Source organism: Borostomias antarcticus, assembly GCF_949987555.1.
Source record: "Borostomias antarcticus genome assembly, chromosome: 1".
NCBI lineage: Eukaryota > Metazoa > Chordata > Actinopteri > Stomiiformes > Stomiidae > Borostomias > Borostomias antarcticus.
Window position 1 is genome coordinate 18,113,923 of NC_140234.1, and position 72,089 is coordinate 18,186,011.

General features: G+C 45.6%; 3 protein-coding genes across 3 annotated transcripts; 2 read left to right on the forward strand and 1 right to left on the reverse strand.

Moving 5' to 3' along the window:
* Window positions 1–4,651: 4,651 nt before the first annotated feature.
* On the forward strand, window positions 4,652–16,952 carry igsf10 (immunoglobulin superfamily, member 10; the record flags this gene model as incomplete). Its single annotated transcript, XM_084444082.1, has 9 exons — window positions 4,652–4,860; window positions 5,028–5,157; window positions 5,601–5,991; window positions 6,812–7,579; window positions 7,952–9,877; window positions 10,084–11,730; window positions 11,874–12,777; window positions 14,854–15,220; window positions 15,399–16,952. The coding sequence occupies exons 1-9, from the start codon at window positions 4,658–4,660 to the stop codon at window positions 16,950–16,952; spliced, it is 7,890 nt and encodes a 2,629-aa protein (XP_084300208.1). The 5' UTR covers window positions 4,652–4,657.
* Window positions 16,953–50,238: 33,286 nt separating this feature from the next.
* LOC311314449 (P2Y purinoceptor 13-like) lies at window positions 50,239–51,165 on the forward strand (the record flags this gene model as incomplete). The annotated part of the gene is made up of 2 exons (XM_084444804.1): window positions 50,239–50,572; window positions 50,957–51,165. 2 exons carry the CDS (start codon window positions 50,239–50,241, stop codon window positions 51,163–51,165), a joined length of 543 nt encoding a protein of 180 aa, XP_084300930.1.
* Window positions 51,166–53,970: 2,805 nt separating this feature from the next.
* Window positions 53,971–55,220, reverse strand: p2ry12 (purinergic receptor P2Y12; the record flags this gene model as incomplete). Its single annotated transcript, XM_084444929.1, is given in 3 exon segments — window positions 53,971–54,822; window positions 54,958–55,187; window positions 55,190–55,220. Coding segments are annotated over 3 exon segments (1,113 nt in total).
* Window positions 55,221–72,089: the final 16,869 nt, after the last annotated feature.

Genomic DNA, 72,089 nt, shown 5'->3' on the forward strand with positions numbered 1-72,089 from the left:
GCCGGTAAAGCAATACTTCAATGACAACCACCCATGTCTATGTATAAACACTATCTGTAAATACATAAAGTCTGCCATGAACACCTTTTACTTGAAAAACGACGGCATAAAATGAGCTGATTCATGGGGAAAAAAAGCTCCACATGTTGAGGAATAACATGTCAAGAACGTGTTGTCTCTCGTAAGTCGATATTTTCCCAAACCGCAATATTCCCGTCAGGCCCCCCCCCCCAGGCCCCCCAAAGGCGAGGCGACGGTCTGTGTGAAGGGGGCCGAGGCCAGAGCTGTGTGTGCCTACAGATTCCTCACAGCCTACCAGCCAGCTGTGACTTTTAACAGCCGCCCTGCTCTCCCTCCACGCCGACACAGACAGAGGAGAGAGAGAGAGTAGGTTCATCCCAGCCCTGCCGTGTGTCCGGCCTGGAGGTGCTCGTTCCGAGCGTGGGCATGGCGGGGTGGTATGACCTGACTCAGACACGCTGAGTACACAGCCTTGATGAGGGGGATCATAGGATTTGCTCTGTTCAGCAACGGATGGCTCTGTGTGCACAGATACACAGATCCGCCGAGCCTGGAAAAGGAAGGCATCCAGCAATTGAACGTATGAAAACTTTAGAGGTGTCGGCTGGAGGAAGCTCACCTGTAGTTCCGTCAACTACATCCAGGTTCTGAGGACTGTGGCTGGCCTCTGTTCAACACGGGTCGAATGGGAACAGATCGGCCCATGTGGCTCTCTCATTAGTTTTCGGAAGAATATTTGTCTAATAGAATGCCTAAAGCCGCAGTATTCATGAGACGCTGTTGTACTATTCCATCTGGAGAACATTAGAGCAAAAACAGGTTCTGCTCCAAAAAGAAATGGAGCCAAACAGAGCTTTCTGATGAGCAAAATGAAACAGATCCACTATGCTTTCTCTCCCCCTCAGAGCTACTAACCACACACACACACACACATACTGTACACACACACACACACACACACACACACACACACACACAGAAAAAGAACAAGCGCTCCCCCATGCAAATACACACACACACACACACACACACACACACACACACACACACACACACACACACAGAAAAAGAACAGGCGCTCCCCCATGCAAATACACACATACACAAACACAAACACACACACACACACACACAACAACAACAACAAAAACAACAACCCTGAATTTCTCAGCTCACCGCCCTCTCTCTCTTTCTCTCCCCCCCTCTCCTTAGCCCTGCACTCTCTACCTCTAATCGCTACAATTTAATGTTTGGATTTGAAGGGAGGACAATTTTCTAAGAACCAAGGATGGATTGAATAAAAGCATGACTATCCATTCCAAACAATCCTGGGAGTATCATATTCTGGTACCAGGATCAAGCCGTCTGTTTTGGTTCTGTGTAATGACTCCTTAGCCATGCCTTCTCAATAAGAAGAACACAGGAGAGACACTCAAACATTCAGCAATGAAACCTTTTGCCCAGAATCCTTTTGGCCGTGCAGAATTGCTGTAGACCACACTGACCTTCCTATGCCTCAGACGGTGTGTTTGTGTCCACGGATGGGATACCGCAGGTCTGGCCGAACGCACAGGTTTGACCTTTCACCTGCCAGGGGAGGATTAATATCTCATCCCTTCACCCCCCCCCCCCCCCACCAGAGTTCCCCCCCGCCCACTCAGAGAGGCCTGGGTAAACACAGGTTAATGGTGACTTGGGATGATCAGGGTCACTAGGCTTTGTGGGGAAGCAGGTGTGAAAACATGCAAGTATGTTGTGTTTCCACTCACAAGTGAGTGTTATGACCCATGAGATAGCAATGAGCTTTCATTGGATTATTTCAGCGATGACAATACTGGTGGTGGGGTTGATGAGGTGGTACACACTGCGAGGCGGGCGTGTCTATGGGGATGTGGCCTCCAGATGTGGTGGGGTAAACAAAAACATGTTCATTAGAGCATACCAGCCGCTCCTTGACATCATCATGGGTCAGTGATGATGGATAGCGCACACACACACACACACACACACACACACATACACACGCTCAAACAAACAGACTTGCTGAAACACACACACACACACACACACAAAGACTTGCTTGCACAAATACAAACACGCTCACACACACACACACACACACACACACACACACACATACACACACACATACATCTAAGGGGGTATCTCGCCATCCAAAATCCATTGCATGTTATTTTCCACTCTCTGTCTCTTCTCCACTGTCTGGAGCTATGGACATGGCCATATTGTATGCCAATGCAGCAATATTGTCATTCAATCTGCAATTACTCTCCACAAAATCTTCCCTTATCCACATAAAGGGGTGTATTGTGTGTGTGTGTGTGTGTGTGTGCGTGTGTGTCAGCAGTTTTGTGTTGAGCTGCTTGGAGAGAGAATTATGTTTGTGAATTTAATGGTACACATGGTAGGGCTTAGCTATGTTGTAGCAGTCGCTTCCTGAGGGTTTTCTGTGGTGTCGACTGACTAAGATATTCTGGCTCAGGCTGTCCCCACAAAGTCACAAACAAACAGGACCCATGGAAAGCCAGTCTCTTTTGTGTAAGGCTAAAACGCCAGCCTAGTTTCATTCAGGTGCTCCTTTATCTCCACCTATACGAGAGAGAAACATAGGCTACATCTAACCCTAACCCGTCCGGGGACCAGGCCCGGCAGGGCAGTCGTTTTTCGGGAGACAGTCGTTTCCCCGGTGGGGCAGTCGGCGTTCGATAGAAATACATGGGCTAAAGTTTCGTCCAGTCCAGAGCGAAATTAGTTTCGTCCAGTCCAGAGAGAAATTGTTATGAAATTCGCTCTGTGTATAGCGATTCAATAGATTAAATACATTTCGTTTTTGCTGGAACTAAAAGTCGATACGGTTGTCCTCACTTAGCCTTTTGTGCTCTCTACAGTGAAATGTTACAGTCAGTCTCTGTCCTCCATCACTGTGCGACCTACAGCGCATCCACTAATTGACTGCACCTGTTATCTGTCTCACCTTCCCAAGACGATCCGTCTCCATTGATAGTCGGCCAGGTGAAAAGATGGGTAGCCTACAGCCTGCAGGCTCGCATTGATGACAGTCCAACACACGCCAGCTTCTCTAACAGCATATGACTGCAATTGTGGGGGATAAAGGAAGTGGTGGAATGCTGAGCTCACCCGGGTAAGAGAATACAAGGAAAACTGCAGGATAACGAACGGCTAAATTCATGGTTAAATAATAATCATCATCATCATATTATTATTATTATTATTATTATTATTTATATTGTTATTATTATTATTATTATTATTATTCATACTTTTATCAGCTCATCATCATTATTACCTATTGAAGACCCCAACTATAACGTCCTAGAGATGTGTTTTTTTGCAACCTTTTCCCATACAGTAGCCTATAGGCTAGTAAGCTACAGCGGTTAGCGCCTGTGTGGCGCGAGCAGCTGCTGCAATTAGCGACGCGCAGTTGCGAGCGGCAGAGGTGCGAGGCGGCATGGCATTCATGATCCACTGACAGGGAAATAACGGGGGGGAGCAAGGATATTCTAGGGGAGGTGCGAGTGGGTGGGAACTAATCATTCATGCAACTCATCCTTCTGTAGCCCACATCATACTTGTCTGCACTTTAGACAGGCTGGACTTGAATCAGGCTAACACAGGACTAATTTGAATTCCGCAGGATTCTTCTCTAAATTCTGTAGCCTAATTAGACACTCGACTCACCTCAAGGATCTCTATTTTCAGGATGGGGATTATTTGCGATTCACACTCTTCGTGAGACTGAAGTACAGTAAGAGGAGTTTCAATAAATTTACTGTATTTTTATTAATCGGTGCAGTGAGTTCCCCCAAAAAAGTTAATCTTAGAGGGCCGTTTAAATTGATGTTGGCTGCGCCTCGAATCCACTGCAAGTTGCAAGAAAGACATTGCATGCGCATGATTTCCCTTCACCTGCCGAATACGCCTGTGTGGTGATGTGCGTTATATCTTAGCCTATGAGGCACTGTAATTCATTAGGCCTAAACATAAACTAGGCTACTATTGAAAAGAATGACGAATGTACCTAAAAGGGGGAAATGCGTTAGCCTAATGTCCTCATTTTACATATCACTTGTCTAGATTAAGTGTTTATTTTCCACTGGAAAATGTAACTTCAATACGAGAATAAATTCCAACAGTAGCCTGCTTTAACTCATCTTGACATTTCCAGTTGGTCTTGAAGCCTGTGCACCTTATGTTGAAGAGAAGAAACGGTAGCCGTTCAAATAAGACGTTTTTTCTTTTCTTTTTTACCTAAAAGGTATTTCATAACACTGAACAACAATGTCTCAAACTCATCCTTCATCTCTTACTCTGTTCTTTTTTGTCTGACATAGACTCCTAAAACTCTCTACCCCTTCCCTCTCTCTTTCTCCCCCTCTCTCTCTCCCACTCTCTCCCCTTTGTCTGTTTATCCTCCACATTATTGTTCACTTGCCACACAGTCTTATTTGAGAAGTTTATCAAGCCTGACCATTGAGCTCATCCCTGTTTCCATGTCCTTCTTCTCAGCTCCCAGGTCTTCATTAATGAGAGGAAAGGAGACGTAGCCCCACCTCAACCGTGACTGTGTGCGAAGCCCCCCTCCCTCTCCAGAATGAGTGTGTGTGCCGGTGGCCCCTCATACCTGTGGCGGTGGCTGCTGAAGGTTCTGTTTGTCTTGGCCTCTCTGCTACAGAGAAGTAGCGCATGCCCCAAATCATGCGCGTGCTACGTTCCCAGCGAAGTTCACTGCACTTTCAGATACCTGACCGCAATACCAGGCCAGATCCAGCCGGCTGTGGAACGAATTAACCTAGGGTGAGGCGGATAGGTCTCCCCCCCCCCCCCCCCCCCCTTCTCTTCTCTCTCCCTTCGTCTCCAGGAGGAATGGAAAGAGTTTTCAACCCTTGTTGTCGTATACTCTATGGTTGTCAGTGTGCACACTGGTTAGAGTTGTGTTCTGATTATTTTAATTCCATCTCCAGGTATAACAGTATAACTGCACTAAAGGAGATGGATCTGTCTGGGCTGGAACACCTGGAACTGCTAATGCTTCACAGCAACACCATCCACAGAATTGAAGACGGGGCCTTTCAAGACCTCAAGTCCTTACAGGTACATGGACGGTCAAGCATCCTTTGGCAAAGATGAATCACCTGTTATTGTTAGGATGTGAGGTTTGAGGAGTCATGCCGGTTGTCAGAGAAAAGTCGCACCTATCAGGACATCAATTTATAAATGACACAGGCTTTGTTCCTAGTGATCATGTGATTATAGTCTATGTGCTTTTCTTTTCACAGACATTTGAAGGCCCTGAGGTTTAGAAGGGCTTTGGGGGGTGGAGGATTCATAAATAATATTGGACAGCATTTCTTTACCGCAGCTTTGATTTACCCTGGGTTGTACCTTTCACAACATCTGATATCTGGAAGCACTCCCAGATGAGTTAACCTACCCTCGCGTTAAGCCCTGCTGCTTTACAAGACCATAGTGGTTGTTAGTGCACACTTTGACTCTAACGCAACCCATTAATCTCACCTTTAACTCTATGCCCTCAGGTCCTGAAAATGAGCTATAACCAGGTGAAGGAGATCAACAAGGAGACGTTCAGAGGCCTGCAGAGCCTGGCCAGACTCCACATGGACCACAACCACATTGAGTTCATTAACCCTGAGGCCTTCTATGGTCTGACCGCCCTGCAGCTGGTGCACCTGGAGGGTAACCGGCTCCAGCAGCTCCATCCAGACACCTTTGTCACGCTGAGGCACAGCCAGGTGTTCAAGGTGTCCTCCGTCAGGAGCATCCACCTGTCCGACAACGCCCTCACCAGCCTGCCTGCAGACATCTTCTCCGGCTGCACCCAGCTGGAGAACGTCTTCCTCCACGGCAACCCCTGGGACTGTGGCTGCCACATGGACTGGTTTCCCATGTGGGCGCAGAGAAACACAGGTGGCACTGGGTTGGATCGCTCTACAGTCTTAGGGGGTTTCTGTAACTGCATGGTTATATCGGATACTGTACCCTTGATTTTACTTTCAGCCATTTGACCTTCACACTGCTACACAACACTTGCTATACACTAAGGGAATATTGGAAGTGGTTCATGCAATCCATGTAACACAATATGACTGAGGGGAATCATCCATTGAGTGAAATAATTAAGGTGTTTTATAACATGTAACAGGAATGCTGGTAGTTTTACTGTACATGAAACGGATCATAAGGTAATGGTAGGATTTAGACCAAGCACAGGACCCATCTGGTGGAAACCTACAGATACAGTATGTATCCCTCACACCACGAGGCAGAGAGGACCATTTTCCTGGGAACTAATGTTGCACGGGATGGAATCCAACGAGAAAAGAACGCTGCAGTGGAGACAGATAAATCTGAAAAACTGAAGACAGGTCTCTGCACAGTTGTTTTAGGGATAATCTCCCCCTCAGTCCCAGCAGGAGATGAAATGGTAGTGGCAAAATAAAGAGGAACCAACTTTATATTCATGATTCAGAAACTGAGTAGTCAAGTCAATTCAGTTTATCTCTTGTTCGATTTGATGTACACAATCACAGATAAGCAAAGTGCAACTTTTGCACAGATAAGAAAATGTATTGCAAATTCATTGCATTCATCCTTCAAGCAGGTACAATATGGTATTGGTTTTCAGATTAATACAGTGCATTTTTATGTTGTACAATATATTGGATCTCTCTCTCTGTCTGTCTCTCAGACACAATGTGAACTCAGTTATGGTTTCAATATTTCCCAGGTGTGCTAAAATGCAAGCGGGACAGGAAGTATGCCAGAGGCCAGTTCTGTCCAGTCTGTGAAAGCCCAGCCCACTCCCGAGGCATGATCCTGGCTCAGCTCCCTGGAGGTGCTTTCACCTGCTCCAAGCCTTGGATCCAGCCCCAGCTAAAGCAGAGGAACATCAGCCTGGAGGAGGGCGACTACACTCCTGTCTCCCCTCGGGACTTCATCGCCCCCATCGGCTCCCTGCAGATGAACCTGACCGACGAGTTTCACAACGACGCCAGCCTCACCTGCACCGTCCAAAGGCCTTCGGCCATGGAGGACCTGTCTCTCACATTGGTGGAGGAGGGGGAGAACAACGTCACCATGCTAACTGCTAGCATAGCCACGTCTCTGGTCTGTAACATAGACTATGAGCACATCCAGCAGCTGTGGCGTATACTGGCAACCTACAGCGATACAGCCATGCGGCTGGAGAGAGGCCTGATGGTGGCCAGGAGCCCTGAGATGGTCTACAGCTACATCCAGGTCAGGCCAGAGAAGGGACACGAGGACATCCACACTAACATTGAGGCTGAGATCAAGGCCACGCCTGGATGGTTGATGCAGGGAGAGATCAGCTTTCAGCTGGACCGCGCTACAACCACGTTCTCCACCCTGCATATTAAGTACCAGTCTGTTGTCAACCTTCGAGTGGAGAACAGGGCACCCAAGAAGGACCGGTACAGCTGGACCATGATCAAACGGGACAACCTGACCAAGACTGAGCACTCCGTCCTCACAGGTAGGTACTGAACGTGAACCAGTCTAGCATACTACCTCATCTGTACCAACACTAATAATGTTGGGAATGGTCTCTGTTTGACACTCCCCCAGTAGCAACTACATTATAATGACATTTGTCGATAAATCATTTATGAATCATTTACACATGTTTATAAATGATCTGTTAATGATTAGCTCATTATTATTAAATATTTTATAAATCATCTACCGATCATTTGTGAATGTTTAACTAGTATATTTACAAGTCATTTATGAATCATTTACACATGTTTATAAATGATCTGTTAATGATTAGTTCATTATTAACAAATGTTTTATAAATGCCTTATAACTGATCATTATTATAAAGTGTTACCCATTTGTCTTCCAGGTGGGGTTGCAGAGCTGATCTGCCAGACCCTGGGACTGCCCAAGCCCTCTGTGGAGTGGATCCTGGCAGATGGCACCAAGGTCCGGGCCCCTTACATCAGCGAGGACCACAAGATAGTCATCACAGCTGATGGGAGGCTCACTCTCCGGGGAGCAGACAGTTCCGACACCGGACTCTACCGCTGCATCGCCACCAACTACCTGGACGCAGACGTGCTCAGTTTCAGGATCATGGTGCTATCACCTGACGTGGAGGAGGCAGAGGTCAACGGTATCCAAGTCTCACGGCCCCTGGGCAAGAGCTTGATAATGGACTGTGGCTCCACAGGCAGCCCTGAGGCCTCGGTCCAGTGGATACTACCTGACAACACGGTGTTGGACAGGTCTTATGGGAACAGGAAGCTGTATAAGAATGGAACCCTGGGAATAGAGAAACTAACTAGCAGGGACAGAGGGTTTTATAGGTGCCTCGCGGCTAATTACCTGGGGGTGGACATGCTGGTTTCCCAGGTGACTGTCACAGGTCAGGGATCGGAGATGGGGATGGTGGCTGAGGGTGAGGGCTCAGGGGTGGAGGTGGAGGTTGACACCAATATGGAGGAGGAGGCTGGGGTTTCACTCAGTGAGATCCCCTCCTCAAGACTCAGTGACAGAACCAGCCAGGAGTCCAGGACCATCACCTCAGACCGGCCCTACCCCAGGCTCAGAGCTTCCCAGGGCCGAGGCTCCGGGGGCAGGCTGGAGGGCAGGAGGAGGGGCCCTGTCAGCAGCAGGCGGGTGTTTAGCAACAGGAGGGTCTTTGACAAAACCTCCAGGAAAGTTGACCCCCAGAAAATTGCAGAGTTGATGAAAAAGGCCCAAGGTGGAACCCCGAACAAGACTGAGAGTGAGAAAGACAGAGACGGATATGGGCTATCTGGAGATGGTGAGATAGGTTCAGGGGAAGGTCTGTCTGAGGATGGGCTAATTGTGTTCCCCAGCAGTGTCAAGGCAACTAAAGAAAACAATGACAGTACAGTTAGTGACACTGCAAGCACGCAACAATTCTACAGTCAGACTCAATCCGTGGCAACCACGGAGAACGATCAGAGTTATGCCATGGCAACAACACAAAACAGTCAAACCAGTATCATGGCGACCACAGGGAGTCCAGACGACCATCAGAATAGTTTAACAGTAACAACAGAAAACACAGACACACTGACAACTGAGTCACAAACTCGGTCAGATGCTACACCCATCAAGTCCACATTCACCTACAGCCCAGGGCACTTCAGGGAGAATCAAAATGATGCATTCACAACATACGAGACCATTTCAGACCACACAGTCAGCCCCAGCTCCATTGAGTCTAGTAAATCTGGAGAGACCAGTGAGTCCATTGCTCTGGAGAGAAGTACCAGCTGGCCTCTGAAGCGCCCTGTCACCCTGCGCCTTACCGTGACCAACACCACAGACGAGATGCAGCTCCTGTTCTCTGGAGAATCCCCTGAGGAGCCAGAGACCTCCACCGGAGTGGCCGTGACCTTCCTTACATACCCCAACGTCACCCCCATGATGGACGGACCGGGCCCTGTGACAGACCCCATAGTCCACACTTCCACTGACCCGGACAGCCAGACCACCTTCACGGCCGTGACTACCACCGAGAGGCAGCAGGATGAGATCACCTTCCACACCACCCAGAGGATCAAGTCCCACCGCCTGCCTGCGGGCTCCACGATCATCTCCCGTCAGCAGATACACATCATCCCCCCCAAGAAGGGAGGACGCGGTGGGGGCCGTCGGAGAACCATCCCTACCCGGAGGAGGATCATCAAGCCCAACAGGATCACAGACATTCAGTCCTTCCTGGACAAGCTTAAAAAGCCCTCGCTGAAGAAGCAAGGCAATGCCACAGTGCCTTACAGAGTGGAGCTGAGCACAGGTACAGTACAGTAGGCTCAACACTGGCACAAGTCAGGATAGTTTTGTTTATCACTGCTGAATGGCTGTGATAGCTACTTTGAGATATCATGTTGACAGGCTTATGTCAGGTTTGTTTTTATGTGTTGATTTAAAGCCATAGTCAGGGATTGGTGTAGTGATTTCATTATTTGAAATATCCTCATGACTTTTATCATTCTTTTTCAGACTGTGGTGAGTGTGTTGAGGATGGCAAGAGGAGGACAGGTGATCGGGGAGGCGTCGCACCAACAACCTCTCCTAATGTCCCAAGCTCTTCTCTACAGAGGATAGAGAGCCTTGTCACCACAACACTGGACACTCCCACTGTCACCCACAGATACTCCACCCCTTCCACCCCCCGGCCCCATCCTACCCCGTCCCAGTCCAGGGCGGAGGTGTCCGGTGGCTACATCACCTCTGCCGATGACCCAGAAGCAGACCCAACGTCAGACCCCTACATGAGCACAACAGTTCAGACCACATCCTCAACCAGCACCACAGCTGCCTCCAAGGTGGTCCGTGGTCGGATCCCTTGGGACAGGCTGTTTGGTGGCAAGGACAGGAAGAAGGAAATCCTGGACCGACTACGCAGGCCAGTCAAGCCATCTACCACCACAGAGAGTCCAACGACGGTCGCACCTACGACTGCATTGCCCATAGTTGAGTCTCTGTCCGAACCAGTGACCGAGTATCCATCGCAACCGGGTGAACAGGGAAAAAACACAGACGGTTCCTCGGACGAAGACTATGGAGATTCCTCCTCTGACTTTGAGCCCCAGGTCTCGACCACACCGAGGCCTAGCCCCAAACCAGAGACCACAACCCCCTCTTACTATTCCACGTCTACCACCACAGAGTCATCCCCAGAGACTCAGACCATCCCCTCCCCACCCACAGCCAAGCCTGCACCCAGAGAGGAGCCTGACGAGGCCTCCTCCTCCGGGTCTGAGCAGGGGGGGTCTGGAGGGTACCCCTCTCGCCGATTTGGAGGGAATCGGAGACCCAATGGAGGAGGATCAGACTGGCTGAGAAGAAGAGGCTTCAAGGGCAAGAGACCTTTCAGGAAACCCAAGACAACCACCAAAGCTTCTACCACCACAACAGAAGCGACTACTACCATGGAGATCACCACAGAGTCCACCATGGAGACCACTACAATGCCCCAGAGAACTGTGTCTGTGTCCAGGCCTTTGTACACGCCCTCCAGAGAGGCTGAGAGGTCAGCAGTGACTGTATCCACTTACCCGACCTATGAGGAGGAGACCACTACAGACCCCTACCTTGAGGACTGGAGGGACTACACTATGAGCAGACCCCAAACCACCTCAGCTACACCCTATCCAACCACCACATACCGGCCTTACACCACATCATGGCCTTATACTACATCCCGGACCAGAGTCCACAGCAACACCGTCACAGTGAGCTCCAATGACAGAAATGGCCGTCGCCCCACACAGAGGCCTGTGATCAGAAGACCCACCGGGTCTAGTAACAGATCCAGGGGAGGTCCAGAGGAGACTCTCACCTTTGACACCCTGACTGTTCTCACAGCCGAGCATGGCCACACCAACACACCAATCCCCGAGAAAGACAAGGACATAGACAACGCCATCTCGAAAGCTTACAACCTCATCACCGGATATGACACCACCACGCCTAACATTGTGGGTTTTGAGCCCTCCACAGAAGACACACCCAGCAAGCCCAGGATAGTGGGGGGCAATGCTGCCAGCTTCACAGTGCTGTCTAATTCTGATGCCTTCCTGCCCTGTGAGGCAGTGGGCAACCCTGAGCCTACTATCAGCTGGAGACGTTTCTCCTCAAGCACAGGTAGGCTATGCATGATATTCTGTCTAATCGTAGCCTCGTGAACTGTATTTGTTGATTTCTCTGTCTCTCTCTCTGTTTCTGTCTCTCTCTCCTTCTCCCACTCTTTCTCACTTTCTCTCCCTCCCTCCCCTCGCTCTTTTCAGGGAGCACAATAACCATCAAGGGAAGGATGGGCAAGTTTGAGGTGTTCAGGAACGGCACGTTGTCCATCCAGAATGCCAATATCAAAGATCGTGGCCAGTACCTGTGCCTGGCGGAAAACAAGCAGGGATCCGATAAGCTCCTGATCACCCTCTCTGTGGTGGCCTACCCCTCCCGCATCCTGGAGCCCAAGATGAGAGAGATCAAATCCCACTCAGGAAGGACGGTGGAGATGAAATGCAAGGCCGAGGGCCGGCCCACACCCCTGGTGTCCTGGATCCTGGCCAACCGTACCCAGGTCAGGGGGCATCACTCCGACCAGGGTAGGGTGTGGGTGACCCCAGAGGGCACCCTTGTCATCCAGCAGGTGACTGTTTATGACCGGGGCCACTACAAGTGTATAGCTAGTAACACAGCAGGTGCTGACACAGCCACAGTCAGACTTCAGGTGGTGGCAGCGCCTCCTGGAATCCTGGAGGAGAAACGGCTGCAGGTGAAGGCTCGTGTGGGCCAGAACCTATGGCTGCCCTGTACAGGCCAGGGCAACCCCCAGCCCACCGTCCACTGGGTGCTGTTTGACGGCTCTGTGATCCGACTCCATAGGCCCTCTGCAGACCCCAGGGTGTCATTGTTTGAGAACGGGACCCTCCACCTGGAAGATGTGGCCACTACGGACAGCGGAAAGTACGAGTGCATAGCTACCAGCTCCACGGGCTCGGAGCGCAGAGTGGTGACGCTGGCGGTGGAGAAAAGGGAGACGGCGCCTCAGATCGTGGAGACGTCCCAGCGCAAGACAGTGCTGTGGTACGGAGACCAGCTGAGACTCAACTGTTCAGCCATCGGAGACCCCGTACCCAAGATCATCTGGAGATTGCCCTCCAAAGCTTTGGTAGACCAGTTACACAGGTACAGAAGCACACAAACACAGTCACATGCTCACCAGACAGGCAAAAAACATGCGAAGAATCACAGTTATGAACTCAGGACAATGCAGTTGTCTTTTTATAGTGGTCTCTCCTCAGCTAGTTGAGTTTCCCTTCTTGAGAGAAAGGGAGCAATCACTGCTATTTCAGCACAGGCCTCACTTCGTGCAGTCTCCAATCATGCACTGAGCACCTACAGTAACTCCAATAATGCACTGAGCACCTAAAATCTGGAAGTGGAAAATGGATTGAAAGCAGAGAGACCTTTCAAATAAAACCATTCTTTGAATCGTAGGGTACTTCATCTTTTGGGCCAAGATTGAACACATCATGCAGAAAAATGCAACATTATTTATATAGTAGAACTATCCTGTTTTCATTATAAAGTTCTGATCTCAAGTTTCCATTTTCCCTCATTTCCAGTTTCCTGCATTGACCCTACAGGTGACGCCCCTGAGGTATAGAATTAAGGTGTCAGTGTTTTTATCTGAGCATTAGTCAAACCCCTGCACTTCAAATCAGAGGAGACAGAATGAGATACTGAGCTTCTTGAGCACATAGATTTAACACTAAATCAAGTCAGATTGGCTCCCAACGGAAATGGGTTAAAGAATCTATTAGAATAGAAACTGGTTCTTTAAAACTTCTGAACTTAAACTTGGAGGAACAATTTGAAGAAAAGGGTTGTTTTTTCAAGATTTGTGATACTTTCTTTTCAATCTTACAGTAACAGTGGATTTGGGTTTTGTGGTTTTGTGTGTTGCTATTTTTGTATTTAGATTATGATTATGGTTGCACAGTCTTATGACAAAAATATTTCTGTTAGGTTTTTTATTTGGCTACTTTATTTCAGTTCATACATTTAAATGTACATGCAACACATCCACAAATCATTCAGACAGCACATAAGATAGCGTTATCGGTGCTATTGCCTTAGATAAAAAAAAGTATGCATGTAAATGTGCACTGATCTGTCCATGGACAACAATAGTCAAGTAGACTTCAGATGAACTCATAGAATCTGATATCTTTAAAAGACATATCTTGTGGTGAAACTTAATACAGTTACCCCAGCCAGTCTCTCCATCTCCTCTCCATAACCAGTAGTCATGAAAAGGCCTCAACACTAGACAAGAGTACACACTGGGCCATTTGCCCTTATAACAAGGCTTACATAATATGCAGAGATGGCAGTTCTTCAAATCTTGAATGAGTCTAACTCAGCCCGAGATAGAAAGAGAGGAAGACGAGAGTACCACAGGAACCTTGGCATCCCAACCCTGAGCTTTATATTGCTCCTGACAATTAATTTGACATCCCGCACAGCAACTCTTCTGCATGCAACAGCTGATCAATGAGCGAAGGCCTGAGTAATACACTGGCAAATACAAAACTGGGCTTTAAGAAAACCACAATTGCTGACTCACTCCCCACTGGGCCCTTGGTGAAATAATTTTTCTCACACCTACAGTTTTCCATTAGGTGGGTTTATGTAAACAATCACAGTCAGTGTGAAGTTCTTTTTTTTCTTTTTCTCCTGTTCCTTGCCCTGTTTGAACCAATATGAAAGTCTCCTGGGCAACTGTTGCATGTTTTATTATTGAATGTTTTATTATTTTCTGCAACAGTAGGAACAAATCCTTATTGTGAGCCATTGCCAGCGGCCTTGATAAAGGCAGACACAAGTGAAATATGTTTCTGTTAATCTGTTTTTAGACTGGCTGGCCTAGTCACTGTGTGTTTTATGGAGACGAAAAGAAATTTAAAGCAGCAGCATATAAACTCCACAAGAGGAAAACTCATTACAGTTTACTGTACATGCGATGACATGATTTGCCGCTGACTCCACAGAATTTTAAATTAAAACAGCTAAAATTCCCCAGTCTAAGTTATACAGTACATATATGGCACATTTCCACAGAATATATATTATTAATGACAATCCAGAGAAATTATACCACATACTTTCTTGTTCCTCTTTTTCTCTCATCACTCCACTCTCGTCATGCTTTATTGTCGTTCATTATGCTTATACAAATATGCTTTCCTCCTCCTCCAGAATGGGCAGCAGGATCCAGGTCCTGGACAACGGGACGCTGGTCATCAACGCAGTTAGTGACAAGGACGCGGGGGACTACCTATGTGTGGCGCGTAGCAAGGTGGGGGACGACCTGCAGCTGATGAAGGTCACTGTTTCCATGAAGCCGGCCAAGATCGAGCCCAAAACGTACGGTAAGAAGCAAGTACCCTACGGGAATGACCTGAAGGTGGACTGTAAGGCGTCTGGAGCCCCCGAGCCGGAGATCTCCTGGGGTCTCCCAGACGGCACGCTGGTCAACAGTGCCCTGCAGTCAGACAGTAGTGGTGGAGGAGGGCGCTCCAAACGTTACATCCTGTTTGACAACGGGACACTCTACCTCAACCAGGTGTGTATGGAAACCACGTGAACCAGATGCAAACAGATGCACGCATTCCATTAAATCTTACATACAGTATTAGCTTTAAATGTCAAAACATATTCTCTTTTAACAGTACAAAAGCATAAGCAAAAGCGGTATTTGTCTCCTCCAATCTTCACAAGTTCATTGTCTTGTCTTCCTCCAGGTGGGAATGTCAGAGGAAGGAGATTACACTTGCTATGCAGAGAATCAGCTGGGGAAGGACGAAATGCACGTACACATCACCGTTGTCACGGCCGCCCCCCGGATACGAATGCCCAGCAGGACCTACGCCAAGGTGGTGCCCGGCGGAAACATCCGCTTCGACTGTGAGGCGGCGGGAGAGCCCAAGCCCAAGATCCTGTGGATGCTGCCCACCAACGACATGATCGCCGCCTCCAACGAGCGCTACCTGATGCACGTGAACGGCTCACTGGACATCAGGGACATGAAGCTGGTGGACGCCGGGGAGTACGTGTGTATGGCTCGCAACGCCGCGGGGGACGACAGAAAGGTCTACAAGCTGGACATCGACGGGAACCCGCCGGTGATCAATGGCTACTACCAGAACAGGACGGTGGTGAAGGACACCGCGGTCAAATACTCCAGGAAATTCATCGACTGCAAGGCCGAGGGAGACCCTCCGCCCGCAATCACCTGGATAATGCCGGACAACATTTTCCTGGCAGCGCCATACTTTGGCAGCAGGATCAGCGTCCACCGCAACGGCACCCTGGAGATCCGGAACGTCCGCCCGACGGACGCGGCCGAGTTCATCTGTGTGGCGAGGAACGACGGCGGGGAGGCGGTGATGGCGGTGCAGCTGGAGGTCACGAGCATGCTCAGGCGGCCCATCTTCAGGAACCCCTTCAACGAGCGCATCGTGACCCGCACAGGGAAGACGGCCGTCCTCAACTGCTCGGCGGACGGCTACCCCGCCCCTGAGATCGCCTGGCTGCTACCTAATGGGACGCGCTTCGCCGCTGCCAGCGCAGACAGCAGCTCCCGTCACCACCTGAGCAACGACGGGACCTTTGTCATCTACAACCCCAGTAAGGAGGATGCTGGGAGATACCGCTGCTCTGCCAAGAACTCCGTGGGGTACATCGAGAAGCTGGTCATCCTGGAGGTGGGCCAGAAGCCCTACATCCTCACGCGGCCCAGGGGCATCATACGCAGTGTGTCTGGGGAACCACTCTTCCTCCACTGCCTGACTGACGGGAGCCCCAGACCGAGCATCTACTGGACGGTCCCTGGGGGCCACAGCCTGGCCCAGCCCCAAGTCCTCGGGCGCTACCAGCTGATGGAGAACGGGACCCTGGTGGTCAGAGACACCACCCACCACGACCGGGGGAACTACATCTGCCGGGCGAGGAACGACGCCGGGGAGGCTGTTCTCACCGTCCCCGTCATCATCATTGCTTACCCTCCCCGCATCACCACGGGGCCTCCTCCCACTATGAGGGCAGTGGCAGGGATGCCCCTCCAGCTAAACTGTGTCGCCATCGGGATCCCCAAGCCGGAGATCACCTGGGAGCTGCCGGACCGCTCGGTGCTCTCCACGGCGGGCCAAGGCCGGCCAAGGGGCAGCGAGCTGCTGCACCCCCAGGGTACCCTCGTCATCCAGAGGCCCACAGCCTCAGACTCCGGCACCTACAAGTGCCTGGCCAAGAACCACCTTGGCACAGACTCAAGGGTCACGTACATGAGGGTGCTGTGAGGCACCACCCTCGTTGTGGGAGAGTATGGATAAGCCAGTATATAAACTATGAACAGACACGCAAGACCTGTTCCAGTGGTCTTTGTAGTGTCTCCTATAATGTAAAAAAAAAAAGAGACTTTTCCACTCATTGTGAGAATTGGAAAATGTGGAAATGTTTGACCACAGTACAGCGTATCTCATCTCTACTGACCGAGTGACAGAACTGAACTAATGAGAGGATGGGGAGGAAGAGAGGAGGATAAACAGAGAGACTGTACAGAAGAGGATCTGTTCTTTGCCAGGAAAACTGGGAATAATGAGGCATTATTCCTATTATAACATTGGAGTCAGAGGTCTGGAAACTAAGGAATGGTTCTCATTTGGACTGTTTTTGAAACATACACAGTAGTGGCTACAGCGTGAGTGTTTTGAACAGAAAGTGCTGCAAATACAGATAGTATTACAGCCCACGGTAAGAGAGAGAATACGAGAAAGAGGAAGTGACACAGAAAGAGAAACTCTCCCTGTGGGTTCCAGTTCCCTACAGACCCAGCCAAAAGGCTTACTGTATGTCTCATGACTGAGGGTTTTGTGACCGAACGGCAACGATGAAAGACAGACAGAAAGACTCATATTATGGGGTTCCCTTCTATCCATCAGATATTAAACCTTTCAAGACAGATCTCAACACAGTTTTAAACCATCAGAACATACATAAAATGTATAATATGGTTATTCATATAATTTTTACACTGGATCAGAATATAGCTTATTTCCACATCTCTATATTTGGTTTATTTTAAAGAGCAAGTTAATTTTTATCTAATTGCTTTGTTCATTTTCCCTTCTCATGGTGTGCTTACAGTATGCTGAACAGAATACAAGTGCATCCTCTGCCTTGGTGTGTATTACCACTGGCATGGGTGTCTAATAATCAAAGGCATAGTACATGAAACTAGTTCAGAGTGAATACATGTACACATTATTCCATTTATGTAAGAATATATTCATGCCTTTTGTAGCAAATACTTACATTATGGTAATGTATAGATGCATTTTGTGATACCCAGGATAGAAATTAAACCAACAGTGGAATGTCTTTTTTTGTCTTCCATTTTGTTGTTCTCCTGGCTTTAGAATGTCAATCTGGAGAGCTCCCAAGGCACGACTGAGGTCTAAGCGTTTTTTGAATTGCAGTCAAGAGCTAATGTTTGCTGTGGGGCCATTCTGGGGTAAAGGGGCCATTCTGGAGTGTGGGGGCCATACGAACCACTTCCCAAGCACCTGACTCCCGGGGGTGAACGGGCAGCATTTCTCAGGATTACTACGAGGTTGGGGGGGGCACTGGGAGTAGGTGCACCTAGGTTGGGGCCTCAGCGGGAAGTTGCTTCTATGTTGGAGGCTCTGGTATACTGTATGCTGCATGTTGGTGGCTCTGGGGCTAGCTAAGGATGAATTTTGTCCATTATGAGGCTGCCTTACATGTATTTGTGTTTATTTTGAGGTGGGCTGAGGCATTGGGGTCCATGGCATGTGCTAGATTTTTTTCTTAAATCTCAATTATGAGGCAGTATGGGACTCTGGAATATTCTCTGAGGTTGTTGGAGTCTCTGGGGTCTTTGTCCTCGAGCTGCTTTAGTGCTGTGCTGTTGTAGGTCATAAGGATCAACGCCTCTGTGCCCTGCCAAGGGACAAGGCTGACATGCTTCTGTTCAAGCGCGCAGTTTAAACTCTCCAGCTGTGAAAACAGCCCTGCTCCATCCAAATCTCCTCAGAGACGTTTGTTTGTAAGCGATAATACACTCTGATTTTACTGCTTCAGGTTCTTCGATTATCTGGTTATAGTGTTGCATACTAAGCGATAATACACTGATTTTACTGCTTCAGGTTATTCGATTATCTGGTTATAGTGTTGCATACTAGACACTTAACACACACACGTACACACATGCACAAAAACACATGCATATGCACACACAATGAAGCTTCCTCTTGTGTTCCTATTCTCCCTCCAAATTGAATAGAATCAATTGTGGCAAACTTGTATTTAATCTATGGCCACTCTACTCAATAAGGATTACTGAAACATGTCTGCAGCATAGACATTAAACATGTACGGGCATCAGAAACTATTTTGGTTAATGCAATCCTTAGGCAATGTGTCATTCTCTGACATTCTGAAGGACAAGCATGGAGTGAGCAGAACAACTGATTGCTTTATGATCAACAATAGAAATGTTCATGTCAAGATTTTGGCCTACCAAAAATGATTTATTACATTACCACGAAAATTGCTGTGTGAGTTTGTCAGTGGCTTGTTACTGTATATTCAGAAACATGCCAGTTAGATGTCTACTGCATGCCAGGATGAGAGTTAGATGAGACCACACACTCTCCTGTCTACAGCAGAATGTCTAGCTTCTGCTCAGCGTCCCCTCTGTCCAGCTCCGTCTCTCCTAACAGAGAAATGGGTCAAAACAATCATTTTAAAACGGGGGTCATTAAGATTGAATATTCCATTAGTTATAAGCCCTAACAACTGGAAACTATTTCAGTAATTTGCAGCAATTACAGTTTCCAGCTCCTGTTCACTTCAGGTTTACCTCAACTCTCAATGTCGTCACTGCAGCTGTAGTATGACCAGTCTTACCTCCACTATTAATGTCGTCACTACAGCTGTAAGTATGACCAGTCCTAACTCCACTCTAAAGGCCGATACTACAGTAGAATGATTAGTCTTATCTCCACTCTTAATGCCGTCACTACAGCTGAGTATGACCAGCATATCAAAACAGCCTGGACAGAAAACCTGCCGACCTGCTAGGAGCTTCTCATCTCATCAGCTGCTAGGGGATTGATCCTCTTCCCATCGCTCTCAGCAGGCCCCCTTCACCCCTCCTTCCTTCTCTGGGAACTCACCTTGCAGACGAATCAGAGAGCACCCGGTGGCCCCCTGCCAGGCCCTGGAGCATGGAGTCACCCGGTGGCCCCCTGCCAGGCCCTGGAGCATGGAGTCACCCGGTGGCCCCCTGCCAGGCCCTGGAGCATGGAGTCACCCGGTGGCCCCCTGCCAGGCCCTGGAGCATGGAGTCACCCGGTGGCCCCCTGCCAGGCCCTGGAGCATGGAGTCACCCGGTGGCCCCCTGCCAGGCCCTGGAGCATGGAGTCACCCGGTGGCCCCCTGCCAGGCCCTGGAGCATGGAGTCACCCGGTGGCCCCCTGCCAGGCCCTGGAGCATGGAGTCACCCGGTGGCCCCCTGCCAGGCCCTGGAGCATGGAGTCACCCGGTGGCCCCCTGCCAGGCCCTGGAGCATGGAGTCACCCGGTGGCCCCCTGCCAGGCCCTGGAGCATGGAGTCACCCGGTAGCCCCCTGCCAGGCCCTGGAGCATGGAGTTGGCCTGTAAATGTGTCACTGGCTCCTGTTAAACAGGGGATAATTACTTGACTACCGTTCTCTTAACAGCCCTGCTTTAGCAGCCCTTAACACAGCACATCACAGCTGAGCGCTGAAGTGTGGATGTTCTACTTCTTTAAACCTATGAATCTATTATACATTTGCGCTTGTTACCCACTGTAGACAAGAGCCAGTCCTGGCCAGTAAGGTATGTCCCAGACTAGGTTGGGGAATGAGGGAATTGTCTTCTATAAACTAAGGAATGTGGGACACTGATCTGTGCCACGGAGAAACTGCTTGCATATGTGAACGATGGAGACAATCAAATGCAATTAACTGGTGTGCCAAAGTGGCGCCCTAAACACATAACCTAACTTTATGTGGTAATTCATTGTGCAAGCACATTCATCATCTAAGGCAACGGCTACATATGATGCTGGAGCATTTGTATATTATTCCAGTTCTGGTTTGGGGGTTCATGTTGGAGGAGCAACTGTATAGTTTATCTTCCGTTGACTGGTGTATTTGTGGGAGAACTTAAACATGTGATTCCCCCATCTGTTCCCTTTCCCCGGAGTGTCATGGAGAGAAGGGTCTATGTCAAATAACCTCTGTTTTAAAAATGATTTTACAACAAACCTCTGAAAGGATGTGTGTGTGTGTGTGTGTGTGTGTGTGTGTGTGTGTGTGTGTGTGTGTGTGTGTGTGTGTGTGTGTGTGTGTGTGTGGGTGTTCACACATGCCTGTGAACCTTCTTAAACCCTGTAAGTACCAGCGAACCCTATAAAAGGTAAAGCTACAAAGCTACTTGAGAAACCGAAGCAACAGAACCATGCTGTGGGAATGAGTTGGATGGAAGACAGGTTTGCTTTTCCAGTTGATGAGCTCGATAAAAAAAAAAACACCACCCTGCCCTGTCACCTCTGAGCATGTGGAAAACCAGCCCTCCCAGTCTGTCCAGGATCAAACAGTCTGCCACTGGGCACCCTGTCACCATCATCCCGAAGCCCCCCGACAGGCTCTCCCCCAGCCCCCTACCAAGACCCCACTGGCCTCTGCATTACCCAAAGACCCCCACTGCTCTTCCCCCTTTTTCCGCTATCTGACGCAGCCTCCCGCTGGAGCGTCCGCCTCCAGAGTGGGCCACAGCCAGACCCCTGGTCCCGGGGACGGCACACCAAAGGCTGGCTATAAGGGGCCTCTCTCCACAGCGGCCCTCCTGTGTGATCCCACTGCTGTTTATTTTTCTATTCTGGTCCCTAGCTGAAGCCCCTGGATGGTGTGTGATGGATGAGTTGAACCCTGGGCAACCTCTCATCATCCCGACCTGAGCACTGACCCGATGACATCATCCCGACCTAACCTCTGACCCCAGTACATCCCCTCTATATCTGGTGAGACTGGTCATTTACTGTCCTCAACCTCTTATCTACGGTATGGTGTACTATACTTTTCTGATACTGATATCATACAGTAACTGAGGATGAATCATTTAACAGTGGGTGAAAAGCATATGGTTTCTGTTGTTCTTCATGGGGAATGTTATTGCTCATTATCGCCACAGAACCAAGGACCGGTTTGTTTTGTGACTCTGGGAGCTCCTGCCGTGAGCACAGATCCCATGTCAGACCACCCTCTCATGTCCTTCTCATTGTCACTTCACTCCCATCAGCTTGACTCCTTTGAAACTCTGTCAATTTCTACAAAATAGAATGTGTAATATCCGGCCTCGGCTCGGCCAAAGACCAGGGGTTTGTTATGGCAGCCAGTCTGTCAAGCTGATTAATCACTCAGACCTCATTCAGGGGGTTTATTTATTGTTTGTTTATTTATTTAAAATAGGGACAGCACATATTAATATATATTAAAATAAATACATACATAAGTGTAAATATGCCAGATATAGCCAACAGGCGAATTTTCATCTGTAGTCCCTTGTCACGTTGATGGCAGAATTTAAAAAAAATCACAATACATTATTCACAATACACAATTACAAACACACAGTACATAAAACATAGCAGAGTAGTCCACCTGACCTAAAACTTACTCCATACAGTAACAAACACATAACCCCCCCCCCCCCCCCCACTGCTGGTTCTCCAGGAGCCATTTCTTAATACTACATTTAAATGAGTAGAAGGTTGAGGACTCTCTAATTGATTGTGGCACTGAATTCCCCTGATGGGTGCTTTGAAGGAGAAAACAGCCTGGACAAATGCACTGGTTCTGAATTGGACCGTGCAGTCACCCCTAGCTACTCCTCTAGTAACCCTGGTTCTGAATGGGAACGTGCAGTCACCCCTAGCTACTCCTCTAGTAACCCTGGTTCTGAATGGGACCGTGCAGTCACCCCTAGCTGCTCCTCTAGTAACCCTGGTTCTGAATGGGACCGTGCAGTCACCCCTAGCTGCTCCTCTAGTAACCCTGGTTCTGAATGGGACCGTGCAGTCACCCCTAGCTGCTCCTCTAGTAACCCTGGTTCTGAATGGGACCGTGCAGTCACCCCTAGCTGCTCCTCTAGTAACCCTGGTTCTGAATGGGACCGTGCAGTCACTCCTAGCTGCTCCTCTAGTAACCCTGGTTCTGAATGGGACAGGGCAGTCACCCCTAGCTGCTCCTCTAGTAACCCTGGTTCTGAATGGGACCGTGCAGTCACTCCTAGCTGCTCCTCTAGTAACCCTGGTTCTGAATGGGACAGGGCAGTCACCCCTAGCTGCTCCTCTAGTAACCCTGGTTCTGAATGGGACCGTGCAGTCACCCCTAGCTACTCCTCTAGTAACCCTGGTTCTGAATGGGACCGTGCAGTCACCCCTAGCTACTCCTCTAGTAACCCTGGTTCTGAATGGGACCGTGCAGTCACCCCTAGCTACTCCTCTAGTAACCCTGGTTCTGAATGGGAACGTGCAGTCACCCCTAGCTGCTCCTCTAGTAACCCTGGTTCTGAATGGGACCGTGCAGTCACCCCTAGCTGCTCCTCTAGTAACCCTGGTTCTAAATGGGAACGTGCAGTCACCCCTAGCTGCTCCTCTAGTAACCCTGGTTCTGAATGGGACCGTGCAGTCACCCCTAGCTGCTCCTCTAGTAACCCTGGTTCTGAATGGGACCGTGCAGTCACCCCTAGCTGCTCCTCTAGTAACCCTGGTTCTGAATGGGACCGTGCAGTCACTCCTAGCTGCTCCTCTAGTAACCCTGGTTCTGAATGGGACAGGGCAGTCACCCCTAGCTGCTCCTCTAGTAACCCTGGTTCTGAATGGGACCGTGCAGTCACCCCTAGCTACTCCTCTAGTAACCCTGGTTCTGAATGGGACCGTGCAGTCACCCCTAGCTACTCCTCTAGTAACCCTGGTTCTGAATGGGACAGGGCAGTCACCCCTAGCTACTCCTCTAGTAACCCTGGTTCTGAATGGGACCGTGCAGTCACCCCTAGCTACTCCTCTAGTAACCCTGGTTCTGAATGGGACCGTGCAGTCACCCCTAGCTGCTCCTCTAGTAACCCTGGTTCTAAATGGGACCGTGCAGTCACCCCTAGCTTCACCTCTAGTAACCCTGGTTCTAAATGGGACCGTGCAGTCACCCCTAGCTGCTCCTCTAGTAACCCTGGTTCTGAATGGGACCGTGCAGTCACCCCTAGCTGCTCCTCTAGTAACCCTGGTTCTGAATGGGACCGTGCAGTCACCCCTAGCTGCTCCTCTAGTAACCCTGGTTGAAGCATTTGAGTTGGATGAAACCAGATAGAGGAACAGGAGCTGACCCGTGCATGATTTTAAAAACCAAGCAGATTTTTGTATTTAATAAGGTTTTTCCAACTAAACAGATTATACTTAGACACACGGCTCCCCATGTAACCCAATCACTCTACCTACGCACAGGGACACCTAGAGTCGCTTAGCCATGCAGGCTGATGCAGATACTGTACCTGAGCCAGGGCTGGGCAGTGAGTGGGGGGTATTTCTCACTTAGAGCTAAGTGAGAATTCAAGGTGGGGGAGTGTCTAACAGAGTGGATAGTGGATGGAGACCAACAAGACATATTTCTGATCTGTGGCAGGAATTCCTCACCACACGATATCCAACTTTTTTTTTTCAAACTCTAGAACGTTCCGAAAACTCTGTCTGAACATGGAAAATTGGAGCCCAGGAGAAGTTGACGAGATGTTGGCCAAAGTCAGTGTTGGTTATTACTCCACTGCTGCCATGGACATGTGGGATAAAATATGTTATTTCTTGAAAGCTATGAACATCACAAACAGTGAAATTCAATACAGGAAAAAGGCACAGTAGACCATACTTATAGTTTGGGCTATATTCCAGCACGGGCTTTTGGGTGTAAAACCATATCCTGTATTCAAACACACACACACACACACACACACACACTTGTTCGTGGATCAGTGTCTCTATGAATCTGCAGTGATGTTGGAATTTCACGTTGACGTTCTAGAATCCACACCTCCACCTTCCAGACACAAGGGAGAGATTCATCTTTCCGCAGCCTGACCCAAGCTCCTCATTCCTGGGTTGGGGATCCCCAGATAAGTGCCTCTCAGGTCCTCTGTGGGAACTGGGGAATGACACCAAAGATACACTGTATTTCAAGATTAACTGGTCAAACTCACTTTATCTAAAGAGAACCATACAGTGCAAACCAGGCAACCTTCAGGTATAATTGGGCCACATTTCTCAGTAAGCAAATACAGCTCTGATGGGTCTTAATTGTGGAAACACCTTAAGGGAACTAAATCCAGTCCTTGAGTATGTGTTTTAATGGGACCATATCTCCTAGTCTTTTGCCCTGGGGTACAGGAAGCACTTTCATAGACTTTCTCTGATCTGATTGGTTCCAGATGTGCCACAGGGTCCTGTGATAACAACCAGGTGGTTTGATGGAGCCAATCGCAGCCCCTCTCCTGTGGTGTCCTTGTCCCCAGTCACCCCCTCTTCCTGATTAGACACATCAAAGCATCAAAGCAGCTTATGGATATTGAGCCCCAAGGGGAGCACGTGTTCACACACCCCTGATTATGCACATCAACAACGTGGCACTACTGCTTCACTTGAGAGAGGCTGATGTTCTCTGACAGCTGTGCGTTTCCCACTGGCTTCTACTAGCAGCCTAGAGGTGATTGGAGACTTGGATCAGGTTCCCCAAGGCCATATGGACAAACACCAGAGGCACGTGAAGTGGTTCTGAGGGGCAGAGTGATCAATGAAGTAGTACTGTCAGACAATGAAGTACTTCAGTACTGTGGGAAAAACAAGAGGTCTATCAATAAGCGCGGTGATGACGGAGCGGACTGAGGCTACTCTCGGGGGGCGGGCTTTTCAACAGCAAAGGGGTGTGATTATTCTTTGATCTTGACGCCTGGACAGATGAACCGGATCAGAATCACCGAGGCGTCCATCAGAAGCGACGGCACAGCGAGCAGTCGAGAGACTCCGTCGTCCCAGAGAATCTCTCCGGTGCGGCAGATGTCACCGCAAGAGATCAATGTCAACGCTTCGGCCCTGACCCTTCACCACACATTCCACCATACCATACGGCCTGGGGAACAATTTCACGCTGTCATACAGTACATACCGTCTCCTCTGCCCCCCTGGGAAGCAGACCGGGGCTAATGGTTTTTTCTTCTTTTAGAGCCTGCCGTTTCCATGTTCTGTGAAGGGATATCTCATTGTTTCCAGTGCGATGATGAAGCCCTGGCCTCAGGGGCCGGTGAGGTGGAGAAGCATTCCAGAACTATGATGGAGAGAGATGAGAGATCACAGAGGAACTCATAGTTTGAGAACTGAACCTCTGTAGATTTTGGTGCAGAGGATTGGACAGGTCTTATTAATGGGAATTAAAATCTGCTGTCACTCCAATGACCTGCCACTATGTTTAACAGCAAAGAAAAACCTCTAACTTGAAATTTGACTGTTCCTTGTGACCCCAATATTAGAAAAAGTAAAACATTGCCTTTGTTATGCCCACCTCCAAGGTTTGAGGCCTCCTCCTACACACTCCTACGCACGAACGCCATGGTCGAACCAAGTGACCGCTGTCAAGAGAGGGGTGTCCTTGGACTCGTCTGGGGCCACAGAATCAAACGAGCCTACCCATGAGAGGATTGCACCCGTTTCGGCTGAGTTATAGGCATGGACTCAGCCACACCCCCATTGAATTACTACATTCATTTGGGACTGCTGCCATTCATTCTCTATGGGGGGACTATGGAGACCCCTGGTTCAGCCTCCAAGAGGAGGGAGGGCTAGAGATACGGGGTGCGGAGGCCCCCACGCTGTCCCCTTCCTGTTTTTCTAACGTTTTTGTTTTGAAATATTATCTTATTTTATATTCTTATTTATTTTGTGTTGTAATAAAAACGAGTGCTGTCCACTGATCAAATCAGAACCGAAACTTTTTTATTGCCACGTAAGTTTTCACATATGAGGAATTTGCTTTGGTCTGTTGGTGCATAACAATACACAAAGTGCAAGATACAATAACAAACTGGTAAATACAATTCGATATAATTTACAATATTGTACAAAATACACTGTCAGTGTTTGTCTCATGCCTTGTTGATGAGGCCAGTTGCAGTCGAGAAGAAACTGTTTTTGAGCCATGAGGTTTTGTCCTGATGGACTGCAGCCTCCTGCCAGAGGGCAGTGGTTCAAAGAGATTGTGTCCCGGGTGGGAGGGGTCGGCTAGAATCTTTCATTAAATGCAATCTTTCTGTGCTGTGAAGAGAGAGAACCCAGATATTCACAAAGTTTGTGATGAATGACAGGTTATTTCTTCATGTAAAATTGATATGGGCCTTAAAATTAAATTAAGCTGCTTTATTTCAGGGTTTTAGTAAAGGCAGGTCATTTTTACCCTTAGGACAAGGGGGGTATACAGAATGTTGGGACGGGATGTGGGATGAGAGGTCAAGGTCTATAATATTAATAACAAGTCCATGTGTTAGTCTGATTATGTCTATAGGCCTGTGTATTTGAATCATGAAATGTTTTAACCACATTTAAGGGAGTGTGTTTTTACTTTTCTTTGTATGTATGGACATGGGACCTGTATTAAGAATTAGATTTCTTTTCATTCAGTACTGTAGAGCACTACATATAAACAGTCCATGTCTGTCAAACATATTAGGAGCCAGAAATGAAACAAGTCTGTATTGATATCATGGAGCATTTCAAGTACACCTTTTGCCAAAGAGACATTTGAATACTGCTCTGTGCCAGAGGGCAGAAAATACAAAGGCAATAGTAGACATTTTACAAGGGTTCACACATCTTGTTTTTATTTCAAGGCTCAGCCTTACATTCAATGAGAGCAATGACTGTCACATACGATTGCCAAGGGTATGTCCTGTGAAATGTATCTATTTGGACAAGAGTCAAGACATACTTCATTGAATACTGTGTGTAACGTCAGAATATATTGATGATAGTCCCTCACTCAAACAACAGCTCAAGTGTAGCAATCATATTCCCCGCTATAATAATGTTAGGCTAGGTTCCATAAACATTGACATAAAGGCCCTGATCACAGCCAAAGTCATCTTGCTTTTACAAGCCTGTATAAGGGCACACGCCACACTGACCCAGAACACTATGAAGTTGTGAGACGGCTCACGGTCAGGCCCCGAGCGCACCATGAAACAGACATTGAAACTGTCCAGGAGACCATTGCCTTCAGCAATCTTCCATGAATCACATGGGTTCATATTTTAAAATGCACTTCATATTTGCTGTGTGACAGTGGGACTGCTACTGTATGTATTCTACCACAGCCAGCCTGTGAGATCCGTGCTATATTGGATAAAACAAAATCAACATGTCAGTATAGTCTACATGTTCATCCGATTACTAGAACAGAATAAATGTAACAGCGTGTAACGGTTCATGTTGAAAACAGAGAACCAAGAATGGTGCAGTGGCTCTCATCTATGTCATGGTCCTAACCAACCAGCAGGTGGCACCACAGTGGCCTATGTCCTTACATCACATCATCTAGGGAAGAGATAATGAGGAGTGCCTCTTAGTATATGTTAGTTGACAGCAGAATAATCAGACTTTACTATAACAAGTATTTACTATAGCAAGTCAGAGAAGCAGCTATGAATAGACATTGTCAGTCTGACATTGTGAAGGGGTTAGCACTGTAATGGAATTTGCAGCAGGCCTTGTAAACAGCCTCACAGGCATGTTTCACACCCCAGTCGCTCACCAGTGATTATCATGACATCACTGGTCCGGGACCACCTGCTCTCTCCTGTCTGTCCCACGGTGATGACCTCAGAACCAGGCAACAGTTAAAAAACCCTGGTGACTTCACAGGGAAAAAATAAGATCATAATGGTTCTGGGGTCTTCGGTTGCTACCGGAGTTATAGTGTTAGCCTCTGGTTGCTACTATCACATCACTCAACGACAAATCTCTTTGTCATCACATCATAATAGCTTAAACAGAGAGGGAAACAGTCTGGGCTCCTCTTACCTTCACTAAGCTCCTTGAACTAACATCCTGTATTTCTAGTAATTCTCTGGATGGTCCAGTAGACTTACACTCACAGACAGAAAGCTCAAGGTTAGGCCTTTGAGCGTCTGTCATTCTTTCTCAGCTAGTATGTGACTCTGGCCTTGTGTGCGTGTGTAGTGTTCACTCCCTCTGTGTGTTTTGATAGGGGCCATCTGTGTCCCAGTCTGCCGTGGCACAGTTAGCGGTTAGCGGCTAATGGTGCTCCATGCCCCCCTGGCCCTGCTGCTCTGTGTGTGTGTGTGTGTGTGTGTGTGTGTGTGTGTGTGTGTATGCCTCTGCTGTGCACACAGAGAGAACCTGTCAAATATGCCCGGCATCCCAAACCGCCTCTCAAAAGGCCACTGTTGTCTCTCTTTCTCAGATGCATCACTTTGACTTAATCCCGCCGTATCGTTCAAACTGTGTCTAGCTCCAGCTGGAGTCTGAAGGATTATCAGACCTGGGAGAAGAATTTGAAAGGAGAATGTCATCGGTGTCATTCATGACTCTGGTTTGACAGGTGTCTGGCAAACGCACAACACCTGGCAAACGCACAAGTGAAGTTGATACGTTTTGGGCAGTGTGTGTGTATGTATGTGTGTGTGTGTGTGTGTGTGTGTGTGTGTGTGGCACGCCCACCCCCCCCCCCCCCCACACACACACACACACCAAGGGGCAGAAGTTATCACCATCAATTCCAGCAGACAGCCAAGAAGTTAAGTGTGTGTGTGCGCGCGATCTGTGTGTGTGCATGTGTGTGTGTGCGCGCGATCTGTGTGTGTGTCTGTGTGTGTATGTGTGAAATCTCTGTGTGTATTCCCAGCCAAAATACAAAGCAGCTCAACATATGCAACCCCTTATGAGTCATGATTTATTAGTAATCAATGCTTCAGCCCAGTTGAATCCTCCTGATAATCCAAACAGACGCCAGAAGCCATCTGTGCAGAACTGGGTCGTCTGACTCAAGCAGAGCCAGACTCCACGCAAAACAGGTGATCAATCAATGAGCTTGTGGAGACCGTCTTTTTACAGCATTGCTCTGAAACCAGATTCACATACAGCACAACAGAGATGAGAGATGGTTTTAATCCATTTTCCAGTGTAATCAGATTGTTTTGTAACTACCATTTGTAATATCGACTTTGTTTGCTAGAACCCACTGAAGAAAGGCTTGGCCTGAAAAGTTTGTGTGACAAATTAAAAAGATTGATTATTTGGAGTGCTGTCCTGAATTATTTCCCTTTTTCACTATATATTTTTTGCGGATTCAGCACCCACAGACACAACCGAGGGTTGAGCGCGTTTTTTGGTACTTTTCGTAATATCGACGACGTGACAGTTGTTATAAGATTAGAGTCTCATCTCGGCTTTTGGATTGGAACCTGCCATAACAGAGTTCACACACAGCAGTCTCTGTGGGCCTGGTACTGGTATAGTGCTTGACTTTCTTCAGGGGTCAAGTAGACAGTACAACGGTTCTATATTCAGAAATGGAGCACAGCAGTTTTCAATGGGCGGAGGACAATTTATACCTGGGTCAGTGCAGTCCAGTCTTTAACCATCACCCTGTTTAAGAAGCGTATATCATTTTGTAGGTCACTCCTTGAAGCTCACAGCAGGCCGGTAAATTGCCTCACTACTAAACAAAGTCCATTGCCATGGACACACTTTGTGAGTGCACAACAAACATTAGCCCAGAATGGAATCAACGACATCATTCATTCGGTGACTGTGTGTGTGTGTGTGCACGAGTGTGTATGTGTGTGTGTTCAGAAGGCCGTCTGTCTAACACTGGACATATGGGGCTTGTAAGAGCTGGAGGAATGTACCTCAGTCAGTTGTTAAAACGGCAAACCTCTTAGCGGTCACACACCCAGAAAATTAGGTTTTAGTTAAACAGGTTTGGTCCGGCAGACTGTTTTGGTATGGTGTCAGTCAATTATTTAATTCCTGGTGATGTTGGGTTACTTTGTCTCCCAGGCCCTTTTGAAAAACAACATAAACATGGCTTAGGCCAACGTGTTCCTAGGCTGATCTGGTGTGCATACTGTAGGAGATTCCTGTGTGGAGTGTGTGAGACATATGGAGAACCTGGTCCTGCCAACAGCAGTAGCTACAGAAACCTTACACTGTCAAAACACACAGCAGCCCGCACATGAAAACGCTCACACACACATACGCACACACAAACACACACACACACACACGCAGAGGCTATTTGACGTCCCTTCTTTTAATCTCTCTGTCAAAGATTCTCAACCCCTGCAGGGTTCAAGGGTCAAATTTCACCTTCACCTTCCCCAAGGCTCCTGCTCTGTCCCCTTCCCTAGATTTCTCATGGCTCTGTCTGTGTTATTAAACAAAGTTTGAGAGTTCGTACACCCAACCTCACTCCTCTCTCAACCCCTGAGAGGGGCTTTGATGAAATGAAGATTAGAAAACACGGCGAAATAAAAACAGACAGGTCATCCATCAGCCTTTCATCCGCCCCTCACTGCCGACCCCCCGCTTTTCTCCTGGAAGGGGAGCACACTCGGGCACAACCCTGGCAGAGGCCGCCGACAGACAGATTATTCTGCCCAGAGCTGCCGGGAGCAATAAGGAAGGCGGAGAGCAGAATGGGCCGGCTGCTTTTCCCCTCCACTTTCCAGCTTCATCATCATTGCCCCGGGGAGACGGACGGCTGTTTTCTTTGGCACGGCCTGCTTGGGACGGTAGCTGACGGCAGGCCCGGGGGTTGGAAACCAGCAGAGAGGGAGAGGGTGGGAGCGGGGGCAGGTGATGCGGCAGCGGGGGGCGGGGGGCAGGTGAGGGGGGCAGAGGGGGAGAGAGGGGCTGATGTGTGGGTAGGGAAGGGGTTAAGTGGAAAAACAGCAGTGGTGTTGAATTCTTCTACTTCTTCCTCTCATTCGATCATGGACAAGGTTAAGCATGTGTGTGTGTGTGTGTGTGTGTGTGTGTGTGTGTGTGTGTGTGTGTGTGTGTGTGTGTGTGTGTGTGTGTGTCTGTGTGTGTGGGGGTCTGTGTGTGGGTCTATGTGTGAGCAGGGTTCGGCTAGCGTGCAGACCCAGAGAGCGTGTCTCCTGTCTCCCGCTGTGGTAGCACACGTTCAGCTCAGCTCTCTGGCTCCTGAGGAGCCTATGTACCAGTCAGGGCCCCTCACGCGCCTGATCACCATGACGATCATGGGAAACACAAGACAGGTATAAAACAACAGCTCTCGACCCACTGAGCTCAACAGGAGCAGCAAGGGAAACAGACACACACACACACACACACACACTCTGACAGACAGACCGTATTAAGGAGTCAGAGCCAGTGTAGATATCTGGTGCCCTCTGTGGCCCTGGTGCAGGCCTAATCAGTGTTCGGTCTACTGACGCCGACCGAAAGGCTGGACAGAGGGATACGGACACCATTCAACTCGTTTTCGTTGTTTTCGTTGAATCGAATAGATTGTGAAACCTGGGAATGCAAACAAAATATACATGAATTTTCATCCTAACCAGCTACTGTGCATACTCAATAATTGAACACAATAATTGAACACAAAGCACAGTAATGTTACACGAAGCCCTAATCACATAACCGTGGCATCCCTCAAGTCCTGGCATCACACAATGAACCCATGCGCACAGTCTCCCACTTAAGTATGGTAAGCACCTAATCACAACCCCCAATATTCCTACGCATAACTGGTCACTAGACCCAACCAATTCCCACGCAGCCATTAAATATAACTCAAAATAATGTCAGTAATTATTAATTCCACATTTTTCCAACTTATTAGGCTAAACTATGCAGACCTAAACAACCCATCCTAACTGGACAGTACAATCAGACCCACACTGTAAACCCTGATGAGTTCAGTTTACTCAAATTTTTTGAAACTGATTACATCGAAACTTTTAAGTCAAAGTAGCATACTTGTTTTGAGTACTTTTTACTAGATAATTTTAAGTGAAACATTTTTTTTTTGAGTTAAGTCAACATTATTCGTCAAGTTATTTTTACTCAGTATTTTTGTGTTCAGAGTACTAATAAAAATCAAGTATGGACAAGTGTAAATAATGGTGTTACCTTAACATAAAAAATATAATTTGTCAGTAAGGTAATAGCCACTTTATGTTAACTCAACTTGATTAATTACCTTATACTTAAGTATTTAACTTAATTCTAACTCAAAACATGTCATGATCAGGAACCTAAAACATTTGTTGAAATATACATAAATTACATTTAGTACCTGTGACAAAAGTAAGAAAGATGAATATTTTAAAAATAGCTTACTTTTTTATTGTTACCAAAACAGTATAAGTAACATCATATACTGTACTGTTACACCAATAACGGTAACATAACATAACATAACACAACACACACACTCATTGAACAAGTCTCTCAGCAAATGCCAAAATAGGCCTGTAATACAAAACCCAGCAACTGCGAGAATGGAGACAACTAGTAACTGAACTAGAAAGATACAGGTCACTGTAGTACATGTCAGGAATTCAATCTCTAAATAACATATCAAGGCACATTTCTTACTTGGGCTAAACACACAGGTCACTGTATTGTATTTCTAAACATTATTTGAAGCATCTGTAGAACTGGAACAAACACAGCTGTGTATCCATTTGGAGCAGGTGTACATGACACTATATCTCAGATCTCAAGTAAAATTGTGTTTGTACAGAAGAAAAAGAAGAAACAATAATAAAAGTCATGGTCCATTGGAATTACTCCAATCCCAAAAGGCCATTCTTAAGACTGAGCACACTGGACTTCAGCTTTTAACATTTCAAGGCACATTTCTTACTTGGGCTAAACATACAGGTCACTGTCGTACATGTCAGGAATTCAGAGAGATAGATAGAGATCTCAGATAAAAGAGCAACCCTTGTACAAAAATAGAAAAAAGAGCTTAAAAAAAAATCCATCTTGCTATGGCTATGGTTTAGTTTTTTTTTAATTGTGTCAAGAACATTGTTGGAGCAGGTGTACAGGACACTATATCTCAGATCTCAAGTAAAATTGTGTTTGTACAGAAGAAAAAGAAGAAAAAAGAAGAAGCAGAAGAATAAAAGTCGTGGTCCATTGGAATTACTCCAATGCCAAAAGGTCATTCTTAAGACTGAGCACCCTGGGCTTCAGCTTACCGTCCTCCAGGCCCATCAAGACTTTCTGCGTAAAGTCAAATGTAATGGCCAAGTCTTTTGGGTAACTTAGATGCAGCACATACATCATTGCAAAAAGTGTAACAAATGCATCAGCAAATGTCAGCAACTCGACAACCATGTTACCTTCAAGCACAATGGTGCTCTTGTCTGGGCAGAGGAATGTGGCATCAGTTGAATTGGCGCTGGTCAAGAAGAGGCCAACCTGTATGTCATCAATGTCTGGTTGGTCAGACTGTGCTGCCTGCAGACAAGAAGAAAGAGGTTACCTTTGACCCCAGACTGCCACAGCTATTTCTTAAGTCTAACTGCTAGAAAATGCATGTGGCGTGTCAGAAAGCAAGCAAGCATCAAAAACTATAAAACAGCCACAGGGCACAGTACTTATGGAATTGAGATAGCATGTTTATTTCCTGTCCTACACTATTGGATGAACTGATTAAAACCAGGTCTGCCTGACTGCAACAGTCAAAACAATGATCAGGCACACCTGATTATAATCAATTCACCCAACAGTGTAAATAAAGATGCTGTCAAGTAGTGGAGCTGTGCAAGTAGTCTATTGTAAAACTTGCAGTGGTGCCACGCTAACCCATTCAATATCTCCCATTCAGTTCTATAGGCTGACTTTTACATTTGCATAAATAGGTCAAATCAAATTGTTTTCTGGAAACTCCTAACATAATCCTCTTTAGGGCATCCACTTCGACCAATTTTATGAGTTTTATCTATATTTACTGTAGCATTTGTAAATAATCTATTACGGGGCAGGCTCAGAGCGCGTCACCAGCACACTCCGACCTGCCGTCTATCTCAGCACGCTCTGCCAATCAGCACACCCGGGACTGACAAGCTGCCACCACTACAAGAGCCTCGCTGACCTGCCTACCGGTGCCAAGATGTACCCAACTCCGAGGTTTGTCACGTCTCCAGCCTTTCCCAAGCCTGATCGATTCTCAGCGTGTTCTTGTGTCTCATCCTCATCTGTGTTGTTTCCCTAAGGACCCCCAGCTCCTCCCGTGCCTCCTTCGTGCCCCTGCTCCCCTTGTGTTTGTCTCTGGGACCCCAGCTCCTCCTGTGCCTCCCGGACCCTCTGTCCCTCTCGTGTGCCTCTGGACTGAACTCCCCTGGACTCCACCCTTGCTTTTGTTTTGACCACCCCTCTGGATCCCGGACTCTACTCAGACGCCTGTGCACACACATTACAACACCCCGCCATTCATAGCCATACCGCACCACGCTTAATCGTCGCACCGACACATAGTCCCATTGCACCCACACATAGTTAATTACACACGCCACAAGCATCTAACCAAGCGCACCACACACCTTCCCGCATTCCCCTCCCCGTATCTCAATAAACATGCCTGTGTGCTACTCAGTTCCCCTGTCTCAGAGTTCGCCTTCTTGGGTCTCTCTGGTTGTACCGTTAACATAATCTAGTGTTAAAGGCATGTAAAGGTCAGCCTATGTAGAAGTGAATTGCACATTGTTACGCCTTTAACACCAGATTATTTACAAATGCTACAGTAAAATTTGAAAACATGAGTCTTAAACAAGATTATGATTAGCTTATAGCCTATAGGACTAAATGGGAGATACTGAATAGGAGTTAGTATTTCTAATATACAAAAATGTAACCTTGTTTTTCATAAGGTTTCCAGTAGAGCAGATCTCATACAGTGGACCTTATTGTCCAAATTAATAGAAAAAAAAACACAAACAAAAAGTATAGCAAGCCATGGTTCTAAAAATGTTGGTGCCTGGATCCCCAACTATAGTGACGAATGATACCTACAAATGTATTCATGCCTACCTCCCAGACCAAGGCTTTATTCATAGACACACAGTACACCCACTTCTGATCCACCACTGATATAACAAGCGCCAAGCACATTTGAGACCACGGCGCTTTGGCGCCCTCTAGGGCACTCGCATAGCGAGTAGTGAGTGACCGACTTTTATTTGTCAGCTCTAGACACGGCTAGCCTTGCTGTGCCTTGGTAAAAATGAGCAATTTCACAATACATGCTGTTACAGTATAACCAGTTGGCAGGTGCAGTGAAAAGTGAGGCCACTTACTTCCCATTTATTCAGAAAGCCAGAGTCATCGTCATGGAGATATGCAGGGAGAGCACGGAGGACAGCAGCGCGCCTGACATTCACGTCAACTTGTTCCTTGGGTCCAAGAACATACTTGCTTTACTATGACTGGTAAACAGCATAGTGTCCAGGAATTTACATCCAAACACCTTGGGCCTTTGTCTTTGTAATTTGTCACCTCCCCCCAAGTCCCCTGCAAAACCCAGTTTCAGTCTAATGTAAAACACCTCAGCTCTCCCTCTTTTGTAATTGTAAACACACTCTGCATAGCTCTGCCTCGCTCTTTTGTCCAAGTCAGAAAGGCCACACCTTGTCCTTCCTGCCCTGATTCAGACCTCTGTTTTCTTTGTTTTCTCATGTCACATGTTTTTACTCTTGGCCACGCCTGCCATTCATGTACAATGCAGTAGCCAATCACATCCTGGAAACACTGTACCTTTGTTTGGACTGTACATAAGCCACAGCCAGAAGTGACTGACTTCACTTCTCTGACTGAACCACCTTTGCTGCGTTTGTCAGGAAGTCCTTGCGCTCGTAATGATTTCATTCAATAAACCAGACTCAACCTTTTGAACGTATCTTGGTAAATCTTTGGACTATACAAGTCTAAAATAACTATCACAGTTTGGCGACGGGGATGGGATCACTGCCTGCGTTTGCTTCGGGATTCCAGTGGAGAGGACTGATCGGCAGACGTGTCGGTCCATATGGGCTTGGAAAATCAATTTTCTCTCTTGCGCCAGAGCGCTAGCCGAGATTATTTCCTCAGTTCTGCCACTGGATTCTTGAAAGCTCACAGGTACGTTTAAACGAACCCTCTTATGGGTTGAGTTGTATTTGCCTTGATTTGGTTCAGCTTGTTGGTCTGGATTGTTTGAAAACGGAAAACCCCAGCGTGGGTATTTAGTAAGTAACTATCTAAGGAGATGTGAACAGCAATAGATTTTATATCGTATTGTCTTTTGGCTTCGTCCTTGTTTCGTTACGAGGGTATCAGCTGTTCAAGTGAGAGTTTGGCACAGAACAGGTTTCCTTTTGGCCGGTCGCGGGAGAGTTTTTCAAGTGAGAGTTTGGCACAGAACAGGTTTCCTTTTGGCCGGTCGCGGGAGAGTATTAACCGAGAGCACGTTGAGAGAGTTTTTGCTCAATGGAGATGTAGCTACAGGGCGGAATTGAGAGTTTTGCAATCCGCGTTTTCTGGTAGAGATTTTGACCAGAGGGGCTGTACATATTTGGTAGGATCTAGACATCATGGTTTAGCCTGGACCAAATTGCTAGTGCAGCCGAGAGTGTTTTGTTGTAAACGTGGGCCTTTGTTTCATGTTTGTGGGTTAAGTCGTATATTAGTCGGTTTTGGTCGTCGTTTGGTCGTCCTTTGTTTGCGTTCCCGTGTGTCTGCTACGTTCTCTCTTGCATGTGCACGGGGGGTTGGTCGTCTTATGTGTTCACTGTTTGAGCCCCGGCTCTTGATTATTGTTTGTTATGCGCGCCATGGATCCAGGTAAAGTATTGTTTTGTACCCTTTTTAGACTGTTAAATTTCTGCTAGATTCCCAGTAGGCTAGCTAACTGGTTGCCTAGGAGACGCCGGAAAACAACTCCCGGTGATCCGCCTTGAGCCAGAGGGAGAACAAAGAGATTCCTGACTGAGTGAGTACTAAGCGAATTTAATGTCTTAATGTGTGTTTCTTTCGAAATTGTATTCTTTCCCGCCGTGAGTTAACTATAAGGTTTCCTTTCGTTGCTGTTTTGGGGTTTTTTAGGCTGCGTCGTGATTATTTGGGATTTGTTTCTTTAAATTTCCCCGCGCACAACCAAAGACCACATCCGGGTCATACATGCAACATTTTGGGATCACCACCAGGTGTCCCTGTAACACTAGTTATTAAGATATGCTAGAGGAGGTCACAGGATTCTACTGCTAGCCTGAGAAGATTGTTGCGCTGAAGCATTACTCTGCGAGCGTTTGTTGGCAGAATTTCGTTATGTGCTAAAGTATTTTCGATTTCTTACATCCACATCTGACATTTTAGTGTTAAATTCTAAGATTCGGGCTCAGCTAGAGGGTTAAGGGAAAAGCCTGTTGATTCTCTAGACTGGTCTGTTTTTAAGATTTGGGAGAGTAGAACGAGAGAGTTTTTTTTAGGTCAGGAAGGAAAGATAAGGAGATTCAGCAAACAGTCTCTCCGCCATTTCCCCAGCAGAATAACTCTGATTTAAAATTAGATTCCCCCCCTCGACTTGTTGCGCCATTAGCCACGCCCCTTCTTTCTACGAGGTATTTGTCCGAACAGGGCCGGAAGGAAGAGCCTCCGATTTTGAAGTCGAGCGCCACCTGCTGGACTTCCCTTGAATAACCCATAAGGGAGATTTTAACTAGCCAAGATTGAGAGATTTTTTTTAAGATAATGGTGGCAGGATGAAATAGATGTAGAGCCTTTGAGTCTTAAGTTGCTGTTAATGTTTCTGAGCAGATCTTTTAGGTAATAGTGGAGAACTCAAAAGTCTGACAGGGTTGAATAGGTGTTTGATTCAGGAGTTGGTTTCAATAGACAATGAATGGCCATAAGCTGTTCGTTTTATGCATTTCTACTGTATGAATTTCATTCATATAATGATAATGTGTTTTTGAGGAGTTGACTTTAGGCCTTCTCCTCTGCTATTGAACCCAGTCTGTGTTTTGAGTCTTAATTTTCAGGTGCTATGGACCCTGGGCGGCAGGTCTTTGACGAGCCTGGATCATGGGATCATGCCTTCCTGGGGACATTGGAACCTGCTGTTGGTCTGTTTTAACTGTTGTTTGTTTTGTCTCTCTTTCTGATATGTAGCTTAAGACATAAGGGTTGTTCATAATAGTGGGGGGAATAGATAAGGGTTGCTAGTGTCTTAATCTGAATGCAGCATCTCATAACCCAATTATATTGTTTAAATGGTTATGTTAAATATCTCATGTTTATAGTTTGAGGCACATTCATCGGGCCTGAGTGTTTTTTCTGAGTGGTTTTTTACAGACAACTGTCGTTCCGGGAGTGATGGGTGAATGCCGAACCAGGAGACGGGCACAGGACACCTGAGGTTACTGGCCTGTTTCCCTACAGATGGGCGATCTGGGGTTCGTGAGATGCAGACCAACGCCATGTCACCTACTCACTGTGAGCGACAGATAAGTATGAAACAGGAGCAGTGCCCAAATACTCTGTCCTCAAATGCAGAAGAGGGAGGTTTTAGATATACAAATTTTAGCTATACAAATGAAGCTTTGATGGAGTATTTTGATTAGTTAATTGTAAATGAAGCCAGTTCATTTTAGTGTCATTTTCTTTGACCCATCTCTATTTTATCCTGACTTCAGGGAATTTTTGCTTTCACCCTTAGGGGGTGTTGTTTTGTTGAGACGAGAATATAGCGTATTTTATTTTCATAAAATCGCAAGAGAACTGCTAGAGCCAAATCCAATTGCCTTGATCATGACTGGGGACTAAGCGTGTTGAAGTCATTCTAACACTGCCCCTGATGTCACTGTAGGCTACTGCAGACTGGCTCTAAATGACACTTGAACAGTCACCCTGTTTAAGTTTTCCGGACAGAATAACAACATTTTTTCCCCAAAGCAGGAGCTTGCGCTTAACCATGTTTCTGAGTATCTCCTACAGACTGTTGAATAACCGTTCCTGACCAAAGAAGGGAACAGGGAGACCAGACCAGAGGACTCTCTTTTGCTCTGTTTTGTCTCTGTTTGTCTCTCTCATCTGTGGATCCACAGACGGAGCACTTCATCAGCCTGTGCTGGAGGCGGGAGCGCCGAGGTGAGCCCTCCAGCAGCACGACCCGGGCCGGCCCTACGTGGAGCAGTACAGGGATGGACCGGGTTCAGTTCAAGAGCCTACATTTCTGACCTACAAGCATCTGCTCCACCTGCGGAGAAAAAGAAATGAAGGACTAAGTGCACATTTCCACCACCAAACTAACCTGTATCTAGGGCCTAATGACAAACCTGTACTACCTCGTTCATGTTTTCATTATGCTTTCAAACTAGCCCACGGGCCAGATCATGTTTCAAAAACAGGGGTGGCGGAAGATGTTAACAGATGTCTCCAACAGAGTGAGGACCGCCATTTCCTGAGGCTAAGGAGGGGTTCCTGCATCACATCTCTCCTGGGGATTGGGTCCTGGTCCACGACCACAGACGAAGGAGCTGGAACTCGCCGAGGTGGCTCGGGCCGTACCAGTTTCTACTCATCACGCAGACAGCGATCTGAAGAGGACTTCGTGGATCCATGCAAGCATTGCCGACGGGTCCAAGCAGCAGAGGACGGTCCACCAGGGGATCGCAAACACCAGGAGATCAGAATGCAGCTGAACCAGAGGGCTCAGAGGCCATAACCATGGGCCATCACACTGTCCTCTCCTCTGACGAGGAATCGGAGGAAAAATGACCTTGCTGGTCACCTCCTCACAAGATGCACACACGCACACACACCTGCACACACTAACATTGAACATAACTGATTCAATCAACGCGACATTGAAGTTGCGATCTAGAAGAGAAGACGCCTTGCATTCCCCAAATGACATTCTATTGCCCAAAAGAGAAGTGTCACCTAAATGACTGTTGGGATACACTGTGAACAAGAGTGACCTTGACAGACAGTCACCGCCACACTCTCCTCTCCTCTGATGAGTAATCGGACTGCACCTCTGATCGCACACACTGGAACCTACATTAAACATTCAGAGACGCACACATGGAATCTATGTTCCATAGGACATCACATGCGATTATTCACAAGAGTGAATGAACTTTGAAATAATCTGGAAAATATCATATTTGTTTACAAGAGTTGCAATTGCTGAAACATGAGTTGATAAATAAGTTTGGGTTTTTCCTCTAAATTGACCAAGAGGTTTTTTGCCCCTCTTACACTGGTAACCATTTTATCTTTTTTTTGCCTTGTTTAATCAAGTTTGTTTTTTGGTGAATGGTTGTCCACTCTTAGACTATAAATAGTATATAATCATGTCAATTTTTTATCTTGTTTCCTGTCAAATTTCTGAAGCAAGGGGTTTTGGTGTGTGATTTTGCACGTTGAGAGAAAATAATTAAAGTTTCCACCTAGTGGAGAGATTATTTCCTTTCCACATGTATAGCATAGCTGACTGTTTACACTGTGTTTGGATTTTATATTTTATTTTTGTGTGCCTGTTCAGGCACAAATGAGGGATTGTCCAGGAATTTACATCCAAACACCTTGGGCCTTTGTCTTTGTAATTTGTCACCTCCCCCCAAGTCCCCTGCAAAACCCAGTTTCAGTCTAATGTAAAACACCTCAGCTCTCCCTCTTTTGTAATTGTAAACACACTCTGCATAGCTCTGCCTCGCTCTTTTGTCCAAGTCAGAAAGGCCACACCTTGTCCTTCCTGCCCTGATTCAGACCTCTGTTTTCTTTGTTTTCTCATGTCACATGTTTTTACTCTTGGCCACGCCTGCCATTCATGTACAATGCAGTAGCCAATCACATCCTGGAAACACTGTACCTTTGTTTGGACTGTACATAAGCCACAGCCAGAAGTGACTGACTTCACTTCTCTGACTGAACCACCTTTGCTGCGTTTGTCAGGAAGTCCTTGCGCTCGTAATGATTTCATTCAATAAACCAGACTCAACCTTTTGAACGTATCTTGGTAAATCTTTGGACTATACAAGTCTAAAATAACTATCACAATAGCCACACAGAACACTATATTAAAACAAATAGCACTCCACTGTCTTCAGTGATACCCCAAAATATACTGTAGCATCATTATCAAGCAACACAAAGCATAACCAACTTACCTGCAGGTCATACATCCTAAAAATCTTCGGCTACTTTGCCTGTGCCTGCAGCTTTCCTCCTAAACAAGGTCAGAAGGCGAGGGGAATGTTGGTCAAGCTCAGCATAGAAGTGGTTCTTCAGGTTGGTGTTGGAGATTCTGTGGAACTCTGCACAGATCTGCAAAAAAAAAATATAACAAAGGAAAATAAGACAAACTGCAATTAAAAATGCCACACTAATGCAATACACTGATGTTCTACTATGGCCACTTGTCAGTCATAGTATTTATGGAGTAGTATAATATACATTTTGAGAAAAAAGTTCTCATGGACACTGCCACAAAAAATAATTATATTTAATACACCTGCTCAAGAAGGTGTAGTAAGAAAAATATTTTTTACCTGTGACTCAATTTTGAAGGCAGGCCAACGATCAAGGATCTCACTGACAAGTGGTGCATCGCTGATGACCTCTTTGCGCCGCAGGGCAAAGGTGGTCTGCATTAACTTACCTCTTGGGAAGTTTGGGAGGAAATTCACTTCCGCCCTCTTTGGCCTTTTTATGTTGGTGTGGGGAGCTTCTTTGTCTGGGTTATTTCTGCTCCTTTTCCCAGAGTTTACAGCTACCTCCTGAGCTCCTGCACGAGCTAACTTAGTGCGGAAGTTTCCCATCTTGTATTTCAGGCTATTTTTCCAACCATACTGTACCATCCAGTCTTGGAGCCTGGCTCTTTTAGACAAGGATGCTTAGTGATAAGTGCTTCTGAGACAGCTGAAACCTCCTTATCATTGGGGTATGCTTTAAAGCTATGCATTTTGGCAGCAAGGGTCTCAAGAATGTCATGCTTTTGTCCCCTAGATAACTTAAGATTTTTCCCTCTTATCTGATAATCATCATTTCCATCGTGGAGTATGAGTTCTACCTCATAAGAGAAAATGGGCACTGGAAAAACATCAGGCCATCTGTCAGCCCTGCCTGGAGTCATGGCATGAGACAAGATTATTGTATCATCTGAGGATGCTGAACTGGGACTACTCTCAGACCTGATCACTTTCAGCACAGCTTTCTGTGTAAGTTCCTGAATATCTAAAAGGGAACATAACTGGCCATCAAAATCTGGATCTTCGTATGATAGACTAAAGTCAAAGTCTAGATTAAACTTGTCTCTGATCCTAATTTTTAGCTCATCTACAGTTTCTGGACGTGAAGAAGAGTCATCTTCCTGACAATGTCTGTGGAGGTATGTACATGAAGTAGGAAGTTTTGAGCTGCCATTTCCTAAGAAGAAAAATATAAGAAAAAGAGAGAAATACTTCATGAGAACCATTCAGTTGAATAACACCATTCAGTTGGATAACACATCAGGATTGTGCTCAAAATAAATGCTCGCAATTTCCTTGACATTTTCAGTTTTGAATAAAAAATATAAGCTAGGTTACTGAACCAGATAAACATTGTAGAACTAAAAACATGCCAAATCTGCGTAGTCTTGGCTGACATTAAACCATCTGAACCATTACTGTCTACTGCTTCGATTCTCTTTCAGCTATCCTCTCAAAGTAAAGTATATATAGAGGCACAAACTCATAACCTATATTTTCTCCCTATTGTATCATTGTTTTGTACTGTATTGTTAAACACCTGTTCAGTTAATCTTTATAGGCCTGTTGTGTTAGCGGTGTCACTGATGGAAAAACAGAGGGGAGATTTTCTTCACTCTTTCAAGGGACTGTCTAGGTTCCCACTTCTCAATACATTACACTACATTTATATACATTAATCCTGCATGTCCCTGATCAAAATAAACCACTTTTGCGTTAACATCAAACGTCCATCAATACTGTATGCTGTGAGGCTTACTGTGTCATTTAAGTGTGATGGCTGGTGAACAGAGTAGTTGCCGGTGGATATCAGCTCATATGACCTCAGATGCTCACTGTACCAGCACTCATAGTTCCTGCAATGAAAGTTAACAGAGTTGTTCACAATCAGTACATGTTCAATTTTGCTGAATTGTGGAAGTCCTCCACTTTGGCCTGCAGAAACAAACATTCCATTTGCAAACTCTGTGCCATTTATGGAGACCTTTGATGTACTGTATATGTTTGGACTGTCTGTCTTTGTCTCTATGAAGTCTCTGGCCACTTGTGGCAGTGAGGTCACTTGGACAGAGGTGACACTTGAGGCTTGAGTGTGGGGTTTGAAAAATGATGGCGCACTGAGGTGATATGCCATCATGTGCTGGTGCCTGGTTGCAAGTGTTTTCAAGACATTCTTGAAATTGTGTGTGTCATGCACCACCCTTTTAAAAAAGCGATGTTTTCCCTCAAACCTCATGGTCCACAGGTGGACAAGTGGTCCAAAACGCCTCGTCAGTTCTGGGTAGTGCTCAATGTAATGATGTTTGGGTCTGAGCTTAAAGTCTGGAAACTTTGCTCGAAGACCCTGTCTGTGATCACTGATTTTACTCTGCATGTAATGGATGGATTCCTCTGTGAAAGATGTGGACAACACCAGCTGCACTATTTCCTTCAGGTCCATCAATATAGCCCATGTTTCATCTCCTTTGGGAACTTCCTACCATAAGAGGCAATAACCTCAGAAGAGTGGCATTCTCATGCCCATTCCCACCAATGCTTTCTTTGGCTGCAAAGCTTTTTGGGATTGGTTGTGGTTTATCAACCCGATCAGAGTGCTGATATGGAAATGTGTGAATCTTTGAGTTAAGATATTCAAGAGTGAAGTACTTCAGCCGAACCATCTCACGAATGCACAAGGCCAACTCAACTGGCACGATACCCTCAAAAAGGTCATGAAGGATATCTGGCGGGAAACCAGAAACAGGGTGAAAATGCTGCAGTGTCTTACCGAGCGTGCACTCATCCTTAACACCTTGAGATGTCACCTCTCCTTGTGCAACATTCTGTACATCAAGATCATGGCTGGCCCTCGTTCTCATGCTAAACTCTCCTTCAGAAACTTCTCTGGACTGTATCTGGTCTTTAGGACAGCAACCAAATCTGCAGACATACGCTGCTCTGAAAGACTGTACAAAGCCTGCAAGACCATGGGCAGCCAAGTTATCAGCTGCAACACACATGACAGTGCTCTTCACACATTGGCCGAGTGCTTCAAGAAAAATGCCATCCTGCTCAAGAGTCTGCAAGTCTATCAACAAAGGTGAAAGAACACTTTCATAACCACAACTCTGCAGTCGGTACTTTGCACAGCAGAGCTAGCTGTATTACATGAAGGCTAGACCTATACATACTGGGTACATTAGCTAGCAACCAGTACACTGCACAAAGCTTGTGGATCTTCCTGGATGTACCTAATGGGTTAGCTAGTTCAATGTCATCCACATACAAAATCAGTGACAACTTCATCTCACCCATCTCACCTGCTGTTGACAACAATGCATTTTCTTTGAAATATGTTCCATATTCATGGGACATGTACATTCCAGGTGGCGATGGTTTAGCTTCTTGAATCTTGTCAAGAACATCTGTATTTCTAAACATTGTTTGAAGCATCTGTAGAACTGGAACATACACTGCTGTGTGTCCAGTGGAATCCATGGCATACTCTACTGGCATTACCAGCGGGTAGTTACTCCTCACAAATGTTTTCCCACAAATGTTTTCCTCCTCTTAGCAGTGGACAACTCTGCACCTTCAGCAGTAGCGCTGGCAAAAACATTACATTTCATGATTTGCGACAAACTTTCAATTATGTCTTGTGTCGCCATGTCTGATACATGCAGAACACTGTGCATTTTCAAGAACAAAGAAGCCAAGTTGTTTCTCAATTTCACTTCCAGCTCACCAGTGTCATATCCAGACTCAGAAGTGTCTTGAGCTGGATGCTCAAGAGTGTAATCATCCTGAGAGGGACCTGCCTCATCAGACTCTGATTCTACGTTATGAGCTGGCTGGCGGTCAGGTTCCGTGAAGACAATCTCTGTCTTAAAATCTGACACCTCACAGTCTAGATCATGATATCTACTTTTGTGGGTATTGAAGAAGCTATACACATTAGTACGGTACTGACAATCTTTGAATGGACAACCCACTGTTTCATGTTGTTTTAAGTGTGCTCTTAAATAACTAAGAAGAGTTTTGTTATTAAAAGGTTGTCTGAATTGACACACCGCACAAACAAACGACACACCTCCCAACTGATTATCATTTTGCACTGTCTCAGTATGTAACCGATTTAAGTGAATTTTTAAGACATTTACTGTTTGAAATGTGCAAACAGTTTTCATACAGACAAGGTAATTGACTTACTGAGGAGTAATTGCTATGATGCAAACGATAATGTTCAAGCAGCTGTGCCCTTTTATCACTGGTGGATGCACAAAGTTTACACCTCCAAGCCATTGGAAAACCAAAATGGTTTCAGGTACTGCACTTGCTGGCCTACAGAGTGAAAACCTAGACAATGAAAGGTTTTTATGTTCTGCCTTACCAAACTGAAGAACCTGTACATCAGCTAGTTGCTTCAATTTCAGACAGTTGCTTCAGTCTCAGCCTGCAGAAACAGGAAATTGAAAAATTTGACAGGCTGCAATCTTTACAAAACCACAGCAAAATATCAGAGCAGCATTGAATGCTTCAGCTGAATATAGTTGAACACAAACTGTACAGAACATGTGAACAGTATTGCATTAAATTAAGGTAAAATTAGAGGACTAATTTAGACGCACATCAGTTATATTATATCGCCCAGCAGACATACAGAACACATGATACGCTACACCGTACACTAACAGTTAGATGTAGCTAGACTAGATATAGCCTTACTCCATTACCCTTAATTAGGTCAAATTTAGCCTACTACTGAACCATGCCCGGGCAGATTAAGAATGCAGCCATGTGTCACATCGTGCCATTATATGGTTCTGTAGGCTAGATATAACCATATTCCAATAGCCTTAATTAGGTCAAATTTAGCCTACTGCAAAACATTTCACTTGAACCTGATGCCCAGGCAGATTAAGAATGCAGCCATGCGTCACATTGCGCCATTTTATTCTAAAAAAGAACTTTGAGGTGCTTTTAAAGTGTGTGCTAAATAGGCTAACTAACAGCTAACAGACATAGGTTACCTGTAATATTAGCAAATATTACATAGAAGCCCTCGCATAGCTAACGTTAAATAGAAGGCATCACTCTTTATCTTGATAGCTTGTGGCTAACTAGCTAGCTAGCTGGCTTATGTCAAGAATGTGCACTGGCTTGCCAAACGTTAGTCTAGCCACCCTGCCTGGTCGATTTCTGCCATAGGGTAACATTAGCTAACGTTAGTGACTGAGCCTAGTCAGAAAGTGCTCACGCTCGGAGCGGCTAACGTTAGGTTGGTTAGCTACCTATCTAGCTAACTCTTCATTTGGGACATGAAATACAATGACCATATTATGTTCTAATTCTAAACAAATTAATAACTCACCAGATTAGGGCGACTAAGGAGCAGATGAGCAGAATGGCGGTTAAAGCCAGCAACACAGTGGTAATCGTTGACTGATCAGCTCGAAGAGACGGTGACATGCCAAAGCACTTGATTCCTTTATGAAGCAGATTCACCAGAGAAAAAATGAAGCCTATCGATTTTTAAGCTGCTGATAATGTCCAAGTTGTTAACATTTAAAATGTAAAATGTTCTTTTGTCGCTTGACCTCACAGCCTTTTCGGTGCTTGATGGCGCCTTTTCAGTTGGGCAAGAAGAAGCAAGCATGTACGAATGTGCATGCATGACATCACACGTAAACGTCTTGCTGTAAAATTATTGAGTACAGTACACAATAATACACCATTATACACCATAATGGTTAAGTGCTGTACACTTAAAATTAAAAATGTGCCCAAATAACTCAAATAAATTGTGGTGAATTAGCCGTTTTAAATGTGTGAGTTAATGCAACTCACACTGTTCTTTGACAAAACTTTACTGTTCGGTCTTACAGTGCAGCTGATGAGACAGGTCAGGGCTAGTGGAGGGCAGGACATCTAACTGACTCATAGGTCCTCACACCTTCCTCTCAACTGCTATGAAAAGGAGACAGGAAGCAAGGTATCAAGTACAAACCTTTGGGATATAGCCTATAATAGCCCTGTCCACTCTTCATCCTTTTCGTATGGGTTTGATGTATATCCTCTCCCCCCCAGGCTTGGGGCCAAGGGGCTATCCTTTTACCACCCAGGCTGGTGAGGGGTCACCCAGGCTATATATCCGGGCACACCTCCAGGAGCCATGTCACTGTTTCGTCATCCATGACCGTCAGGCCAAGCATTCCGTTGGGTGTCCGATATATCGGACAGTCCTGGATGATGTGGTCTGCGGTTTATTCCTCAGCACCACACTCGCATGCCACACAGGATACCAAGCCCCATCTGTGCATCGATGAGCGGAAGCATCCGAGGCCGGTCCGGAGGTGATTAAGCCTCACCCACGCTGGCAAGATGTGCTGTGGTTCCTGTGCGGCGGAGGCCAGCGGGCTGGGTGCCTGCAAGGATGGGAAGGTTGTCCACAGGAGTGGAACGCAGGCATCCTGTCACGATGCGCAAGGCTTTGTTGATAGGCGAGTCGATGAGGCGGGTGTGAGCGCTGCGGCAGCAAACTGGTGCGCAATATTCACTGGTCCAGTAGACCAGGGCTAGGGCTGCCGTATACGCAGTGTTTTTGTTCCGGCGCCCCAACCTGATCGGACCAGTCGCCTCATCAACGTCACATGAGCTGTTAACTTCTTGCGCAGTGACTCGAGGTGTCGGTGGAACGTGAGCGACCTGTCCAATGTCACGGCATGGCATGGCAGGAGTGTTCCATCGATGAGCACTCGGAGCTCACGTTTGGCTTCCTTGTTAAGGTGGAAGGCCGCCGACAACGTCTTTGCCCCACTGAGCTTCAATCTCCATTTCCGGAGGTATGCCGCTAGTGTCTGCATGTCCTGTCCTAGCCTTGTGTTATCTGGGTTTATCCATTACCTTTGTCCAGAAACAGAAGTTGAACCAATTGCAGCAAAATAGCTAACGTTACAGGAATCATCATTGCTACTGACCACTACCATTAATGTTATGGAAGCTGCTGTTAGTTGTTGCGAGCTCATGAGCTAACTGGCTATCCTGCTCTTATTGTGCTGGATTAGCATTGGAAGCATTGGAACTGATGTGTCCAGGCAACAAGACCTATCTTAATTTATCAGACATTATTTCATGTAATTTCAATTCACAGCTATTTCAGTGGCATGACTAGCTTCCGTCCTACCAGTTCTGAACAGAAACAAGCCAGCCACGCACATAAGCCAGGCTTGACCTGGCCTGGTTAACATACTTGCTCTCCTGCTATGGAAGCCTATATATTTAGCATATATCTAGCATATTTAACTGTTTCTAACACTAGATTTGTGCATTGTATGTTTAGCTCTAATGTTTGATAATTCATTTGAATTCTGCTTCAAATCTTTACAAAAGTAAAGACAGAATAGGTTTTGGGAGTTTGGTCACCACCAACAGACAAAAATGAAACCACAAAAGAGGTCAAATGAGAAAAAGAAAAAAATACAAAAAGGGAACCATAAACAAGTTGTGAAGAGAGGGCGTAACAGTCATGACTTATTTTTTATGTCGATGAACATCACACAAATACATTGAGTGTATTATTAGCAAGGCTCATGTCAGAGCAAGACTGACAGATTTGAGCAGTATACCCACTTCTTTGACAGAGTATACCCATTTCTTTAGTCAAAGTAGCCTATATCTGTGTTTTTAGTGACAACTACCCCTGCTGATTAGTCAACATCAAGCAGGCAAACAGGAAACCACAAACACAGTGTAAAGAGAGGGTGTGTCAGCCATGAGCAAATATATAATACAGTATGTTAGTGGGGTCTCATGTCTCATAGTCTCATGTCATAGCAAGACATAGATCTGATCTTTTATCCTCAGATTAGGCCTATTATATATATATATATATATATATATATATATATTAATTTGTGTTAATGCTTACCACAAACCTTGTCAACAACTTCATAAGTAAGTCTTTTTTATTTCTTACTACCAGACTACCAGCATTTATTTCATTTGCAAAATTATGTCATTGTATGTGTTTATCAAATTTTATATTTTGTGTTTGATATATTTTGCTAATTTCTGATGCTTTAGGTTGCTGCATATAGCATGTTGATACATATGACACAGCTGCCTTTCAGTGACATCCACATTGAACAATTCTTCTTGCTCATTTGCAGATTCCACTAAATCAGCTGCAATGACATCTCGTCCTGATCTGAACTGTGGTCTCAATGAAGATGCCATGCGTGTAGCTATATCAAGCCTGTCCTTCATCTTGCTCCTCCCTGCCCTTGTCCTCAATGGAGTGGCAGTCTGGGTGTCTCTGCACCTACGGTCCACCTCCACCTTCATGGTTTACCTGAAGAACCTTCTGGCTGCCGACCTTCTCATGACTTTGATCATTCCTCTGAGAGCTGCCAGCGAACTTCCTGGCAGTTCTTTGGTTTTGAAAGCCTTGGCCTGTCGCTGCTTCTCCACCATTTTCTACTGCTGCATGTACATTAGTATCATCCTTCTGGGGCTCATCAGTCTGGACCGCTTCTTCAAGATCGTCAGGCCCGGCGGAAGATTGTTGGGTCAGAACCTGGTCGTCTGCAAAGTGCTCTCTGTATGCATTTGGGTTTTCTACCTGTGCTCACATGTACTCCCGACCATAATCCTGACTGATCACGATCCTTCGAATAAGACAGGGGAATTCTGTATGAATATGAAGAACGAAGCTGGGTTGCAACTGCACAAAACTCTGGTGGCCCTAAACAATGCTATTTTTTGGGCTGTGTTTATTCTCATTGGCTTTTGCTACTTGTTCATAGGCAGGAAGGTTTACCAGTCCTATCAAAAGTCTGGGAGTAGTAATGATCAGGGAATACGTAAGGTTAATTTCCGTGTTTTTGTGATTCTGAAACTTTACTTGTTGTGTTTTGTTCCCTTTCACATCACACGTATCTCCTACTTTAAAGTTCAAGTAGACCAAATGCACAGTTGCAAGAAGATTGTCTTGCGCATAGTTAAAGACCTCACCTTGTTCCTGGCAACCACCAACATCTGTCTGGACCCTCTCATCTACTTTCTCCTTTGCAAGGCTTTCAGAGAGAAGCTATGTGAGATAAACCCACTCAGGAGCAGCTTCATTTACCAATCCTCGCCAAACAACAATGAAACCAATTAGTAACCTGCCTGATTTTAAACCTGCCATATCCTAACTCAGCTCGGTTTTGTTCTGTCCTCTCCTCTCCATTGTTTGGTGACAGTAATGTATTCTTTCTGTGGATTACAGTTGGTCCTATTGACTTAACATGAAAATATGGCTGGTATGCATACATTGATAGTAATGTTATCTCTGTGCTTTGATCTGTTACTGTAGACTTAGCATTTTAGACTTTTTAGCATTTGATGCATTGTGAATTCATACATGGTAGCACATGTACTGTAGTAATACTTCAGTTGACGCTTAATACAGGTCTTAAGAAACCATTTGTTAATCATTAGTAAAGTGTTTTTCAAGGATTGATCTAAAGCAGACACTATCTATACTTAATAGACATTTATAAATGATGAATGTTTTTGGCATGTGGCCCAACACAAGGAAAGTTTCCTTTCTTTATTGCTTTACAGTACATGTAGCTTTTGTTGTGTGATTAAGCCTGCAATACTGGAATCTTTAGACATGTGTTTGTCGTTTGTTGAGTAAAATATATTGTATGTTGTTACGTCTGGAGTATGGTGTGTGGATGTGGTACGGAGTTTACACTATTAGCTGCCATGCTGGTACAATGTTTTGCCCTCCAGGGCAATCAAATTAGTTTTGTGGCATGGCCTCTTCATTTCTTGTGAGCAATTATGATTGACTACAGCTGGTGACTTCACTGGGCCTATTTAAATAGGGCTCATTTGATACAACCATTAGACTCGGCCACAAACGCTATGGTGACGCTATGGTATGCTGACTTGACAAGTCAGGAAAGCCACTTGGAGCCATTTCAAAGCAGCTACAGGTCCCAAGATCAACTATACTAGCTAACTAGTTTACTGTAACGTTACAGTAACGAGCTCAACTGACTAACACTACGTTAGGGAATATTCAGCAAATATTCATGCCTGTTTCAGTTTTTTATTTGATCCCTTTTGATTAGTGCTAGTAGCCATGCAAACTGCTTTGCAGATCATCGGATTACGGTGTTGTGTTAACGTTAACCATCTGAGCCACGGGCCAGCAGTTTATTTTAAGAGTTGTAAATAGTATCCTGTTTGGCAAGTCACTCGCTCATTGTTATTCATGAAAAAAATGGTGAGGTCTAGATAGACTTTTACTAGCACCCACTAGGATGAGCTAACTGAGATAATCGTTAGCGCGTTGTTACTAGCCAGGCTATTCAACAAGTTGGAAAACACACAATGACACTTTGTTGCAGAAGCATACATGTCTTTTTCACGGTCATGTAAACACAATTTATTACATAATTCCCAATCATGCAGCATCTTACAAACAAGAACGTGTAGGCATCATTCAACCTCAATCATACAGTACATAACACGTCGGGCCAGATGGACGAATCCTGTCCTAATAAAAGATTGTGTCTGTTTTAAATAGATGAATGTGGTTTGATATGGAAATGGTGTGTTTCCAATAGGACTGTGTTTACAAGCACACAATTTCTGCATGTCACGGCCCCATTAGGATAAAGACAGATTGGCTTTTTAAACTCTCAAATCGTTTCCACCCACTTTTAAGTACAAAAATCAGGATGCCTTCAGTCTCTAATTGAGCGTAGAGTTTAGAGACTGACTCGTGAGTCTAGAGCTAAAATAGTGATACAGTGCACAAATCTAGCGCTAAAATAACAATACAATGCACAAATCTAGTGTTAGAGACAGTTAAACATGATATGGTTTCCATAGCAGGAGAGCACGTATGTTATAAAGTTGTTATTTTCTGTGTTGTTGCACACAGAATTCATCACTTAAATTTCCCTTCCTTGTTGTCATCAGTCGTTGGCCAACAGAGTTTGTCAAGGTGCCATTGGCTGCTTATGTCAGCAGTTGACAAGGATCGCCCCCAGGCCCCAGACTGCTCTCTGTTGCCCTCTTAAGTCCAGACCTGCTTCTTTCAACACTATATGAGGCCTATAGACGAAGAACCATCTATGGTTTTTTGTCTATAGGCCTCATATAGTATACTGTATGTGCGTTTTGATTTTTTGAGGAGCACTTGATCTGTAACAGATGTAATCCTAATAATATTTTATGTGAATGATATACATCACTTGCAAGTACACAGTGTATTTATGTAATGATATCCATTTAACCCTCTTCTGATGTTAAAGTCAGAAGACACTGAGCTTACGAAACAGTAACACACCTGTGAATGTACAGTAAATGGCACATATGGTTATTCGTCTATAGGCTTACTACGTGGACTAAAACAACATTTAGTTCAACTATCAAGCACCAATACCCATTGCGCTCTTTTCTGAGAAGCCTGCTTAAACTTCATCTAACATCTACAGTATCTCCCCTTAAAGCAATACATAGCGTTTTCTCTGAACTGCGCCCCCACAGGCTCTGCGAGTAAGTGTACTGTCGTACTGTCCTAACGTTATCAGATTGTCTTTTTCTTTTTCTGGCTTCCTCCGTGATGTTTCGTTCTGGGTTTTCTCACCTCACCATGATATCATTGAGCTAAAAAACGCATGATATCCATAGACTATGGATACTAGCTACTACTGTGTTGTTTAAGCACAACGTTGCGCATGCGCACTTCGACTGAATGCTGAGTTTTAAAAGGTAATAAATGTCAATGTATTATCTTTCTAAGTAGACTGTTTGGACGATGTTTGTAAAGGTCCAAATATCGCGATGTATTGCTTTAAGAGGGCAGTACAGTTCTCTGTACTCCTCCCATCAGAACAGAGCACATGACTCTCCACTGTCTCTAGCTTTTATGCCGTCATTCGACGGGTTCTGATACAGTGTTCTACATGCAGGCAGAGGAGTCACCCAGAGGGGTGCTGCCTGTGTTTGGGTCTGACCCTCTGCCCGTCAACCAGCTACAGGTCCCAGGCGGCAACCGCAGGGTCTTGAACAGGGTGCTCCTGAAGGACTTACAGAGGAAGAAGTAGATGAGTGGGTCCAGGAGGGAGTTGAGGGAGGACAGCCAGAGGGTGCTCTCCTTCAGCTGGAAGAAGAGGAGCTTCTGCTGGCAGTCGAAGAGACGCCCGCGGGTCTGGCTCATGGTGTACGGCACACGGGCGAAGTGGAAGGGCACGAAGCACACAAAAAAGACCGCCAGAACCAGGAACACATTGCCACTCACACTCTTTCTCCGTGGCTGTCGAGGCCCCCCGCCCTTAGCCCCTGTGGGGGTCTTGCTGCGCATGGCCTCCCCAGCCTTGCAAGCTCGAGTGCGGGCATAGGAGCTGTACAGCTCCTTAGTGATGAGGGCATAACACACAACCACAGTCCCCAGGTTTCCCCAGAAGATCACCTGGCACACATGGTTAACCACTTCGTGCCAGTGCAGCCCGAACTCCGTTTTCAGGTCGCTGCACTTGAAGCGTGCCGAGGCAGGGCTCCGGCTGGTCAGGATCACATTGGGCAGGGAGAGGACCAGCAGGCTGGCCCAGATGGCCCCAGACAGCAGCTTCCTTAGGGCCAACCTCCCAGCATTTGTCCCCTTGAAGGGCTGGAGGGTCTTCCTGCAGCGGTCGATGCTGATGAGACCGAAGAAGAGGATGCTGATGTACATGGTAAGGTAGAAGAGCACTGAAGAGACGCGGCACACAAACACACGCAGACCAACGGAGGCCATGTTGGAATCCGACAGCACCTGGAGAAAAACTTTTATGAGCAAGATAAACTTTGACTTATATATTTGATTTAATTTCCATTTACTGGCCTTCCTCTGATATGTGTGGTAGTGTAATGTCACACGGAATTTGAATTTGTTATCATGTGTTTGTACCTTGAAGGGGAAGGTGAGCGTCATGAGGACATCGGCCACCACAATGTTCTTCAGGTAGATGATGAAGTGCGAGCGGGAGGGGATTCGTAAGAACACCCACACGGCCAGAGTGTTGAGTGACAGCCCTAACAGGAAGAGGAGGGAGTAGAGTACAGGAAACACCACGGTCTTCAGCACATTGTCACGGGAACAGCTGCCGCTGCTGCTGCTGTTGGTGGTGCTGTGGTTGTGAGTAGCAGGGGGAAGCTGGTGGCGTTGTCCATGTTGAGGGGTGTCTGCTCAAATTGCATGAGATAAAATCAACAGGATGGAAGAAAGGTGTATTATTAGTTCCTGTAATGACCACTAATATAATGATCACTTAGTAAATTAGGATTTATGTTAGCAAACACATTACAGTAGTTTTGATGAAACTGTAGGCTGGGAGATACCCTGCCCCGTCTCATATGCTAAAAAAAATAGTTTCTGATGGTCAATTGGTTATTAGGGGCAGGGCAGACAAAATGCCAGTCATTGTTATATTTGCCAACACAGTATTTTTCTGAATATTTTTCCTAGGAAATCTGCCTTCCCATGCATGAAAAATCACCAAAGGTTACACATTGGTCCAGTTCTATGCCAAAAGTCTGTAGCTGGCATAACTTGTGGAACAATAGTCCGGATGGTGGGGCTACAGCAACTGTCTAAAGTTTAAAACTTTGAAAATGAATAACAAGCCAGCCATGCGTGCTATCATTTTGCAACTACAGTACCACCAAAATGTATGTTAAAATGTTGTTTTTATTAAAAGGCCAAGCAAAGGCCAAACTGACAGCTGTCTCCCTAGTCTCTGTCTGTGTGTGCCACTGCCATTTTATGTATTTGTAGTCTTTCCTGTCCCCTGGGTTGCCACAACATGAAAACCTGGTGATTGCCATCTATGGCTTCTCACTTGGCACGTAGCTCAACAAGATCATGAATTACCCTTGTTGTCTTAGGTTGTGGATTCAAGCCCTAAGTGATGCAGAATAAAAATGCTACATGTATGCATGCATGTCTTCTTTCTCTTCCTCCTTCTTCTTCCTCTTATAAATGCCCAGCACCATTTTTGTGTGTTGGCTGTAAGCCGACACACCAAGGAGAGGGAATCCTTTTTGTCCGTGCTTCTTGCGTCGTGTTGTTGACCTGCAATTCCATTGCTGCTACCACAAGAGGCAGTAGTCCCAGAACATCAAAACCAAAAGACTCCACTGACCCCTACATGTGTAGTTTCTCTCCCTATCTGCGTGTGTGTACGGGGTGTGCAGGGGGGAGGTTGGGGGGCATTGGGAGTAATAACAATGTCGGAGAAGACCCTGTGCAAGACCCCACGGTACGCTACTGCATTATAGACAGACAGTCCTCATTACAATAGGAGTAGGACACTTCAAATCCTATAGTAATTAATTTTTGTATAGGATGTGATTCACCAGTCGCTCTACGCCTATGTGGTTTATTTTCAGTGATTAGACTGACTGTTGACTGGCACAGCTTTAGGTGGTGATGGAGAAATGAGCTTAATGTGTTGATGCTTTTTTGTGCGTGACTTACAGTGCCAGCGCACCTAGTATAGCGTTCGTCCGGTCATCACTCCCTCCCTCCCTCCCCTCCGTTACTGCGGACAATGTTAGCCTGCATTTCTCTGTTGGCACCACAAGAGGCAGTAGTCCCAGCACACCAAAATCAAGAAGGACACCAAAATCAACCCGCCGATCTACACTGCACAAGTAGAGTAGTGGTGAGAGCATTGGACTCCCACCCTGGAGACTGGGGTTGAAGACCCGGTGGGGATGACTTTATGGGACTATACCCCAAACCTCCACATGTTCATCCTTTCACTCCAACCTTTACCCCTTGCCTTATAGATCAGATCCTGTCCCAACCCCAACCCATATTCTAACCCCAACCCACACTAGGGACTGGAAGAAGGATACCAAAACCCACCCGCCGATCTCCACTGCACAAGTAGAGTAGTGGTGAGAGCATTGGACTCCCACCCAGGAGACCGGGGTTCCTGGTGGGGATGATTTTATGTTATTATCAGTGTAACTGCTTTAGCCAATGACCGCTACCATTAATGTTATGGAAGCTGCTGCTAGTTGTTGTGAGCCCATGAGCTAACTGGCTATCCCGCTCTTATTGTGCTGGATTAGCATTGGAAGCATTGGAACTGATGTGTCCAGGTGACACATTTATCAAACATTACCGTCCTACCATTCCCGCACAGAAACAAGCCAGCCAACACACATAAGCCAGGTTTCTCTTGATCTCTTCTTTTTTTCTCCCCATCTTCTTTGCCCTTCCTTGGGGTTTCTCATCATAGGCCTTGGCCATGAGTTCTCTCTCTCTCTCTCTCTCTCTCTCTCTCTCTCTCTTTGTCCCTCTCTCGCTAATCTCCCAATACAATGGTAGAGTGGGATCTAAACCTTTAATTTGTAAAATATGTGCCCCTCCCACCCCGACCACAATCCCTTCATACCACTCCCTTCCGGCAGGAGGCTGTGGTCCATCAGGGCCAAGACCTCACTCCAGGCAGCTTCTTCCACACAGCCACCAGTCTCATCAACAAGGCTTGTGTCTCCCTCTGACTCGCCCCCTCTAACTCGTGACTCTGTCACCGCTGCAATACTTGCACAAGACCGCCGAATGTACTGTACTTAGGACACACCACACTCACATACAATATCACATCACACACACTATATACACAAACATCACATATAGTACACATCCCCGAATATATACTGTACTGACCGCACTCCATTTTGTATATTGGTTTTATTTTTTCATTCATATTTTGTACTGCTCTTTTGCACTGTCCTGTCTTTGCACTCGGTCTCGCCCCTGCACCCTGTTCAATGTTGTCTCCAGGTTATGCACCATTGATCAAAACAAATCCCTAGTATTTTGTAAAATTACATAGTATTAAACATTTCTGATTCTGATTGTAATTGGTTAATTCATTTGCTATAGACATTGATTGATTTAACATCACTTTAACCATTCTTGCCATAATCAACTACTCTTTTCACAGATTAAGTAATGTAAAATGGAGTCAGATAATAATAATAATAATAATTATTATTATTATTATTATTATTATTATTATTATTATTATTATTATTATTATTATTATTATACACTCCAGTTTAGGGGGTCTACATTAGTTATATTACCAATATAAAAACCACTGCAGTTCTGGAGTCTTCGATGTGATACAGCTACACTTTTGGAGACAAAAAAAATAAAATCCCTACATAACTAAATAGCAGTTTTTTTTACTTGCAGTACATTGGAACTGCTATCTAATGTAACTGCATGGTATTGCATTTAGCTCTCCAGTGGTCACGTTGAGTGAATGTATTGATCTTTAGTTGCCAATTCTCCACATCAACTTACCCCTGGTGAGCTACTCCTCCCCAATGCCATATTCCATTTGTGTAATAACCTATACCGCTAAACCCTAATACCACATAATTACATAGCGGTTCCTGTGTGACTACAAAGTTACATAGCAATGTACAGATATGGTAATGTTTAAACCCCTTATTTAAATGCTTAATGACAATAAGAACACATTTAGCAAATTTCAACTAAATCTTGGAAGTTCAATCAAAAATAAAATGAAATCTATCAGTATGTCTGATTTACTTTACCCACATGTTGTTTTCCTATGACAGGTATTCCTGAGCCAAACTCTGGTCTGATTGGATACCCTGGCTGACCCTTCTGCCTCACTCTCTCTTTCTCAGGTCCTTTCGGGCTCCTCTTGGCAATACATAAATACGGTCTCCTCAAGGCCTACTCCTTAAATCCATATGTGTGTGTGGGGGGGTATGTGTGTGTGTGTGTACATCGGCCTGATACTGGTGAAAAATGTCAAGGAGCTCTCCCTTCTGCTTTCCACTTCCTGTCATGCAGATGGCGGAAAGTCTGGTCTTCAGGACACAGAACAACAAGAAAAAAGACATGTCCTCAATGTGAGCTTATTACACAATCGGGTGTAAGGGTTTAGAAAATGTGTTGAGTAAATGTGTGTGTGTGTGTGTGTGTGTGTGTGTGTGTGTGTGTGTGTGTGTGTGTGTGTGTGTGTGTGTGTGTGTGTGTGTGTGTGTGTGGTACAGCATCTTATTGTACAGTATATCTGTAATTTCTCAGGTTTGACATATATGGGTGTTATTAATGTCTCCAAGGATATTGTGATGAAAGTGACGCAAGGCATGCACCCAGTTACAGCTCTTTTCTGTCTTGGCTCCCCGAAATGCCCACTGACATCAGGACAACGGAATATCTGCCCATCTTTCACCGCAGGCTGAAAACTCACTTCTTCAGAAGTACTGACCCTTCCTCTTAGCACCTATTCAAGATCTGTTTATTAGCCATGTACAGTATATGGTTCACACATATTTAGCATTACATTTTACATTACATTAGTCATTAAACAGACGACTTTATCCAAAGCAACTTACAATATTTGCATTTCACATAGGTAGTCAGTGTACTACTACTCGCCAGAACTCACAAGTGCATCTCCTTTCTAAACAAGTGATTAATAGCATAGCCTCATATCAAGTCCTAAGACCAAAGTGGAAGAGAAGCAAAATATGTTGTTCTTGCACTTTTACTTTTGCATTTGTATTTAGCTATTTGTACTCAACTGTTCTTGTACTTTTACTTCAGCACTAGGTTAAACTCTTAGATACTTGTTTAGAAAGGATATGCACTCATGGATTCTGCTGAGTAGTAGTACTGACTACATACGTTGAATGCACTTTTATTGTGAGTTGTTCTGGATAAAAGCGTCTGTTAAATGATTGTAATGTAATGTTAAATGTAATATGCTGTTGCCTAGCAGATGGAACGCAGTCATGTTTCTGTCTCGATGGTAAGATCTGAAGATGTTTAACTTGACTTTACCCCCGGTCATAACGAATACTCCTTGATATGAGATAATCCTCTTTTATGACTTCTCTCTTCGCTCTTCCGCAACCCTGCCGGTTCCTGTCTGGTGTAGAATTAGAGTGAACTTTGAGTCAGGAAGTGATCTTTGCTGACTCTGCGTGCTTCACTTCCATTTAGAGTGGTCAGAGCTATTATAGACCTGGAAATGAAATTAAAATTAAAATATTTCCATGAATAAACATGAAAATGTAGTACAGGTAGTTCAAGCAGCAGGTAGTTGGGGTATAAATCAGAGAAATTATTATTTTCTTGATTAATAATGGGTAGGTTTTAGACCTCCATTAAATCTGTGATCAACAAACCATTGATTAGATCCACCAGGACCCTGTACTATGAAGCAGGCTCGACATGTCCAGGATAGCTTTTCGTTAGCTCGCTGGGCTAATCCCAACCACCACAACCATGCATAACCAGTACCACGAAGGTGAGGGAGGGAAATCAAAAGGAGAGACATGGAAATCCCCCCCGTCCCCCCCAGCAAATCGCACCATGCGCATAACCAATAGCTCCGTACACCACATTTTGCACAAGAGGAGCAATATTAGAGAAATATGAACTATAGCCTATATTGTAAGTAGTATGTGTAAATCATGGCGAATAAACAAATCTTGAATCTATAATTCATTTTAGGCTATTAGTTTGAGGTTGAAGCAGACAATGTGAGGTCTCTATACAAGAGGAATTTAGATTTGAAGCTTGAGGTGGAGAAGTAGGCTAGCCTACGAAAATAAGGTATTTCAGTATAGCGTCATTTGCCAGGCATGGCAAGAATTCAATGTAGACTAGGCTGCTTCTCTCGGTTTGAACAGGAGAACAAGTAGCATCACCCACAGTCTACAAACTACCTGAAGGCAATAAAACGCAAACCAGTGCATAGCTTACAGTCTGCTGGACTATAAATGCACAACTCCTGGCAAAATATGGCTCAAGCAGCTGAGAAAGCCATTCCACTGACAATCTGTATCTTTCATATGATATCAGGGAAAGCCAAAGAGGGTTTTGTCAGTCTGTGAAAAGTCTTCCTAAAATAACCTCTCACTCAGCCAGGGTTCAACTTTAAGTTATCACGCTACCCCCGTAATCTTGCTTCGTAGTACAGGGCCCAGCTGAGCAATACATGCAAGTCTATAGTGACAGTGGCCTCTCACAAACATAAATCTATATTAGTTTTAATTGTCCCCTAACTCTGGTTATAACCTGTCCCAGCCCTGAACCTTCACCCCCTCTCTTCCTGGTCCAGTAGTGCTGAACCCCAGCCCTGAACCTTCACCCCCTCTCTTCCTGGTCTAGTAGTGCTGAACCCCAGCCCTGAACCTTCACCCCCTCTCTTCCTGGTCTAGTAGTGCTGAACCCCAGCCCTGAACCTTCACCCCCTCTCTTCCTGATCCAGTAGTGCTGAACCCCAGCCCTGAACCTTTACCCCCTTTCTTCCTGATCCAGTAGTGCTGAACCAGAGTGGGGAGGCTGATTTACAGTAGCTGTTGTTGTGGTGGTGAGCATGTTTCTCTTAACTATTTACATTTTGTCTTTTGATGAACTACAGTAGCTCTCTCAGGAGGAATAAGCCTATTTTGCTATGTTTAAGAAAGACTGGTTTCAGTACGAAAAGCTGGAGGGCACTGAAATAATGCATTGTATAGTGTGCATAGCCCGCAGAGTACTGTATGCATGAAGCTTAGTTGGTATACATCTTTAGCTCTGTGTTTGCATCATGGCTAATACAGACTCTTCTCAGAAAGAGTCATGGTAGACTGTCTGATTAGGCTCTTGTAGGTTGACCAGAGGTAAGTAAACAACCAGCAACAAAACAGCATAGACCATGTAGGCCTATGATGACACAAAGCAGGTTTAGTGAAAATTTGTGAGTGAGTGAGTTTGCTAATCCTGAGATTGAATTGAATGGAACTCAGAAGTGTATAGAGACATCATACCTGTAAAGAAACTTTATTCTTGTGAAAGTGTTCTAAACTGGTTGATGAAAATGGCTATTTTCAGAGAAATGTCTTGGTTTAACCTGATCCTGTTAGCAGTTTCTAATTATGATGTTGACTCCTGAGTGTGGCTGTCGGCCTGGGGTTCTGGGAAGAGAAGTTTCTCCCTTTGAAACATCCCATATGAGATAAAGATGACATTCCATGGTTGGTACATTCTGTGGACAACAGCAATTGTGGTGGATAGAGATAGAGACCTGGGCGCCAAACCATCGGCCAGTTATCTCGACAAGGCCATAAGCTGCAGGAGAGACCAGTCCAGACCGGTCTGATCGGGGAAGGGGGTTGTAGAAAGCCCCCGAACCATAAGAGCTTTGCTCAAGCTCAGATTGGACTGTAGGTGCAGAGAGACCCAGACTGCCACTCCATTCAGCAGCAAGGCTAAGGGGAACATGAGTAAGTAGAGACAGAGAAGAGCCACATTTATGATGTCGTCATTGAAGGAGCCACAATCCAGAGGTGATGATGTAAAATTTGATATCATCATTGCATCTAGGGAAGGAAAACCAAATGAAAACGTTAATCTGCTAAATCAAATCGATGGTATTGTCAGACTGTTTTCGGGACTCTGGGTGAATGAAAATGCCAATTTGGATCACCTTTCCCAATCAGTCGATTACACATGATTTGCAATGTGCATATAATGAAGTCTCCGACGTACTTCAGGCGAGGCACGGATGTCAACGCCGGGCTAATCGGCAGAGGCTAATCAGTCACACCCCGTATGACGCATCCCACCAGCTGACTGTCAGCTGTCATAGCATTGGTTCAGCTCACTAGAGCGCATGTATTTAAGCTGTCAAAACACGTCATTGTTCGCTCTTGCCATTACTGCTGATCGCTCGTATCTGCGCGCTCGCTGCTTCCACGTTCTCTGCCTTGCGTCCGCTCTGCCATTACTGCTGATCGCTCGTATCTGCGTGCTCGCTGCTTCCATGTTCTCTGCCTTGCATCCGCTCTGCCATTACTGCTGATCGCTCGTATCTGCGCACTCGCCCCACCTCCTCCCCTGCTCCACCTGTGTTCTGTCAATGTCGTCTCTGTTGTCGTCGTTGCTCTCTGTTCCGGGGGTATTGCTGCTTTCTTCTGATATTCCACTATGCGTCGGCTAGTGGAAGCCGGGGAATTACACTAGCTTAGTCTCTGTGGCGCTCCGTGGTGATCGTGAGACAAAACATCTCCGAAGGGCCATCCAGCGGTCCTTCCGGTCACCATGGAGGCAGAGACACTAGGCTGTATCTCCTTCGGACTCCACGAAGCGCTGGCCCGTGGAAGCCAGGAACTATAATGTACAGCAGTCCCCCTGTGGCGCTCTTTGACAGTCTTAGTGGGCTGAGTTACCTCCGAGCGTCTTCCCGATCGCGGCCCACTCTGATCGTCATAGAGGCAGGGGGCTAGATGCCGTTCCCTCTTCCAGCCCGGCACTCTGGGCCAAGCGGCCCAGAGGGGGGGAACATAGATTGCTGCTTTCCACATGCGTGGAAGGCAGGGGGCCCCCCGAACAGATCACACCGCCAAAATTCATATGTGTAAAAAAATGTATATGCTGTATATATTATTGCATGCTAATAAATGGTTCAATTTTGACTAAAGTGATCTCGACTGAATTATTGTTTGGTTTTCAAAACACAAGCCAGATGATTTGAATACATCCGGACTAAAGCTCAACACTTTTCTACTTCTTTCAAATTAGATAGTAAGCACAGATGTAATGTTAAATGACTTAAATTTTGCTCTGCCCCCTGGACTTTGCATTTACATACAGTAAGCCACAATCAAACTATCTCAGCTAAAGGCTATAAGGCTAATCCACTGGTAAGAGAGATTGAATCAGAAATATTGTGTTACAGAACTGCTGCTAGTCGTGTAGGTCTAGTCAAGGAAATATTGTGTAATGGGGCAGATCCAGTAAATTGAAGTAGACTGACTCACCTGAGGCCAGAGATAACCTTCCTGTTCACTGTGCAGGCTTGGAGATGAACACAACAAATGTTATTGGACCTGGTTCAGAGAGATGCAAATTCAGAGCCACAGTCAGCAGGTTGAAGGAGGATGGAGGAGCTCTTTTTGTTGTTGTTATGGACTCTGACTTGTATGTTTTTGTGCTGTCCTTTGTCTGTTTTTGTTTTGTTAAGTTTCAGTGTTCATCAACGGTGTGTGGTTCCTTCGCTGGTCGGTTGTTCAATCAATCAATCAATCAAAGCTTTATTTGTATAGCGCATTTCATACCCAGAGGCAACACAATGCGCTTTACAGAGAACAAGGGAGGTGGGCATACGACCCACTCTCTACATCTTCCAGATATATATATATATATATATATATTTGTTGGTCCTGTCAATCATCCCCCTGACCCTGTCGCCCAATCACCGGACTACCAGTCTCCTATATGTGGGGTGGCTGTGGCTCAGTAGGTAGAGCCAGTTGTCCAATGATCTTAGGGTCAGTGGTTCAAATCCCAGCTCCTCCTGTCCGTATGTCCTTGGGCAAGACACTAAACCCCAAATTGCTCCCAATGAGCAGACATTTTGCATGGCAGCTGCCACTGTATGGGTGAATGAGAGGCCTTTGTAAAGCACTATTTAAGTGCAGTCCATTGACCATCTATATAATGTTGTCTGGTCTCATGTGTATGAGAGAGGGTGGTGTTCATTTGTTTGAAAATCTGTTGCTGTCCGAAGTTGTCCCGCCCTAAATTGAGTGTTGGGCTGTTATGGTACTATTAGGATATCCAGTGGTTTTCCTCACCACAGGAGAAGGGCTATGTATGAATACTGGGGCATACAGTACATGGCATCACGTAGGTAACCCAGGGCAATGCGGTGCACTCCACTACCCCCGCACACCCCAGTCTAAGCCCTATCTAGAACCCCCACACAGAGAGCTGGCTTTGTTCTAGGTTTTGTTTTCATTTTGTGTATTCCTAGTCCAAAAAATGACTGGAGGTGTATGGGTTGCTTTATCTAGCCAGCTCTGATGCGCCCCCCTCGGGCCACAGCTGGTGGGAGACAACGCGGTGCACTCCAGGCTCTTCCCCCACACACCCCAGTCTAAACCCCTTGTCTCTTTGTTTTCATTTGTGGATCTGTCCCATGATTCTAATCTGTTCCAAAATGTAACGGGTTCTAAGGTGGCCCATGCCACACCCCTCCACTGAGTTTCATAAAAATCGGTTTGGTCGTTTTTGCATAATCCTGTTTCAAAAAATGAATGGAGGTGAATGGCCGGCCGTGTTTGGGTGGCCCGGGGACCCCACCCGTGTTTCCGACCTGCTCCAAAATGTAATGGGTTATAAATTGGACCATGCTACACCTTTCCACCGTGTTTCGTGAAAATCGGTTCAGTAGTTTTTGCGTAATCCTACTAACAGACAAACGCACACACACCCACGCACAAGCGGCAAAGAAAACTTTACCTCTCGCCCTGCGCTGTCGCTGGGGCAGAGGTAATCAGTGGATAAGGCTGGATGTCTACATCTGCAATGAGGACGTGTAGTTATTTCATGGTAGTAGGAAATGCAAGGGATATATACAGTATTACAATGGACTGCTCTATGGGTCAATGGTCAATCCTCAGGAGTCAGGTATCAACTGTCAGATACCAGCTATCAGTTGTCAGGTATCAGAAGTTAGGTATCAGTTTTCAGTTGTCAGGTATCAGAAGTCAGTTGTCGGTTTTCAGGTATCATATATCAGGTATCAGATATCGGGTGAGATATCAGGAGTCAGAAGTTAGTTCTCCTCAACTTACAGTTACAGTAGGTCTAACTGTTGCATCATCTCATTGCCATTCAACTCAATATGCATGCTCCCTGGAGGTCAATGGGCACAATTTAACATGGCTTCCACTCAACGTCAATGAAATGGCATGTAAACAGGATGTGTCATCTAATTGCTCAATGCATCATCCCATTACCATTCAGCTTAAAGGTGCAGTATGCGGCTAGGCTCAGAAGCACTTTTTGTTATATTTTTTGCAATTCTCATTACATCCTGACAGAAATCAATAATAAAGTGCTCTGACACTCCAGTGAAATAAACCTGTAGTCTGGGGAAGTTGCAGGACAGTAATAAGTGCGTCCAAACATTTTGAGTTGCCAACTTGAAATGATTGGATGTCTTACCTGCCTGTCAATTTAACTACCTGCGTAGCCTTGCGTCACCAGGCTCTCCCGAGCCTGGTTTCTATGCACGTAATTTCTGGTCTAGGGCCCCCTTACCTGTCTCTAGAGCCCGCCTACTAAGATCTGCTTTTCTTGTTAATGCCACAGTGTTAACGTTCATTTGCCAAAGATAGATCGCTACAAGGTAGAAAAAAAGATGGAGGTACCAGACAAAGTATTCCAAGAAGTTATTCAAGAAACTTGCTGGATCCATAAGATAACATCTTTGAAACCACTACAGCATTTGTCTCCAAAATTTTATTGATCAAAGAGACGTTCTTGCGTACCTGCTAACCGGCTTCGAAAAAAGCCTAATATTTCAAACATGGCCCACAGTATGCAATCTGCTTGGGAACAAGTTATTATCAAATAAATGGCCGTTTGACGCAATCGATATTGTTGTCTGTCCACTGCTATCCATCATGGACGATCAAATCCAGCTGTTGAACTCATTCATTCATTATATGGTCTTATTGTTGAATTTACTTTCGTACTACACTAGACAACAACTGACTCTGTATAACTATACTTTGAATGTTATTTAATTGCACTGCCTATATCAAGGACACAGTCACCCATGGGATATGTAGATGAGGATCATGCTGATTGAATTGACAGACTGCTAGACCATGGTTAGTAAATTGCCAGTTTGGGAACCTTAATATGTACAGTATGTCTAGCTACATACAGTACTAGGACTGGAATGAGGAACTGATTAGTGCTGATAAGTTACTGTAAAGACAAGTGATAACAAGAATTCCAATGTACCTGTGCCATATTACATATGGCAAATAAACGTTCTATTCTATTCTTTTCTAATGGACGTGACCGGTGTCATCTGAGAATAGATAAAGTCCACGTCGTGAGTTTCTATCCAAACTAGTTACAGTATACACCTCTTGCGTCTCATCACTGCTTTTACTGTTTTTGACACCATTTCAATATGTAGCTTAAATAAGTATTAGCTTTAGCAGCTTTTTTGGGCTGCAAATGGATGTAGTTATCTATTTTTCATTTTGAGATTAGCTAGCTACTCGTGCAGTAGGTGGTGGATGTCATAGCCCAATATCTTAGCTTAGAAAAAAAATCTATGTCTGCTTAGACCAGGGAAACAACTGCAAAGCGAATAGGCCCCATGCTACTAGTGTCATTTGTTTTCTCTCAGTTTGGAGGAGTGACTTTAGAGGGAGGCTTGAAGGGAGGGGCAGGGATTTTGTCGGTTGCATTTTTCAAAATCTTTTTAAAAAACAGGAAACCCACACAAAATCACAAACCGCATACGCCCCTTTTAAAATGAATGCTCCTTAAGAGTCAGTGAGCGCAACTTGACATGTCCGCCACTCAATGTCAATGCAACACCTTTCAAGCAAGAGAAAATAGATTACATTTTGGAATTGTTCGGTCCGAAAAACACCCAAACACCCACACATCAAAGACAAAACCCTGACAGTGTAAAGAAAAGTAAGAGAAGAGTGCAACGTTGATTCACAGGCCAGTCAACACCAAGCGGAAAACAGGAAACCACAAACACATAGTGAAGAGAGGTAGCAATGAGCGAGTATATAAGACTCATGTCAGAGCAAGACAGACAGATCTGAGCAAACACTTAATGAATACGTTTTTTCCTCAGATTATTATATAAATGTGTTCATGCTTTCCACAAACTTTGTCAACAACTTCACATGTAAGTATTTTATATTGATTATACCCCAAGATCAAACCATCATTTGCAAAATGAATAATTGTATGTTTATCAAACTTGACTTTCCTATTGTGTGTTTGATATCAGTTGCTAGTTTCCTGATGCTTTAGATTGCTGTATACTGTATTACACAACACACATGACACAGCTGCCATTCGGTGACATCCACATTCAACAATTCTTCTTGCTCATTTGATTTACAGATTCCTCTAAACCAGCTGCAATGACCCCTTCCGATCTGGACTGTGGTCTCAATGCAGATGCCATACATGTAGCTGTACAAAGCCTGCACTTCATCTTGCTCCTCCCTGGCCTTATCCTCAACGGAATGGCAGTCTGGGTCTCTCTGCACCTACGGTCCACCTCCACCTTCATGGTTTACCTGAAGAATCTTCTGGCTGCCGACCTTCTCATGACTTTGATCATTCCTCTGAGAGCCGCCAGCGACCTTCCTAGCAGTTCTTTGGTTTTGAAAGCCTTGGCCTGTCGCTGCTTCTCCACCATTTTCTACTGCTGCATGTACATTAGTATCATCCTTCTGGGGCTCATCAGTCTGGACCGCTTCTTCAAGATCGTCAGGCCCGGCGGAAGATTGTTAGGTCAGAACCTGGTCGTCTGCAAAGTGCTCTGTGTATGCATTTGGGTTTTCTACCTGTGCTCACATGTACTCCCGACCATAATCCTGACTGATCAGGATCCTTCGAATAAGACAGGGAAATTCTGTATGAATATGAAGAACGAAGCTGGTTTGCAACTGCACAAAACTCTGGTGGCCCAAAACAATGCTATCTTTTGGGCTGTGTTTATTCTCATTGTCTTTTGTTACTTGTGCATAGGCAGGAAGGTTTACCAGTCCTATCAAAAGTCTGGGAGCAGCAATGATCAGGGAAAGCGTAAGATTAAAGCCCGTGTTTTTGTGATTCTGCTTGTTTTCTTACTGTGTTTTGTTCCATATAATGTCACACGTATCTTCTACTTAAACGTTCACGTAGACCAAATGCACAGTTGCAAGAAGACTGTCTTCTACATAATTAAAGGCCTCACCTTGTTGCTGGCAACCACCAACATCTGTCTGGACCCTCTCATCTACTTTTTCCTTTGCAAGGCTTTCAGAGAGAAGCTATGTGAGATAAACCCACTTGGGAGCACCTTCATTTACCAATCCTCGCCAAACAACAATGAAACGATGCCCCTGGACACTCAGACCGTTTCCCCCATGCTAGCCCCCTGCTCCCGGCCCGAACCCTCACACCTGCTCCTGGACTCTCAGACCGTTTCCCCCATGTTCGCCCCCTGCTCCCAGCCTGTACCCTCGCCCCTCCCTGTGACTCTTATAGCTGCACTCGCTGTCACTTCCCCCTGAGATTTTGCACCATGTCACTATGAAATGCTCCTGGTGTGTATTGTCTTGAGTTTGTTGTCCTGTGTTCCATGTGTCTTGTTTGTATCCCCAGCTTCCACCCCGCTCCCATCCAGAGCCTTAAGGTCAGCTGACCAACTGCTGCTGGAGGTACCCAGGTCTAGGCTCAAGACCAGAGGGGACACAGCCTTTGCCATAGCAGCCCCTAACACTCTGGAATTGCCTCCCCTTTCATATTAGGTCAGCCCAGAGCCTGAAGGCATTTAAGTCCCTGCTAAAGATCCATCTTTTCTCCCTGGCCTTCGAATAGAGTTGAGCCTGCCTCCGGGTAATCCAACTGTTGCTACGTATTGTAGTCTCTTTTTACTTTATTTTGTAATTTGCTGCACTTTTATTTTGTATCTGAGCCCTTGTACTTAAAGTATTTGTATTTGCACTTTTGTACTACTTTTTATGTTCTGTATATGTTTTTACCTGTGAAGCACTTTGGTTCAGCCGCAGCACTGGACTTGACTTGGTCCTCCTGATGCCCCCAGTCCTAGTGCCCTTAGTCCCCGCTGGTCCCTCTTTGTGCTCCAAGTCCTAGTGCCTCTTGGTCCTAGTCCATGGTGCCCACCAGATCACTTCAGGTTACTCCTAGTGCCCCCCACTCTCCCAGTCTTGAGGCCAATTTATACTTCCTCGTATATGACACTTTTGAAAGTGTCAACAGACAGAAATGACATCACTGTGGACACTTTTTTGTGTCGGACAGGGTTGTCTTGCACCTACCAAACTTTCTAATGTCGCAGACAACATCCCTTTCGTCGCACAGCTGTGATTGGATAGACAGACAGACAGACAGACAGACAGACAGACAGACAGACAGACAGACAGACAGACAGACAGACAGATAGATAGATAGATAGATAGATAGATAGATAGATAGATAGATAGATAGATAGATAGATAGATAGATAGATAGATAGATAGATGGATGGATGGACGGATGGATGTCGACAGACATTTGTTCTACAACATTTGTCGACTGAGTATAAATTAAGCTTTAGCCTCCTCAGGTTCTCCCTTTTGACCCCTGCTCTTGCCCCTCCCTACTCCAGTGGCCAGGTATTGTTCCATCATAGGTATTGGGGAAATAAAGGTTCCCCTAGCCAGTACCCTCCTCTCGCACCTGGTCCCGCTGAGTCCCTCCAGTTCCCCCCTGTTTCTCTCCCACTGGTCCTTCCCAGCCCCTAGTTCCTCCCAGTCCCAGTCCCCGTTCCCCACAACAGCTCCAGCCCCGGTCCCTGTTCCCCCATGTCAGCCCTAGTCCCCTCATCCTAGTTCCTCTGCCCTTGTGTTGGTGTCTTGTTTGGAATCCCACCATGTTCTTTGACTGATGATTGTGTGCACCTGTGTCTCATTGTGTTTTGTCTCTCACCTGCACCTCGTTCCTAGATTGTTCTCCCTCATGTTTTCCTTTGTCCTCCTGTGTGTTCCTGTTTTGAATTAAATGACCTGCGCTGCCGGCCTCACCGTCTGCATCCTTGGGTCCAAACCACACCAAACCCTAACTGTTTTAGCGTTTTAGTTTTTTTTATGTGTTAATCACATTTGGGTGACATTTATATGAGTCAAGAATGAGTTTGCTCTGAGCTTTTTGCTCCATGGATTTTTATGTTTTATAGCTTTTTAGGTGTAATATGTTCCAACTACATCGGAATGAAGTTCCAACTACATCTGAGTCAAGAGAGGAAGTTCTATAACTGTTCTATTAACAATCAAGATTCATTTCCAAGTAATTATGCTCTACAATTTTATTCTGTTGTTTACTCATGTTTTCTTTCTTGTATTATAATGCTATATATGTAGCTTTTATCAATAAGCCTGCAATACTGGAATCATTAAACATGTGTGTTTCCACTTTGTTGAGTAATATGTACACTGCATTCGGTTATTTGAATATATTCTACATGTGAACACAAACACATCTATCAGCCACATAAAAGTGCTGATAACCATGCAAGGCTTGGCTTGTCATTTCCTGACCATCTCCGTTTTCTGTGAAAGAAGATCACATGCTTTGCACTGACAGTAACTACACTCAGGAGATATTTTAACCATTAGTTAGCCAACACTTTTAGCTATATTATTTTTGTTATTTTTGTGTTCTTTATAATTCTGTGTTATTTTAACATTAGGTGGAGGTCTCAAATAAGACCATTGGATTTTCTGCCTCTCCCTGCACTGTTTATTATTTGTTATCTTGTCATTCCTTTGTATTTTTAAATTATACAAAAGTAAACTAAACCACAACACCTCCCCCATCCTCCTTCAACCTGCTGATTCTGTGACTCTGGATTTGCATCTCTCTGAATCAGGTCCAATAACATTGGTTCTGTGTTCATCTCCAAGCCTGCACAGTGAACCGGGAAGGTTATCTCTGGCCTCAGGTGAGTCAATCTATTTCAATTTACTGGATCTGCCCCATTACACAATATTCCCTTGGGTAGCAGAGTCCTGAAACATAATATTTCTGATTCAATCCATCCTACCAATGGATTGGTTTGCCTATAGCCTTTAGCTGGGACAGTTTGATTGTGCCTTATTTAAACTTGAGGGGGCAGAACAAAATTGAAGTGTGAACTGTGAACTTTTTCTATGTTGGCATTTCAACTGTAAAGAGAAAACAGCAGACAATCAGACAGTGTGTGTTTTAACAATACATCTGTGCTTACTATCTAGATTGAAAGAGGTAGAAAGGTGTTGAGGTTGAGTCCGGAGGTATTCAAATCATCTGGCTTGTGCTTTGAAAACCAAACAACATGTACAAAGGCAAACAAATGCACATTGCAAATCATGTGTAAATGACTGAGTGGGAATGGAGATCAAAAGCTTTGATTCACTTCATTAGGGGTCCTACGATGAAAGCATAGGAACCCTCTTGTTTGCATTTTA